This window comes from Pantherophis guttatus, chromosome 5, assembly GCF_059756535.1.
Source record: "Pantherophis guttatus breed Tessera chromosome 5, ASM5975653v1, whole genome shotgun sequence".
Lineage (NCBI taxonomy): Eukaryota > Metazoa > Chordata > Lepidosauria > Squamata > Colubridae > Pantherophis > Pantherophis guttatus.
This window is the reverse complement of record NC_142067.1, coordinates 56,328,600-56,400,688: the sequence shown is the minus strand read 5'-3', so window position 1 is coordinate 56,400,688 and position 72,089 is coordinate 56,328,600. Positions and strand designations below refer to the sequence as shown.

General features: G+C 39.1%; 1 protein-coding gene across 1 annotated transcript; it reads left to right on the top strand.

Moving 5' to 3' along the window:
- Nucleotides 1-31,710: 31,710 nt before the first annotated feature.
- TMPRSS2 (transmembrane serine protease 2) lies at nucleotides 31,711-70,801 on the top strand. The gene is made up of 14 exons (XM_060694093.2): nucleotides 31,711-31,994; nucleotides 54,483-54,539; nucleotides 54,869-55,067; nucleotides 56,118-56,201; nucleotides 56,686-56,805; nucleotides 60,023-60,152; nucleotides 61,161-61,271; nucleotides 61,958-62,001; nucleotides 63,141-63,315; nucleotides 64,644-64,819; nucleotides 66,402-66,497; nucleotides 67,235-67,377; nucleotides 68,150-68,302; nucleotides 69,453-70,801. Exons 2-14 carry the CDS (start codon nucleotides 54,525-54,527, stop codon nucleotides 69,462-69,464), a joined length of 1,458 nt encoding a protein of 485 aa, XP_060550076.1. The 5' UTR covers nucleotides 31,711-31,994; nucleotides 54,483-54,524; the 3' UTR covers nucleotides 69,465-70,801.
- Nucleotides 70,802-72,089: the final 1,288 nt, after the last annotated feature.

The window sequence follows — 72,089 nt, the reverse complement described above, 5'->3', positions numbered from 1 at the left end:
CGACCATTTGCCAAAATAGTCGGGTGTTCTTCTGCTGGATAGAGAGGAGAAGTAGGTCCCACTTCTCTTTTTCTTTAGCCCTCTTTTTCTTAACAATTAGTCCTTCATACTCCCGCTTCAGGCGGTAATAGTCCTCGGGTAGGCGTTTATCCCCTCGATTACGATAGAGCAGGTAAACCTGTCTGATCTTGTTCCTGAGCACATTCTTCATCGAACCAGGGATTGCTTCTTGGACGATATGGGCCACTTGGCCTACTATCAGCTCCTAGTTCCCTTTGAATACTGTTAATTAATGATTCAAAGGTCGAGATTGCCGCTGAGTCACTGCATGTTAAGGCCTGATTGTATAGGCTAAGACACTCCGGTGATGATAAAAGAGAGTGGAACTTTCTTTCAGTCTTGGGAGACAATTTGATCCTCCTTGCATAAGAGATCACATAAAGATCCAGTATTTGGGGGCCCTTAGGCAGATGTATATTTGTAAAGAGCCCAATGATTGGGACCAGGGGGTAGTGGTCGCTCTCCGTGAGGCAGTCCACAAAAAAAACATGGACTGCCTGTCTTAGTGGCTGGGAAACCATCACAAAATCAATAACACTACTCCCCCGTGAAGAGCTAAAAGTAAATTCACCCGCTAGATCGCCTGGGGTACTCCCGTTAAGGATTGTCATATTGTGTTGGGATGCTAAGAGGGCTAATTGAACGCTGGCAAAATTTGTTAGCTCATCCTTAGAATGCCTGGCTGAGATCTGGTGTCCTATGGCCTGGCAGATTTCTTGGGAGTAGAGTGCCTCAATTGGTGGGGGAATTTGGCCTCCCAATCGGGCATTAAAGTCGCCCCCTATAAAGATGTACGGCACTGGAAATTTAGTTTCTGTACGGGTAATATAGCTCTCCAGTTTGCCCCATTGAGCCTTAGTGTCGGTTTGCCTCACCGTCGGGGGAAGGTAAACGTTGAACACTAGCATTTTACTGTGTCCTCTCTTAATTAGGAGCGCCATAGCTAAGGACCCACTGGGGGGCAGCTCCACTGTCTCCACTTTCAGGGAGGTAGAGACCAAACAAGCTAAACCACCCTTAGGTCTTCCCGACTTGAATTGTTTGGTAGCAGCCAAAGAAATGGCCGTAAACCCTGTAAGGGATATCTTATCGCATGCCCAGGTCTCCTGAAGCAGGACCACATCAAATGACTGAATATAGTTAATAAAATCGGTGGTGCCGCACCTTCTCCCCCAACCTGCTATATTCCATGAAAGGCATCTAAGTGTGCAAGGGGGGGATGCCGGGTTTGCTAGTCATTCTGTATAATTAATTTTTTCCAGAGAGCCCTTCAAATCCGAAAAAATACAGCCGTTATTCGAAGGAAGTGTCACCCTCTTGGGAGATAAAGGCAAAGAAAAGTGGAAGGGAGGCGAGCCTTGTTCATGAGACTGTAGGGCTCTACACGCAGTCCAGTTTATGCTTCTATCGTTCGTTGGTTGCTTATCTGGCAAGCATTCGGTGACATCAACAGACGGGGTTTGGAGTAGCCCTGGATCTTCAAGTTTACAAGTTGGACATTCTGGAGGGAGGGCCGAGGGAACTGCCTCTGATAAATTGATGTGGACTCCCTGGGGTCCAGGGGGATCCTTATCAGGTAGTGAAAGACTCCAAAGCTTGGATTTAACTGCAGACAGGCGCTTTATAATTTGGGCCCTTTCTGGTTGTGGAAGTGCGCGAAAGGAGTCGAAAAGCTGTATCTCCTCCAGATTCCAAAAATTGTCTTGAGATGGGTTGGTTTCATAGATGGGTGGAATCCCAGAGGCACTAGCCTGAGGCTTATTCACTAAGAAACTTTGGAGGCCCTGGGCTGGTGTCGCTTCCTTTGGGGCCATTTCTTCCCAGCTGATCAAATCGTGACAAACTTCCTGATGAGATGGGCCTTGCTGAGGGGAGAAGATTTGACCAGCTGTAGGAGGAACAGACAAGGTACCGTCTGAGAAGATGCCATTGGGAAGTCTTGCAGGAATGGATGTGTGTTTAATAGATGGTCTAGTATCAGGGATGGCATTCAAAATTGGCACATTAGTATGTGCTGCTAAGGGTCTTTTTGGGGCTGTAAGTCTCCTGCTGGTCACAGATTGTCGGTTTCTTAAGAGTGGCTTAATCGACATATCTTTGAAGATTCTGCTTGGCACGATGCCGAAAGATCTTAGCAGAGAACTTCTCCTGAAGAATAATTTCAGGGTGCTGGGGTTATCAAAATTAAGTAACACTCTGGAGCAGTATGCAGGGGAGGGTAAAAGTTCAATCTTCTTCAGATCATCAGCAGTCAACCCCAGTAGCTGTAGTATATGACCCCTTGCCAGCTGAATTGAGCCCCAGTAAGGCAAATTGCCGTTAATGGGATTAATATTAAGGGCCACCTGTCTTGGCTGTAAAACCAGGTGGCTTCTCGCACCCAGAGGTGTAGAGTTCAACCCACTGGCAGGGCCACCCCAACCGGTACTTTTGCTGGGGCCCGACAGGGAGGGCCCTGTCACTGCACCAGGCTGCCGAGCAGTCCGTCCAGGGCAGCCGGCGGTAATCGAGGAAACTAGACAATCTAAAGTACTTATTATTTTATCAAGCTGTGACTGTATACTCGCAGTTGTTTCTGCAACCAGAAAACATTGCTGGGCCAAGAGTTCTATAAGAGTAGGTTCATTTGAAGGTTGAGTGGGGGCCGTAGTTTTTGAAGAGCCTTTTTTTTTTTAAGAGCCTTTGTTCTCAACTCGGGGGACGACATCCTCGACCAATGGAAGATCACGACGACCAGCAGCAGTCAGATGAAAAGGAGCTAGAGTTTCCAGGCAGGGAGGTCGAATTAAAGCAAAGTCCTCAATCTTAGATTGCTTCAAAGAAGGTTGGGGAGCCAAGTCAGTAAGGGATCTGGTCCTTTTCCTTGACTTCATTATATAATATGGCGAAAAATCTAGTTTCTGGGACGAGTCCAGGTCCAGGGGCAGAGGGATCAAGAGGAAACAAGCCCTGATGCAAATAACAACAAAACTCCTCACGAGTAAGGCAAGGATCCTACCCTCCCGGCAGAGCAAGGAGCAGGGAGTAGATAAAAATAATAAGATAAATGGAGTAACAAAATGATAGTTAAAAATAATTGTCAGATAGAAGAAGAAGTCAGATCAAAGCTTGGCAGTACTCGGCTTCCAAGCTAAAGCAATAAATCGTAGATAGCAGCAACAAAAGCGACAGCAAAAACACTCCCAAAACTGAGGCCAGCTCAGGTAGTTAAAAGTTGTTAAAAATACAGCTACTATAGCCGGGGTATAGCTAAAGGTAAATTGAGAAATATAATAATATAAAATATAGAAATATTTAAAATTTAAAACTTAACAAATTTAAAAATTAAAACAGAAACCTTAAAAACAGTTAGAAGATAAAATAAGTCAGTTTAAGCTTGGATAGGAGCTGTTGTAGTTGCCTGCCATATTCAATGTGCCAGTTAAATTAATAATAGAGCTAAATCAGGAAATTTGATGACCACTGCTCCCTATTCATTGTTACAATGCAATTAATACCGAGTAATGCAGTCATTTCAGTTTGGAATCATGATAGAGACAATAACACTCACAGATAGTGCTAGGTTAGAAATGTTGAAACAAGTAGCTCTACCAGCTTGGCTGGTGCCAAATAGCCTTCCAATTTTGTATCTCTCACTGGATGCTAAACACATACCAGTATTTGACTCAATACAAATTTTCTAGGTCTATTTCAACGTCCTGTCTGAGTCCAGTGATGAAACGACCACCGTTTCTGCAGTTGGTCTCTTTCTCTGATTTGTTAGTTGCGGCAGATACTTGGTGTACTATGTTAAAGTAATAGCAAGATTGGATAAGAGAGTGGGATTGAGAAAGATTGGCAGTTTTAGCCCTGAATCAATAGGGAACTGCAAGAGACAGTACCATCTTTGTATTGCATTGTGGCAACCTGAATCAAGGTACAAAAACTTGTGAAAGGTCAAGAGTCTCTGTCTCTTACACAAACAAACAAGAGTGTGTACAAACACACACACACACATACACACACACCCTTGTGAAAAGACTGAGAGGAAAAACAAAACCATTAGCCAAGATTATTTTTTCCAGTGAAAAAATGCTGACAACAAACTATTCCTTATAAAAATGGTAATCCTAAATTCTTTTATAGGAGATTTTTTAACAATTTATTTTAAAAGATTTTACACAACAGAAAAAGAAAACATAGCCTAGGATCTAACTTCTTCTTCATTTCAAATCATGCTGTAATAAATTATTAGTGTTTTGCCAATGCCCTTACTTACTAAGAACATCAAACTGCCCTTTATTAGATGAATATAAAGGCCAGTTTAATTTAAAATGTCCTAATTAATTCTCAGATGCTTAAAACAGCTCAAGTAGCAAAAGAAAAAAAAAGGTATGCTAAAACTACATTACAAATTATGGAGGATTTTGTTTTGAAGAGTTTATGCTAATACTTATTCCCTTCTTAGCCACTAGCTCCTTAACATCTTGAACAAGTAGAGAGAAGTGTTTGCACTACAGTTCCCTGCTTGCATAAGAATTTTAGGAACAGCAGTTCTAATACATTCAGAGTACAGCAAATTGGGGAGATCAACTTCAGCCCCATCTTCAGTTTTGTATTTTGAAAGATATGGTAGGTGAATTATAGATGCCATTCCTTCTTCTCCTGGGCAAAGGATGGAACAGCACATTTTGTATGGAAAATAATTATTATGAGGAAGGTGGAACACCAGACCACTTCTGGAGAGGCTTTCATCAAGTCCTTCCTTGTTGTACAGTTGTGCTGAAACTATGTATATCAGGAGTGAGAGAGGCAATAAATTAAAGGAGGGCATGGTTTGGTAATGGCTCATATAGTTTGTGCTGGCTTGTCTTAGCTTGTGGAGATCCATTGCAAACCTATGATTCAGGTTCTCTGATTGAAGAAACGAGGGTATGAAACAGTCTTCCATCCTTCATTTTCTTAGTTGCACCTCCTCAAATCTACTGTTAAATTGCTATTTAGTTTATGTGTCTGCTTTCATTTGATTTGATTTATATCAGCCAAGGAGAATGCTAACATTTCAACTCTACTTATGCTATAAAAAAACAGACAGGTAGGAACATGCTATCAGATAGAACAATGGGAAAATATGTGCTTTAAAAGTTAAAATTTACATTGTGCTATGATCTCAAAGAAAATAAATAAATAAAATGATGTATAATTGATACATAATGCCAAAGAAATTATTTAGAAAAGTAATTGAATTTTGATCACATTGTCATGGGGATGCTGCAAAGGTTGTAACTGAAAAACGGTGATAAGTCACAATTTTTGGTGCCGTTGTAACTTTGAATGGTCACTAAATAAACTGTAGTAAATCGAGGACTATCTATATTTCAATATATTATTATTGCAGGGAGATTATTATATGCACTATTCAGCACTATCCACCATGGAGGAATGGTTGGTGAAGTTGACACATTTGGCTGAAATGGATAAATTGACATCTTTGATTAGAGAAAAGACATTACCAATATTTATTAGTGACTATTAGTCCCCTTATGGACTTTTTTTGTCATAAAAATGAAAAATGAATTGTGATTTACAATTTTGATGATTAGGCAGGATAGGTTATAGAAAGAAGAAGAATAAGATGTGACTTTAGAAAGATAGGTTAAAATATGTTTGTACTTATAACTGCTATGAAAAATATCAAAGCCGCTTCTTCCACTGCTTGCTTTTTTAAAAACTCTCTTTCTTTCCTTCTTTTAAATTAGCTTGTTAACTTTTATATGCAAAAAGTAACATGCTACTTTTGATAACATCCATATTGCCCATTTTCCCAAATGGTAAAAAGCTAGCAATACTGGCTTTGGTTTTCTTAGGCAACAGAGATTAGAGAACACATAGATCAACAATATAAAAATTAAAATGGTATTTCACTGAATGTTACTTGGTTTGCTAATAATATTAAAATTAATGAGTTGCCTCACGTATTATAGTACATTTAAATCGGGAAGATGTAGTAATTTTCCCACTTTGTAATGTTTTGTTGTCCTTCAGAGAAATGAATGAATGCCAACACAATCAGGACCCCACTAAAGTGGGAGCAGAATTTACCAACACCCCAAATAATGCAGTGCCTAGAGAAATTATTAATATGAAGCAGTGGGGAGACAGCCACAGATGCTACAAAAGGATAATTGAAATGTTAATTGGAATGGACAATGAAGATATTAAAGTGAAAGATTCTGCCTTTTAGGATCAGTAAAGAAACAAGCCCTCAGGTAATACGCTGCAGACTAGCACTTGATTCAGCAGCCATAAAAACCTTGGAAAAAATATTTAAATGCCCTGACATATCTATATCTACAAAGATCGCCATCATGCAAACCATGATAGTCCCTGTTATACTCTATGAAAGTTGGAATTTAAAGAAGTAGGACAGGAAAAATACTGACACTTTTGACTTTTGATACTGGAGAAGACACCTGAGAATATCATGCACAGCCAAGAAAACAAACTAATGGATCATTGAACAAAACAATCCAAAGTTCTCATTCAGGGCACAAATGACCAGACTTAAATTTGGATACTTTATGAGAAGACCCAGCATTCTGGAAAAGTCTCTAAGGCTGGAAAAAGAGGATGAGTATGACAAGCAGCAAGATAAATGGGATTCAGTTGGAGTGGCAATGAATGCACCATTAGGAATACATTGTCACGAAGAAAATCTATCTATCTACCGGTATGTGGTCACCAAGAGTCAAAAACAATGTGATGGCACATAATCAATCAATAAATTGAAATGTAAATATATGTTAGGAAAAGAAGAAGTTGTACCTTGCACTGCTACTATAATGTTTCATCTGTATATTGATTTTTATGCAAGATTTTGACAGAAGGTACTGAATAGGAGATCTCTCAGTGCTATGTTGATGTAGCTTAGCATTAACAATGCAGATAGGCACAGGGGAAAAAAAAAGAGAAATGCCATTTTAAAAATTAATCTTTTGGCAATAATAATATCATAGCAAGCCTAGTTAGACTTTCTGTCCATGCCATGCCACTATGGTGAAGTTGTCAGAAAGAAATTCTCATCTTTCTGTCTCTCTTATGCCTGCGCCTTACACACCAGAAAACTTAACTGCAGAAACAAATTTGCTCTTATGTTAACAGGCCTACCCTATGATTCAGATGGTTTTCATTGCTAGAAGGTCCTTTTTCTTAGCTGTTGTTTAAGTTAATTTCCATAATAATGGGAACAAGATTGGCAGAGCAAGTTAGATTGACATATACATACCTCAGGGATTGATTGCCATGGTTAAAAAGAAATTCAAGAAAATATATATGAAAGAAGCATAATTGAAATTAAAGAGATCAGAAGGAGCTGCAGAAAGGCATAAGTATAAAAGTATTAATAAAGATCAACAGTATTTTGGAATGTTTTGGAATACCTGGTCTAAGCCTATAGCTGACAGTCGAACAAAACATGTTCAATGGCTGGGGCAACTGCATATACACATCCTCTCGTGATATGGCAAGTGGTGGAAGTGCCCATATTTGGCAATGGAATCCAACAACTTAAATATTGCACTAGAATAGGCCCTTCTTGAGAATTATGTCAAACTTGTTGACAGGTATTTTTCAAATTGGAAAGTGTAAGAAAGAAATTGATCTTGGCACTAATGCAAATGAAAAGCAAACTAAGCAATATTTTCAGGTTTATGCCTTTATGCCTTTGAATTGACCCGGAAAGTTATAGAATTGTTGGGATCAGATATATAAAAATTGTTTATCTATTTTTGTTCTGTCTTAGAGGAAAGGAGTGTTAGCATACTGGCTATTGCATTCCTTTTATTTTTAAAAAAATCCAAAAAACACATTTGCTAAACATACAAGTAGTTTGTGCTGGCTGCTTTTTTTTTTTTCAATCATGTCCAGTTCTAAGATACTTTTTGGACAAGTTCTTGAGTTTTCTGGGCAAGGTTTTTCAAAACAGGTTTGTCATTGCCTCCTTCCTAGACCTGAGCAAGTAACTGGTACAAAGTCACCCACCTAGTTTTGTGTCTAGGGAGGGACTACAACTCATGATCTCCCAGTTTTTAGCATGATGCCTTAACCACTACCCCAAACTGGCTTTCACTGGCTGCTTATATAAAGTTAAATCCAAAAACTATTATAGCAATATATTTACCAGGCCAACATTATGTTTACAAAACCATGTTTGTACAGGCTTTTGAATTTGCAAAAAATTCTTCATTGAGCAAAAACATGCACATAGACATATGTAATTTTTAGTGGGTTCAGTGAAGTTTGATTCCTAATAAATGTGTTTAGATTTGCAACCCTAGAGAACAATCTCATCCAAGTTGTTGAGAAATAAATCCTGTAAAATACATAGATATTTTACAGTAATTATTAAATGTCTGGTTCCCAAGAATGTGAGGATTGCAGTTTTTCTTGTAAATATCATGGAGTTCCATGGGGCTTATTTCCTACACAATGTGATGTGTTTTGTACCTGGTGTGACTCATTTCCATGCTAGTTGTCACTCTGCTAAAGAAAAATATAGAAAAATGGGAGGTGTATCATGTTCTTAAATAATAAAGCTTTAAGTTAGTGATCATTTACTGCTAACCATCAGCCTAATTATTCAGGAGCATTCACACAAGGTATACAAAGCATTTCTATGGACATCTACTGGGATATAATGCTTATTAAATATGTTTTTTCTTTCACTCATTTATATATTGCCACTTATCACCATGTCAGTGGGCAGCACATCATAATTTTTATTGAACTAATGAAAATAAGCATTAGCTGTACAAAAATATATAGCAGGCTAAGGGATCAGATGTGAGAGCTTTCTTTAGACATTTTCTTTTTTAAAAAAGAGATTTGTTGCAGTTTAGTGCTTTGGCCAAACAGAAATATCAGTTAAGGTTGTAGAAATCACCCCAGTGGATAAACAGTGTTGAAGAATGGCAATTTAGAAAGATCTTGTTTTCGGTGATCTGTGAGATAACATTCTCATCTAGAAGGGATATGGGGAGAATTAATTTTATTTAACCTGATCAGAAAATCAGATGAACAAGCATATGGAGTAAAATATTTCCTTTTTGCTGCTCAAATTATCTCTGTGTAGGCTCAAGCATGAGCTTTTACGTGAGACAGGTCTTCCTCCAATAGTGCTCTAGGTATCTCCTCTGCTGCTTCATCTTCCTGAGCTTCTCAATAGATCATTCAATCAATAATGAATCTGCAAGAAGGGAGAAGCCACTCTAGTGCAATTCAGTCAAGAGTTCTAGTTGTTCCTTTATTCCAATGGGTGATTAGAGTGTCAAACTGAAAAGAACATCAGATCCTTGGGAAATTCCTCAAGCATCCTCTAAAAACCCTTTGGCTCTCTTAAGTACTTGGAGCAGACTGATCTAATAAATCCTGACCAGATGGAAGGGAAGAGTCACATTGCAAAAATCCCATAACAATCAGAGATTGATCACAAATGAAGTTTTTTTAAAAAAAAATATTTATACTTTTTTCTTTAACATAGATACAGTAGGTGCTTAGTGAACAATGTATCAATTTACATTGGTACAATTTACTGGGTCAATTTACTTTATACATGATAATAATACTACTAATACTTTTTATGTGTACATAATAACAATCTTTCATCTTCTGATACTTATGTATATATAGTAATAATAATATATTATATTATATAGCGGTATACCTAATAATATTTTCTCAATTTATAACTTCTACCTCTACTCTCTAGCCACTAATAGAACAAGTCACATATCAAAAGGTATTCTGCATTTAACCATCAGCTCTTGCCCTTTTTAATATTTCAACTTGTGTTGATTTTTTGACAAATCTCGCATGCTCCTCCCTTCGGATCTTATATCTCCTTACATCACTCATACTTAATCTAAGTATTTCATCTGCCTCTACTTCTATCTCTCACTTTCTAGTCTCTAAAGTACCCGCCAATAATTCTTTCATCACTTCTGGGAGATTTCCCTCTTTATCCTCTTCTATATTTTGACCTCTTAAATAGTAAATTGCCTTCTCTGTTTCAAGAGTTATTACTATCTCTCCCAGATCAGATCACGAATGAAGATTGATCAGTCCATGAAAAGGGTCAAACAAATTCCTCTCACTTTCAGATCATTTCATGTCTGCCCCAAGAGAAAAAATGGTCTGTATGACCTCTCAATAGTCAGATGCATGGTGTCATAGCAACCACAAACTCCTAAGCTACTCCAGACCCATTACACATGGAAGACAGGTTGAAGTTCACCAACATCAGTTTGGGAACTTCCAGCCATCCCAGCAATTAGGTTGAGTAGACCTTGGAGTTGCTGCTGTGCATTCTGAGAAATAATACACAGCCACAACCCTAGCTGCTCCCTTGGCTTTAACCATATAAACAAGGCCTCACATCTGCTAATCTGCAGAGAAGCATTTCTTGATGCCATATAATCTTATTCAGGACAACCCAATCTCCAGGATTGCAGCTAATGCCAACTCTGAAATTGATTGACAGATCTAAAATAGTAACTCCCTATTCTTTTCCACATTGGTTTTGGTAACAGACGGTCTGCCCTCTCATCCGTAATTATATCATGGACAAAGATGACTGGCAAGCTTGGTATTTGATAGTAGTAGCCAAAACCTCAAGGCTCAAAGGATCTGCTACCCTGGCTCCTGGGATAAAGATTATGGGAAGATCAGTCAAAGATATTGAACCCTCCTTCCCAAGTGCAGTCTATACTTATTAATAAAAATTTAATCCCACCTTTCCTGTAGGAGGTCAAAGCAAAAAGTATAATATCCACATAACAACCTTAAAAAGTAAAATAGCTTGAGAAACTGACACCAAATTACCAAAGACGCTTATGGTTGAGTGGAGATTTCAAAGTGAGTTTCTCTAAGTGCTCTTCCAACACTCAATTACTTTACTATATTAGCTCCAAGTAATCAAAAACCTAGTTTGTGTGAAATTACAAATCCCAAGAGCATCTCCACTGTTGGAAAGGATTAATCTTTTCCCATAGTACAGAACAGTCCTAACTGGACTGTCTCTATCCTTGTGTCAGCCTTTGAAGTACGCCAGATTGGGAACAAGACCCCACAAAGACTGTTGGGATTCTATTTTATTGTTGTAGGTTACAGCATAATCTGGAAAGCTTGCACAATTTTCTACTGTTCTTCCCTATATCATGCAAAATCAAGGCAGGGTTATTTCATTCTCTTTCTTTTGCTTACTTATTTTCTTGAGGTAAAATTTTGTTACCATCTGTTTTATCAGTTAATGGTTTTTATCTCTGCCTCCCTTACATTCTGTAAGTGTTTTTTTTTTAAATTGTAAAACTATGAGATTTTAGATCATAAAAGTCTTTACCTCAAATATAGTTTGTCCCTTTGTGAGTAAATTGGCAGTGATTATTGAATTAGGGAGAGTGAGACATATAAGAAATTAGCTCACCCTTTTTTCCATGAAAGAAAATATAGACCTTAAACCAGTCAAGCATTTGATCTCTTCTCATGAATTCTAAGAGTAGAACAAAAATGGAAAACAATACGGTGAGCAAATTTTTAAACTGTCTCAGATTTTCTTCTTTACCACTCCCAAAATGTAACTGAGCCAGTTGGATTTGATGGCAGACCTCCCAACCATTGAATCTAGTATTTCTTTCCCTTATCCCTTTCCCACTTCCCAAAAAAGCATTTTAGAAGAAAGGAAGCACCAGCAATTAATATTTTATGAGATATAAACCTTTATGGCAAATCCTTTTCCCCCAATTACTGATTGCCGCTCTATGCTGCCATTTTGTCCTGGGGCGTTGGGCTGATGACCTTTTTTCCAAAGGCCTTCCCATGTAAACCTTGATCATGTTTTGGGCAAGCAATTTATCTATTTGTTTGTTTCTTTATCAAATTTATTTGCTGTCCATCTCTTGGTTCAGACAACTCTGAACAGTTCAGGCAATAGTGGTTCCTAACAGAGGATTAATTGCTGGACTTTTCCATATACAGACTGACGGAACCACAAAATGGTGGAATGGATAAAAAAGCATTACCCCTTTCCCAAGTCCTGAAATATTGGGATAAAATTAACAAGAATTCTATCAGTCTCCTTTTCTTGCCCAAATTACAGCAGAAATGGCAAAACGGTCCATAGCTTTCTGCAAGGTTGTTAAATCTTTATTTAAAACAGGTGGGGACATTTGGAAAACAGTTAAATATGAAACATATGACCTCAACATGCTCCCTAGGAGGAACATAATTGCTGATTCCTTTACTAGAATGAATAGTAACTATTAAATAAGTAGTAACTAATAAATAGCAACTGTTTACTATTCATGAATAGTAACTATGAAATAAATAGTAAGTAGTAACTATTTACTATTCATGCTAGTAAAGGAAGAAGCAGTTATGTTCCTTCTGGGGGGCATATTTTGAGATCATATATTTCATATTTAAAAATGTTTTCCATATGTCCCCACCTGTTTTAAATATATTTATCAATCTTGCAGAAAGCTATGGACATTTTTATCCATTCCTGCTGATAAGGGCAAAAAGGAGAAACTGATAGAATTCTTGTCAATTGGGCTCTAATACTGTCTGGACAGAATATTTAGTTGGCATAATTACCAATGCTATAGAAATGGTTGAATTCTAGGTAGCAATTTTTATTGGTTTTATTTCCCTGTTAGATTCAGCCTGAGAAACAAGTAGATTAAGGCTGCTAAATGGATGAACCTTTCACTTACATACTTTCCCTCACAAGCTCCGACAGCCTACTAAATATTAATAAACATATGACAAACATATGACATCTTTGATGAAGCCTGTTACTAGTTCCAATAATGTCAATTAGCATAAAATGCAATCACTCTTGAATAGAATAGAATAGAATAGAATAGAATAGAATAGAATAGAATAGAATAGAATAGAATAGAATAGAATAGAATAGAATAGAATTCTTTATTGGCCAAGTGTGATTGGACACAAGGAATTTGTCTTGGAGCATACGCTCTCTTTGTACATAAAAGAAAAGATAAATTCGTCAAGAATCATAAGGTACAACACTTAATGATAGTTATAGGGAAAGAGTCAATATAAATCTTAAGGATACCAGCAACAAAGTTATAGTCATACAGTCATAAGTTGGAGGAGATGAGTGATAGCAATGATGAGAAGATTAATAGTAATGCAGACTTAGTAACTAGTTTGACAGTGTTGAGGGAATTATTTGTTTAGCAGAGTGATGGCATTTGGGAAAGAACTGTTCTTGTGTCTAGTTGTTCTGGTGTGCAGTGCTCTATAGCGTTGTTTTGAGGGTAGGAGTTGAAACAGTTTATGTCCAGGGTGCGAGGGGTCTGTAAATATTTTCACAGCCCTCTTTTTGACTCGTGTTGTATACAAGACCTCAATGGAAGGCAGGTTGGTAGTAATTGTTTTTTGTGCAGTTCTAATTATCCTCTGAAGTCTGTGTCTGTCTTGTTGGGTTACAGAACCAAACCAGGCAGTTATAGAGGTGCAGATGACAGACTCAATAATTCCTCTGTAGAACTGTATCAGCAGCTCCTTGGGCAGTTTGAGTTTTCTGACTTTGCGCAGAAAGAACATTCTTTGTTGTGCTTTTTTGATGATGTTTTTTGGGTGTCCATTTTAGGTGTCCGTGGTAGAACCTAGAAATTTGAAGGTGTCTACTGTTGATACTGTGTTGTCTAGTATTGTAAGAGGTGGTAGTATGGGAGGGTTTCTCCTAAAGTCTACCACCATTTCTACGGTTTTGAGTGTGTTTAGTTCTAGATTGTTCTGGTCGCACCATGAGGCTAGTTGTTCAACCTCCTGTCTGCATGCAGATTCATCATTGTCTCGAATGAGACAGATCACTGTTGTGTCATCTGCGAACTTCAGTAGTTTAACAGATGGATCGTTTGAGATGCAGTCATTGGTATATAGAGAGAAGAGAAGTGGAGAGAGCACACAGCCTTATGGGGCCCCTGTGCTAATTGTACAGGTATCTGATGTGATTCTGCTTAGCTTCACCTGCTGCTTCCTGTCTGTTAGGAAGCTTATGATCCATTTACAAGTGTGTTCAAGTACCGCTAGCTGGTTTAGCCTAGTTAGAAGAATGTCTGGAATGATGGTGTTGAATGCTGAACTAAAGTCTACAAAGAGGACCCTTGTGTAGGTCTTTGGAGATTCAAGATGTTGTAGGATGTAGTGCAGAGCCATATTAACAGCATCATCTGTTGATCTATTTGCTCGGTATGCAAATTGCAGAGGGTCTAACAGCGGATCTATCATGGTTTTCAAATGAGACAGCATTAGCCTTTCAAAGGTTTTCATAACTACAGATGTTAGAGCAACTGGTCTGTACTCGTTCAGTTCCTTGATGGTGGGCTTCTTTGGCACTGGGATGATAGTAGAGCATTTGAAGCAAGAAGGAACATAGCAGATCTCTAGCGATTTATTGAAGATATGAGTGAAGATGGGGGCCAATTGGTCAGCACAGACTTTTAAGCAAGAAGGAGATATCTTGTCTGGGCCTGGAGCTTTTCCTGGCTTTTGTCTGTGAAATAGGTCTTGCACTTCCTTTTCTGTGATCACTAGAGGTTGTGAACCCAATGGGATGGGGTCAGTTGTAGGAGGCTTGGCTGTTATTAGTGTGTCTGAGATGGGGGTTGTGGAAATAGGTGGCTGTAGTTTCCTTTCAAAGAAAATCAATGGGTTTACCTCATAGTAAATATGTCTTTAAAGAACTTCTAAAAATACTTGTCTAGTACTCCAGGCCTGGGAGTACCAGACCATCTTATTTGTCTCTTGAGAAACCTATATGCAGGTCAAGAAGCAACAGTGAAAACTGGACATGGAACCACTGATTGGTTCAAAATTGGGAAAGGAGTCCGGCAAGGCTGTATACTCTCGCCCTGCCTATTTAACTTATATGCAGAGCACATCATGAGAAAGGCAGGGCTAGATGAATCAAAAGTTGGAATTAAGATTGCCGGGAGAAATATCACCAATCTCAGATATGCAGATGATACCACTCTAATGACAGAAAGCAAAGAGGAACTAAAGAGCCTCATAATGCAGGTGAAGGAGGAGAGTGCAAAAGTTGGCTTGAAACTCAACATTAAGAAAAATAAGATCTGGCCCTCTCAATTCCTGGCAAATAGTTGGGGAAGAAATGGAGGTACTGACAGATTTTATTTTCCTGGGCTCCAAGATCACCGCAGATGGGGACTGCAGCCAAGAAATTAAAAGACGCTTGCTCCTAGGGAGGAAAGCTATGGCAAATCTAGACAGCATACTAAAAAGCAGAGACATCACCCTGCCAACAAAAGTGTGTATAGTCAAGGCTATGGTTTTCCCAGTTGCAATGTATGGCTGTGTAAGTTGGACCATAAGAAAGTCTGAGTGCCAAAGAATTGAGGCCTTTGAACTATGATGCTGGAGAAGACTCCTGTGAGTCCTTTGGACTGCAAGGCGATCAAACCGGTCAGTCCTAGAGGAGATCAACCCTGACTGCTCTTTAGAAGGCCAGATCCTGAAGATGAAACTCAAATACTTTGGCCACCTAATAAGAAGGAAGGGCTCACTGGAGAAGAGCCTAATGTTAGGAACTATTGAAGGCAAAAGAAGAAGGGGACGGCAGAGAATGAGGTGGCTGGATGTAGTCACTGAAGCAGTAGGCATGAGCTTAAATGGACTCCAGAGGATGGTAGAGGACAGGAAGGCCTGGAGGAATTTTGTCCATGGGGTCGTGATGGGTCGGACACGACTTTGCAACTAACAACAACAAAAGAATACTTATTCTCTGAATAATGGGACTGAAATATTTTATTTGATCAAAAGTCAATTTACTTTGCCTATATTGTTTTAAATGACCTATGAAACTGGATTTTCCACTATCATTTCCCATTGTGATTCAAACCTAGTAAACTATATCAGTGACATCAGTGCCGAATCTTTATTAAATTTCCTATATATTAGAGTTAAATGATCATTTGAGTCTTATAGACTGTTTTTGTACAACTCAAGTTTTTATTATACTGGCAGTGTTAGTAATGCCAATAAAATGCATACAATGAATTCATTTTAACAAAAGCAGTAATCTGAACTGGGTTTAAACTGAAAATAACTTTATATGTAAGTTTTAGAAAAGAACAGATAGAGCTGTAATTCAGTAAGGTATTCTTAAATCCCATGACTTCAAAAATCACAATCATGTTTTTTGTAAGAAAGTTTAATAATTTTATTTATTTTCTAAAGTGCGTATACTTTATTCTTATGTGTTTATTGTACCACAGAACACATCTTAAAGAGTAAATGTTTGCTTTTCCTTGTAAACTATTGCATTCAAATACAATTACAATCCATAAGCTTCACATATTGCACAAAAATGATGGTCTGCAAATGCATGATGTTTAGTGTTACACAATGCCCTGAATCACAAATAAAAAAAACTCATCATAGCTAAGCATGCTACATAAACATAAGCATTATGATTTAGTGTATAGATAGAAAACTGAGTTCTTTACCTCTAAATCACAACTTATAGGTCTCAGGACTGACTTTGATTACAAACATTAAATGTTTCCTGATGCAAGAACATACAAAAATTATAGGGTAAGGCTTAAAAAAGACTAAGCATAGTTTAATTCTCATCCACAAGTCAAACTTCCCTTCCCAAAGATCCAGAATCCATCAAATCCTATCTTAACTGAAGTGTGTCACAAATTATTCATTTTGTGTCATTATCCCACACATAGCAGGCTCCACTATTAAGTTTCTGACTAAGAAACAATTGTTTACTCTTGGAAAAGCACAATGTATGAATCATGGATAAGAAAATTAAACATGGCATGCCATGTTCAGCCCCACTCGTAGGAAATCAACTGCACAGGAAGGCTAAGACTACTTTTATTTAAATTAATTATAATAACAGAATCTTGCAAGACTCCTCCTCTTCCCTTTTATAATCCAGTGAATTACAGAAGTGTCTGCCTGATCCACGTCTATATATTATCTCACTCTTTTTTGTCCTTTTGCCTAGATAACAGTTCCTACAAATTTCCATGAAGGCCATCTGGTTTATCTTCCACATCATGAATTATGAACGACGAACCAAAGACAACCATAGTTTCCTGGCTGCCATTTCTGGATGACGTTTCCTAATTTGTTTCTCTGCTGGTTTTGTTAGAAAAGAAATAACCATGGCCCAACGTTGTATGGGAGGGATAAGAGAAAATCTTTCGCACTTGTTTTTGTCTCTGTTTTGCCAGCTACCAAATAAAAAATAAAAAATAAAAAAATGGAAGTGAAAATAGAGCTGAAAGAGTCGAGATGTCATGGCTGGAAACAATCCATTTTATTATGCTTCTGACCCAACAACTATTTCTGAAAGGTGGACCTGGAAGCCACACAACCTGTTCCCAGGTCTGGAAGATACAAAGTGCCTTAATTAAGTTAAGTCTTAGGTTGAGTTCATAGTTACACTCTGCTACCTTAAACATAATTAATCTATAGCCATATGAACCAGGTGAGGAAATTATTTATAATTGTAGCTATAATTCTAGAGCAATGGTTGGTAAATAAAAATGCTTTACAATGGGGAAAAGTGGCATATAAATACTCTTTGTAAATAAAATTTACATCTATAAATGTAATACATTCCTATCATTACATTTTCATTGACTTAATATTTGAATAAATATTTTGGGCAAGTCCAAACAGAGAGAACATGTGTCCTTAAAGATTTTTTTAAAATTATTATTATTATTATTATTATTATTATTATTATTATTATTATTATTATTATTATTATTATTATTATTATTATTATTATTATGTGGGGGGGAATGACCAGAGGGAGAGATTAGTCATACATTATATAAATTAGCATATCTAATTACTCTTCTCTAGGATTATTGCAATATCTTTTAAACATTCTATATATATGAACAAGAAAACAAAGATCTCTATTGTTTTGAATAAAAAGTTTAATTCTGCAATTCTGAATAGGTAGAACATTTCCTTGAATTTACAATATAATCATATATAGGTTACACTAACCTGGGTGTAATATGGTTTGTTTTGCCTTAGTTTAATATGAAAACAGGCTAATATGGCTTGCTTGATAAACTATAGTTTGAAAAGCAAGGGTTAATTACAGTATACATGTTCACTGGAATGTAACTTTTAATAAGTATAATTAGAACTTTATTGAAGTCCTTCTGTCTTGTAATTTGACCAAGGATTTTTTTTTTTAATTTGATTTATATGCTGCCCTTCTCCGGAGACTCAGGGTGGCTTACAATGCGCTAAGCAACAGCCTTCATTCTTTTGTATATTTATACAAAGTCAGCTTATTGCCCCCACAACTGGGTCCTCAATTTATCTACCTTAGAAAGGATGGAAGGCTGAGTCAACCTTGAGCCTTGGCGAGATTCGAACCTGCAGTAATTGCAGGCAGCTGGTCTTAATAACAGGGTGCTTTAGACCACTGTACTACCAAAGCTCTCATTCCCATTCTACCAAAGAATTACTCATTTTAGAGGCCTCTCTCCTTTTAGTCTATTTTCTTTAATAAGATGTAATACCAAAATTTGGAGTTATTCAATAAAACTGATTGATAAGAGTTTTGGGACAGATAAAATTCATTACACAAAAGATGATGTAGGAAATCGGCCACTATAACCAGGAAATTTAACATTAATCAATGAATATGAAATAAACACAGCAATAATAAAATGAAAACTCATGAATTAAACCCCAATGTTTATGTAATGAGATTATACAAAGACACATTTTGATATTATTGGAAGAAAAATCTGATCCAGTTCCAAGCTGAGAGAAAGGCACTGGAAATAAAATGGAGGCTGATTGGCTGCAAGGAAAGAAGGTTTATTTATGAGCAGAACCAACAACACCATATATTTCTGGGACAGCTAACAAATTGGTTTGATGAGTACATGGATTTTTATAGGGTTCTGAGATGCTGCTAGGGGATTGTGCAATGTAGTGAGCCTTGTGTCTTTTGCTAGTCTAATGGTAGTGGGTTAATCCTATTATGTCCTAAAAGTCCTGTCCTTCTTAATCCCATCAACTGGAACTGAAGGCGTTTTGTTTGTGAATAGATTGGCCCAGTCTTTCTTAATGGGCACAAAATATCCATCTCTAAAGACTTCAGTCATCTGCTGGAGGCTGTTGGGGCTGCTTTCTGACTTTGTTAAGATTTTTCTCCATTTCTCCTTTCTGGGAAATATAATAGTCTGCCTCTTTTAATATTCCCCAAAATATTTCATTCTCTGGAGGGGGGAGCTTCCTACAATATAGTTGTTAAGGCACCAGGCTAGAAACTGGGAGATCATGACATCTACTCCCACCCTTGGTACAAAGCTAGCTGGTGACCTTGAGCTAGTCACTCTCTCTCAGCCCAAGGAAGGAGACAATGGTAGCCCACTTCTGAAATCTTGTCAAGAAAACTTCAGACATTATCCAGGCAGTTACCAAGAATTAACAATGAGTCAAACATACAAAAAAAAAAAAAAAAAAAAAACCTGCCCAGAACCTTCAAAGACCTATGCAAGAATTTTAATCACCTTCCAGAATGATTTCAGGGTAAATGCCAGACAAATCTTTGAAAAGTGGAAATAGCCGCATAAAAATAGCCATTTGAGGCATTTTAAGCATATAGTTCAGGGAATGAGTATAAATGTTAGTAGGAAAGGCCAGAATAAATCATTTTGGGGCATGGATCAGGAATGAAATAATTCTGTAACTGATTATGTTGGGGTCATGTCAATTAACCAGCCAGAAGACTGAACTATTTTTGGTTTAATATCCCTTTTCCATAAAGGAAATTATTGATAAGATTCATCCTGGAAGACATATAGATCAGAGGTGGGTTCTACTTACCTTTACTACCATTTCGCAATGGGATCGCGCGTGCATGTACGCGCTTTGCTCGTGCGCGCACCTTGCTCCTGTGTATGCGCCTCCCACTGGTTTTACTACGGGTTCTTGCAAACCAGTCCAAACCAGAGGCAACCCACCACTAATATAGATCCAGGAATGCTCTTGTCTATGGACATTTTTGAAGAATGTGGAAATCATTATAAAAGGAAATAATGGTGGTTTGGCAGGATATGGAATCTATTTGTCTTTTGTGACACCAAGATTCTGTTCCTTATTTAAAAATTGCAAAGCAGGTAGCAGGATGACTAAATTGATGTTGGTAGAAAAAAATCTAGAAGACTAGCTTTATTATTTATTGCAACATTCCAGAGAGATGTGTGATATTTTAAACTTTTAACATATGTGATATCAACTTTCATTGTTCTTTTATGACACTGAGCATATCACATCAGTCTAGGAGTCTAGCGGGAAAACTTCACCTGCTAGATTTCTTCATGTTACAGAACACTTTTTTTCATTTAATTTCAAAGAGAATAAAGGCTGTAGTCTTATGCTTCAATGATCAAAATGAGTTTAACAAATGAAGCAGAAAATCTCTCTGGCAGCAAAAATAGAGCACCACCAAATTAAGTAACTAGTAGCTGTTCATCAGCACATCTATTTCAGGTCATGGAAGACAGTACATTCTATTTAATACTATAGATTGCCCCTGTTTCTGAATTAAGATATATAGGATTAGATGGAAGTTGTATTATGATACAATCACATTACTTCATGATTTGCAGATTTCCTTGCCTGTGATCCTTTCAACTGGCAATGAGGTTATCCTTATCCCATTTCAATCTGGCATTCTAGGCCATTTAATTTAAACATATTCAAATTTCTTATAAAAAGATATGCAGAGTTAGTTAAATGTTTGTTTATTATTTTGGAATTACAATGTCATGAGAGTATTATGAATGACACCAATGTATGTCTCCTCTCTGACATTTTTGCTTGGATATTTTTAAGGTGACCTCATCACTTCATCTAGTTCCTGTTTAGAAACAAGAGTATGAAGCCATTAACATCATCTTCCATTCCCAGACACGTGAGGACATTAGGTATATGTTCTAGTTTGGGTAAACTAGTTTAAACAATGTCACTTTAAAATACTTAATGTGAATCATACTTTACCAATCCTGTTAATTATTAATTGCTGAACAAAGTGGAAAAAAAAGTCCTGAGTAAAATCAAAAAGGATTTAGCTGGGGCTTTTAAATGTTTAATTAAATATCAATAATCCTCTTTACCAATTATGTCTGTTATTGTATTGTACAACCCAACCCCATTACAGTTAGTCCTTGATTTACAACAGTTCATTTAGTGACCGTTCAAAGTTACAACAGCACTGAAAAAAGTGATTTATGACCATTTTTCACAGTTACAACCTTTGTAGCATCCCCATGATCAGATGATCAAAATTCAGGTGCTTGGCAACTGGTTCATACTTATGACCATTGCTGTGTCCCAAGGTCACCTTTTTTGCAACCTTTTTAAAAATGTTTTATTTATTTTATTTACCGGTATATAACATATAAAAATTCAATTTCCATCAAACAGTGTGTAGTCTGGGTACAATTGTTTTTTTAACCAGTCATAATCCAAATGTTTACAATAGTATTCATCACAATAACATTGATAATACAATAACAATAATATTTAACATTATCTATTTTAACCACTCTCCATTTTAACCTTTTCTCTTTTTATATCTCCCCATTTCTAACTTCTGTTTCTGTTGTCTAACTATTGATAAAATAAGTCCCATATCAAAAAATATTCAGTTTCTTCTTTATCCTTAATAGTAAGAATTAGTCTATCCATTTCTGCACATTCTAATGTTTTCTTAATTACACTCTCATCTGTGGGGATCTCATCATTCTTCCATTGTTGTGCAAATACAATTCTGTGCAGTTAATACATGTAAAAACAAATATATATAGTCCTTTTAACATATTTTTCAAGTCTATGTGTTGTTTTATCATTTTTTCCAACCAAGTATGTATTTTCGTCCAATATTTTTTTAACTTTTGGCCATGTCCACCACATATGGTAATATGAACCAGGTGTTCGATTGCACTTCCAACATTTAGCAGATCTATCTTTAAACATTTTTGCCAATCTTGCCGGTGCGAAATACCATCTATAAAACATTTTATACAAATTTTCTTTATATGCAGTTGACATAGTCAATTTAATATTTCTATCCTACAGTTTCTGCCATTTATTTAATTCTATTGCATATCCAATATTTTTAGCCCAGACAATCATTGTCTCCTTTACCTGTTCACTTTCAAGTTTAATACCCAATAAGTAACAATATATTTTCTTTATCAGTTTTTCATCCATTCCAGTTAATATCTGGTCTAATTCTGTTAATTCTTTATTAAAACCATACATTTTAGTGTCCTTCCACATATGTGGCCACCATGCTATATCCATCCCTTGACTACTAAGTTCCTGCTTAGTTTTTAATTCCCCTTTTTTGTTTAAAATATCTTTATATCTTACAATTTTTTCCATATTAATAACATTTGGATATACCAATGCTTTCATTGTGGAAAGCCAGACTGGTATTTTCAAATAGTGTTGTTCTTTTATTTTTAACCATATGATAACAATGCATTCCTAAAGTAATGTTTTTGAAAGTAACTATGTATCTTATTCTTCCCATACCATAAGAAAGCATGCCAACCTAGTTGAAGGTCATGACCTTCTAAAGTTAGTAATCTTATATGTCTCAAGATGATCCATTCTTTCACCCATGTAAGTACCGAGACTGGTAATACAATTCCCAATCTGGTAGCCCAAAGCCCCTCCTTTTTGGGGAGTCTTGCAACATTTTCAAACCTATTCTTGCTTTTTTCTCTAACCAAATGTATCTTAATATTATTTTATTTAATTCTTCAAAAATATCCCCCCCCCCGTTTTATTGGAATTGTTTGGCATAAATATAATAGTCTTTGTAAAATATTCATTTTTATAGTAGCTATTCTTCCTATTAATGACAGTTGCAGATCTTTCCATTTCTTCAAATCTAGTTTAATTTGCCGCATCAGTTTCATATAGTTATGCTCTTTAATTGTTACACATTTTGCTGTTAATTGTATTCCTAGGTACTTTACTTTTTTGACTCTCTGTATATTAATTCTTTCCATCAGCAATCTTTTTTGTGTATCTGTAAGATTTTTAACTACAATCTTTGTCTTGTCTATATTTATTTTCACTCCTGCAACTTCCCCATATTCTTCTATCTTTCTAATTAGCTTCGGCTTGGTTTCTAAGGGGCCTTCTAATATGAAGACCAAGTCATCTGCAAATGCCTGCAGCTTATATTTCTCCTTTTTAATTTCCATTCCTTTTATTTCTTCATCTTGTCGAATATTCCTGGCTAACTCTTCCAAAGTCAATATAAATAGCAGTGGGGACAATGGACATCCATTTTGTCTAGTGCCTTTTTTAATATCAAAGATCTCTGTAATGTCCCCATTTACCATCACCTTAGCTGATTGTTTGTGGCATATTGCTTTAATTATGTTAATAAATCTCTCCCCAAAGTCCAAATATTTTAGTTGTAATAACATAAATTGCCAATTAATGTTATCAAATGCTTTCTGTGCATGTAGAAACTTCAATGCTATTTGTTTTCCAGGGTGTATTTCATAGTACTCCAATGTATTTAAAATCATTCTCATATTATTTTTAATCTGTCTCTTTGGCAAAAATCCATTCTGGTCTAAATGTATAAATTCATTCAAGTACTTTTTTAATCTCTCTGCTATTATTGAAGCGTATATTTTATAATCCGCATTCAGTAAAGATATTGGCCTGTAATTCTTTATCTGCGTCTGAATCATCTTTCAGTATAAGAGTAATGTTTGCTTCCATCCATGAATTTGGTATTTTTGCTTCTAGCAGTTCTTCATTATAAACTTCCAACATCACTGGGCTTAATATTTCTTCTAATTGTTTATAAAATTCTGCCTGTAGCTCATCAGGCTCTGGTGATTTATTATTCTTTTGTCTCTTAATCACTTCTGTCAATTCCATTATGGTTATTCATTCATTCAGCAAATCTTTAACTGTTTCAGGTACTTTAGGGAGTTCAGATTGTTTCAAATATTGTTGTATTTTATTTTCCAGAATTTTCTCCATATCATACATTTTCATAGTACTCTTTTATTATAGTTTTTTCCTCCTCATTCTGATAATAGAGAGTCCCTTTCTCATCGATTAATCAATGTATCATTTCCCCCCCTTTTTTTTCAGTTTATATGCCAACCACCTTCCTGGTTTATTCACATTTTCAAAAAAGTTTTGTTTTGCACTTTTTTTTGTGTCAATTCATCTTTTTACAATAGATTCATTTCATGTTTTATTAAATCTATTTAATTTTTAATATCTTTTTTTGTGGTTCTTTCTGTAATTCTGTTTCTAATCTTTTGTGTTATTCTTCTAACATTTTCTTGTTTTGTTTCTTCTTATTATTTTTCTTCCCCATGTGAGTTATAATCAGTCCCTGAGTATATGCTTTAGCAGTATTCCATACAATTTGCAGAGCTCTTCTTTCTTGTTCTCCTTTTTAAAAAAGTCCAGTTCTTTTTCCATGTTTTGTATAAATTCTTTATCTTGCAATATCACTTGATTCAATGTCAATCTCCATTTTCTTTTTTGTCCTTTCCATACAACTTTTATTGGATTTTGGTTTCCCGAAACATTGGGTTCAATTCAGTGGTGAAATCCTCTGTGGATTGCCACCGGTTCGCTGCCCATCATGCACAGTGCATGCCAAAAGCACGCTGCGTGTGTGAGCACGCGCAGTGTGCACCGCACGCATGCTGCATGCACACGCATACACAGTGCACACCAAACACATGCTTTGTGCAGAAAAAGGAGGCTTAACAAGGTAAGTAGAACAGTGGAGGGGGACAGCTGTGTTGCACAATTTAATTAGCTAGAAAGCAGGATTTCCTGCTTTCTAGAGAATAAAAACTGTGTGGCACAGCTGATCATCAGAAATACTAGTTCGGACAAACCGGTAGCTTTTTTTTTACTACTGGTTCATCCGAATTGGTAGCTTTTATCACTACCGGTTTGCCCAAACTGGTGCAAACCAGTAGCATTTCACCACTGGTTCTATTTTATCTCTTGTACACATGTTTTCAGTTCTAATGACATCCATACCATATCTTTTCTAGACCAGGATTTATGCCTATTTGAATAGAATGAATACTAATTTTTCGTAGGGTGTGTTTCTCTCCATACATCTTGAGTTCTTATTTCTTCCATCATTTTGAAAAGTTTTAGGGTGTGTTTTCCTAGCTTTTTTACCTGTTTTACTACTCTTATAGTCAAATTCTATATCTACAATTGCATTACAATCTCCTACCACACAAATATTTTCATATTCCAGTTCTATAATTTTCTTATGGACTTTTCCATAAAACTCATCTTGTTTATTATTAGGTGCATATATCAACATTTGTTTTTGATTTATTGTTACCTCCACCATCAATATTCTCCCATCTTCATCTGCAAAAATTTGTCTAGCCTTTATTGTTTATTTAATGTATAGAGCCACCCTTCTTTTCTTTGCTGTGGTAGTGAAAAATATAGTTCCCCAATTTTGGGGTACTCTAATAGTTTACTATATGGATCTATGGATCTATGTGGATCTATGTGGATAGTTTTAATTTTTCTAATTTATTAAAGATCCTTTTTCTTTTCATTGGTGAATTCAATCCATTTATATTAATTATATATTAATTGATAGTAGTTTTGTTTCTTCTTCCATTGTTTACTTATAAATGGTTTTGTTGTTCTAGTTGATCTTATTTCTCTCTGCTCTTTCTGTCTTGTTGCTTTTCTTTCCCTTCTCTCCTTTTGCTCTGTTTCAGTTTCTTCTTGTGTGTTCCCCTCTGCTATTGCTTCCTCTTGTTTTTTGCCATCTACTTCCTCCCTTCTCTCCTCTTCCTTGTGTGTTGTGAAGTATTGGTAATAAAATTGTTCTGCTCTATCTATCTATTGTGTCTAGTGTATGTCTTTTTTCCATCCAAGTCACCAATATTCCCTCAGGTATTAGCCATCTAAAATTTACATCATGTTTTATCAATTGTCTTGTCAAAAATTGATACTGTTTTCTTGTGTCTCTTACTCTTCTGGGTATTTGTTTCAGAACTACTATTTCTTTTCCTTTGTATTTCAATGGAGCATCTCTTGCTCTTTGAAGTATTTCTGCTCTCATTCCCTTCTTTGAAAATCTCACATGTACTCTCTGGAAGCTTGTTCCTTCTCACATAACTTGTGTATATTCTAAATATTTCTTCAATCCCAGAGAGGACTTCCTGTTTGTTCTTTTCGAATGCATCTGCCAATAATTCTGCAATTTTTTCCGCCAGATCTTCCCCTTTTTCCTCCTCAATATTCTGGAATCTCAAGATGTATTCTGGTCTATCCATCTCCAACATAATTATGGATTGTTCAGGTTCGATGTCTATTTTAGTCAGTCTGTATCCATCTCTTCTACTTTCTTCTCTGTTTGCTCTGTCTTCTCTTCCATTGCAACCTTTTGACAAACAAAGTCAATGGGGAAGTCAGATTCACTTAACAACTGGGTTACTAACTTATCAAATGCAGTGATTCACTCAATAACTGTGGTAAGAAAGGTCATAAAATGGGGCAAAACTCAGTTAATATATGTCTCACATAACAACAGAAATTTTGGGTGCAATTGTGGTCGTAGGTCAAAGTCTACCTGCACATGGTTCTTTAAAATTAAATTCCACAGATTTGCTAAGTGTATTTATTAGTAAGTGTGCATAAGATGCATGGTTTCTTCTGAGGTTCCCCAGATCTGCAGAACACATCGCACTACTTGGAGATAGCTAATATCTCATCCACCATGTTGCTAACCTATAATTCTCAGCTTCCCCACCATTGCTAAGTGGGCTGAATTTACTCATAACTGTGGCTCAGCAATATCTGAAAGTTCATACATTTACTAGTTCTGACATAAATAAATATCCATACAAGGATAAAGTGTGTGACATGTAATATCTCCACATTGACTTCAGCTAGGAAATTTTTATGTAAGCAATAGCATGTTTTTTTTTAATTCAATTGATTGCTGTTTAAAAACATTTATTTATTTGAATGTTTTACATAAAATGATAGGCATTATCTGGGGCATCACGATGTAACATTTAGGGATTACAGTATAACTAACGTATACAATCGTAAATTTGTAATGTATATTTGTGCGGGATCTCCTAAGGTACTTCCAATGTCATATAAACATTCCCAAATTCTGAGCTAGATTGAGCCTGGGGTCATTGTAAAACAAAGAGGAAAGTAATTTTGGTATTCTATAGAAATAATTGCTGTTCATACACTTAAAGGCAACACAGAATTTTTGGCTAAGTGCTTTTCCTAGATACAAGTAGGGTACTCATGCATATATTGTAGTTCCTTTTTCTAACATAAATAGGTAATCAAATTATTGGTATAGTTAGCTGCGTGTTACATCCAAACTCAGAACTATTAGACACTGTTGTGCCTAATAAGCCTAGATGTCAAGCCAAGTACCAAGACATCTGTTGCTTTGTAAATATTAATTTATTTGGAAGCAATGAACCAAGTTTCTAGTTTGGAACATAACATGCAGTTATAGTTTCCTACTTCATTAACCTACTCATGAAAGAACAGGAATAAATGGGCTTCATGAATAAAAAAAACAGCTTATTTACATTAAGTCAGGATGATGAAAGTATCATTGCTTAAAAAAAACACGTGACTATGAATATTGCCTGCTTATTCAAAGATACTTCCTCAAAATTACTCTTTTCATATTTCATTACACTCAAAGTGCTCTTTGAACAAGATCCTGGTGATTATATGAACAATTTACATAGGGCTTTTTTAATCTTCAGCTTTCAACTTTAGGGATTTCCTAGTAGATTGTCATCTAAATATTAAACAGATATAACTTTTCTTAGCTTTTCAAGACAATTCAGGGTTGGGTATTAGCAGATGGGATGTTGCCATCTGCTATTACTATGTTTAAGAAAGAGCTGAAAGTGGTTTAAAAATCAACAGAATAAAATGCTTTTTTTCAGAAATGCTTTTTATTCATTCTTTTATCTTTTGCCTTTCATTCAAGAGCTCAGGAGATCCATTCTGTCTTCCAGTTCCCCTCTCTGCCCAACAATAACCTGTTTTTCAGTTGAGAGATAGTGACTCACCCAAAAACACCAAATGAGATTACATGGCAGATTTTGATCTCCCATCTCCCAGTCCCAGTCCAACATCTTGCCTGCTAGATTCATCCTTGGCTATAACTGTATTCTGCTTTGCAGAAACTGCATCAAGCAGGGAATTGATCCTGAAACATCACAATTTTTACAAATAAATATGCTTTAGCATCGATTGGAATTAAAGAGCAATAATGTGTCAGAGATTGAATTTGCCTAGAAATCAACATCATATCCTTCGACCTCAAAGATATGATTGCAGGTTATAAGAACCTGATCGCCTGAAGGAAAATTCCCTTTCTGACGTGCATGTTTTTTCATTCATACCACCCATAACATACTAACTCTGATTAATGAAACCATTCATCAGTTAATTCAATTTCCTGGATTTGCATGAATTATAAAGCAATAATAGGGGCTGCATTCATGCACCATGTTAAATTAATACATGATCACTTAGGGCAGGAGTGTCAAACTTGATTTTATTGAGGGCTGGATCAGCATTATGTTTGTCTTCCAAGGGCCGGGAGAGAAGGGACATGGCCAGGATGGGTGTGGCCAACTGGGCGTGGCCCGGGTGTGTGGCCAGCTTGACATCTCTTGCGTGGATGGTGCCTGTAGGGGCCAGGGGGGTTGGGGTTGGGGAGATCAGGGGTCTCTGGTGGGTGGGGCGGGGGAGGCTCATCCCGCGGGATGAGGTGAGGCAAAGTAGGGGGCGGGGCAGCTACAGCTGGTGTGCCTTCAGCTGCTTTCGGCGCTGCTCAGTTTTCCACCCCACCCCCACCAGGCTGGACTGTAGTGGGGGGGATTGCCTTCCACCTTTGCTGCACCATGAAAGGGGATTGTCTATCCCCCAAGCCTTGCCACAGTCAAAGTAAATCCTAGGTGCTGTACTGCAATGGAGGGGGGAGGGAGAGAGAGAGAGGGAGAGAGAGGGAGAGAGAGAGAGCTCTGACCTCAAAGAGCGAAGAGTTATACCAGGGCTGGCAGTAATCTACTTTAGTGTCTGGCTGGCGGGGTGGTTCTCACTCAGCCGCTTTCCCTCTTTCTTCTCCCTGCTCCTCCTCCTCCAGACAAAAGCTGCATTTTTTGTTTGCAGCGCAGCACCCAGGATTTACTTTGACAGCAGTGGGGCTTGGGGGATGGTCAATCCCCGTTCGTGGTGTGGCAGAGATGGCGGAAGGCAATTGCCACCAGATCAGACCAACCAAGTGATGCTAAAAGTAGCTCTCTCTCTAACACACACACAGAGGTTTGATCAAATCATTCTCTCACTCTCTCATCCCACCTCATGGTGGCGGCACCAGCCATACTCTCCACAGTGGCCTGCATTGCTTCATCCTCCACTGCCCCAACACCTCGCTTCATTTGTCTTCATTCTTCACTACTTCTTCTTCTTGCTCACTGCTGTAACGGAGAAGGATGAATGATGCACCAGTGAGATGGGGGTGGAAGACAAAGCAAGGCAGAGGGTGCAGAGCTGCCCCATGCACAGGCTTACCTGAGAGCCCCGCAGCCAGGCCATCAACAGTCCTGACAACCTGGCCTTACGACGGCAGTTCCAACAACCCCATCCAGGACCCTGTGTAGCCACAGGCCCGCTTCTCCTTGTTCACTGTAATGGAGCAAGAGGCTGAGCAATGTACTGGTTGGGCTGTTTGAGCTGCTGCTGCAAGGCCAGACAGTTGTCAGGATGTTGATGGCCTGGTTGCAGGGCGCTCAGGTAAGCCAGAGTGGGGCGTGGGGAGCAGCTCCATATCCCCACCTTGCTTCATTCTCCAGACCCCACTCCCTCGCTTTGTAGCCTCTCCACCAGTGTGTTGCTCGGCCTCCTGGTCTGTTACAGCGGCAAGGAGAAGTGGCGAAGAACAAAGAACAAAGCGAGGTGGTGGGAGGGGTGGAGGACAAAGCAAGGCAGGGCGTGTGGAGTTGCCCCACTGCCCCGCACCAGTTTACCAGAGGGCCCTTCAGCCAGGCCACCCATTTCAAATCCTCATTCCCCACCCCCCCAGGCAGCCACATCCCTTCACTAACCTGCTTTCGAGCTCCATTCGCCATCACTACGTGCAGGGCAACAAAAGTAGTCTGTGGGATTACAGTAAAAAAATTCAGACCTTCCAACTTCTCACGGAAAAAAAAGATCTTACTAAATCTGAACTATTTTTTTTACCGTAATCCCAGACTACTTTTATTGCCCTGCATGTGGTGGCTAAGAACTAGGCCAGTGTGTGTGCATGCCCACCTCATCCTGTGCACACACGCTTAACATGGTGTACAACACAGCCCCTCCCGTTGATTTATAGTTCAGTGTAAATTTGAGCAGATAACTGTTGTTGATATGTTACATAGATTCCCAAGAAGAATTATAAATTGAAGTGGGATCAGAGAAATCTTGATTTTGATCAACTGTGTAACAGGCAGAGTTAACAGGTGAAGGTTCCCCAGCATTTTGATTTTTTCAGCTTGTGAATGTCTGTCACTCATAAAGTTAGAAAAACTCAATGTCAGTTAGAGCTTGTGGACTCACAGAAAGCACCTTAAAAATGAGCTTTGTGGTTTACTGTTCCTTTCATCAGTGGCCTCATGAAAGCTGTCTTCCCAGGACACGCGGGGCAATGATTAGCTTAAATTGGTGTACAAACACAGCCCCTCCCCTGTTGATTTATGGTTCAGCGTAAATTTGGGCAGATAACTCTGTTGTTGATACGTTACATAGATTTCCAAGAAGAATTATAAATTGAAGAGGGTCAGAGAGAAACAAATTACAAAGATATTGTGACAACTATTTTATTAAAGGAGATCATTCCCAGAATTTGCTGATGATAACCAACTACAGATAGACTTTGAGTTATTGCTGAGTTACAACTGAGCCCAAATTTATGTTGCTAAGTGAAACATTTGTTAAATAAGTTTGCCCCATTTTACAACTGCCACTCTTGATACGTGAATCATTACATTCGTTAAGTGAATCTGGATTCCCCATTGACTTTGCTTGTCAGAAGGTTTCAGAAGGTGTTCACATGACTCCAGGACACTGCAATCGTTTATAAATATGAACCAGTTGCCAAGCATCTGAATTTTGATCATGTGACCATGGGGATGCTGCAATGGTTGCCAAGTGTGAAAACCCGTCATAAGCCACTTTTCTCAGTGCCATTGTAACTTTGAACGGCCACTAAATGAAAGTCGAGGACCACCTGTATTCTAGCACTAGTCAGCTGATTAACAAAGGCAATATAATGATTTAATAAGCTGTTGTTCCTGCTCAGATTCCCTGTCCTCGCTTGTATACAGAAACTACACTTACTGGAAAGCAAGTCGCTGGGTAGCTAGTTCCGGCACGATGTTTGGTCTGTTTACTCAGAAGCAAGCCCTGCCTGCCTGCCTGCCTTTAACGGAGTTTACTTCCAGGTAAGGCGTACATTGGATTGCAGTTTAAAGCTCCGCCCCCAACTCCTCTGAATCTGCCCAGCGAGCGCTGAGTTCCCGGCACTTCTCTCCTTTTCTAAAGGTGGAAGCCCTTGCGGAACAACCTGGCGCTATCTGGTTCCACTCGGCAGCCACTTGCGCGGCGTTTCCTCGCACCTCCGGAAAGGGCGCTACTCGGTGCGGGTGGCGCCCGGGTAGCGCATTCGCGTCTGTCGGCGCCCGGCTGAAAGTGAGCGACAGGGAGGCTGGGACGCTTAGCGAAGGCTTCTGGAGAACCCCTCCGCGCCGCGCATCCCTTGCTCTTAGGTAAGCCCTGGGCTCTGTTTGGGAAAGAGGGCCTGCTTGGCTGGAGAGAGGCGACGGCGGGCTTGGGGCTTTTCCTTCCCGCATGGCTTTCGTCCCTTTTCCAGTTTCCCCTTTTCTACCGGAAAGTTGGGAATGCCAAGGAATCCAGTCGCTGGCCTCGCTTTCTGTTTTCTTCGGGACAAGCTCATTCTCAGCCCGCAAACCACTCTTTTATAAAGGACATTGTTTTGTCTAGCCATTCGCTTCTATCCAAGACCGCCGTTGCCTTGCCGAGAGAAATGAAGTGGGTGGGATGAAGATAAGCACGGGTCGGTTTCAGATTTACTTAATTTAAGGAGGAGGATGCTAGTATCGTGTTGTTGTTTTTTTAAAAAACCTTGTAATTAAAATATCCGCGCTCTTCCCTCTCTTTGCATTCAAAGACTCCAGCCCAAGCACCTCCTGTTTTTCTTTGAATGATTTGTAACCAACCTTGTATATAATGTACAGTACTTGTTTGGCAGGAGCTGAAAGTGTGCTGTACTATTCTCCACTATAGGATAGACGAAGTGAACTGGACTAAATCTGTTCAAATGTGAACTTCCTCAGTAGTTTCCATTATTCAGTATCTTCATCTGAATGGAGGATGATCTCTGTCTTCTTTTGGGGCATTTAGGTCAGCATACTGGTGATCCCTTAACCAGTACACTAACCACAGAGATTTACTTTCCACAGCATACCAGACTAAAAATGTGCTTACATCTTTTTTGGCTCTGCATATTTCATGCAAACTTTGCTAGTGACTAGCTAAAGATGAATCAGGGTTCTTTGGGAGCATAGATCCTCAGTTCCCCTTAATCCTAGCTGAACTGGAGTCTGCTGGCACTAGCATATTTGTTTTCTAACCATAATTTTATGTTTCTTCAAAAAGTTATGTAAGTTTCATTCTGCAAACTTTTTGTATTTAAATTGATTCTATTCCCAGCCAGTAGTGGGACGCAGATTGAAACTACTGATTTTAAACAATGATCTTTGAGCCACAAAAAAGGGTAGGTTTTCAATACAAATATTGATTGAATTTATATGCATATTATGTTTTTTATTTTAAAAAATCATGCATTATTTTTTATTTATGTTTATATTTTATTTTTAGAATTCCATGCAACTAAAATAATATAAACAGAGTCTGAAGACAGGACTATTCATAATATAAATTGTAATTTTCCATTCTTATATGTGAACTAATTTTAAAATTACTTAAAGTATCTGAATCATGGATCGGGTTGAAAAAAACCTCTTTTCCCAATTTGTGGAAGTGGGAAATATTCTCAGGGCTGAATTGTATGTTGAAACCAAGTTTTGGAGGTTTTTCAGGCTGTATTTTAGTATTTGGTCCAAGTTTATTAATCAGCTTGCTCAAAGAAAGTGTTTTTATTCTGGTCAATAGAAAAAAGGCAAGTCTCTGCTAAGATCATCCACCTTCTTCTCACTGCCCGTAGTGCTTCTCTAAAATACTTGGAAATTAGAGCCAAGCGAGTTTGTGAAAATTTAGTTTTGCATTGACATATGTAATGTTTGAAGAATATACCATTGCTTATCGATATCTGCTTGAAATTTCCCTGAATATGGACAGCTGCCTCTCAGTTATTAGAACTGGAGGGTCATATATAATATCTTACTGGTTCTCTTTCTACTTTATTGCTCTTTTGTTGTGAATGTGGCACTTCCTTAGCAATATCATACTTGAGAAGCCAGCCACATTTGATAAAGAAAAGACCTGCCATTTAAGCTTGCCTGGGAGAAAAGGTTAGGAAATCTTCATTAATTTTAGAAAGTAAAAATCTCAACTTGCCATTTCTAAGCAAGCTGGGATTTCTATCTGTTTCATGAATTACTGTTGTACAGGTAGAAAATAATTTGCATTTCTGTGCTTGTTCCAGAATCTTCTAAATATACTGCTGAGCAACAGACTGTGACTGCACTGTTGTGTCCATACAGTACTTATCAAATATACTAAATAAATACTACTACTAAATAGTGTTAGCAAAGCTATGTATTTCCCCCACTTCCCACCATCCCCATTAGGGCCATGCATTTTACTTTAAAGTGACATTGGTATGTGAAGTCCTTCCAACACCTGCTATGTAAATGCTAATTTAAGGGGAACAACTATCAACTGTATGCTAGTTGAAAGATCCTGTATCTGAGATAGTCAACCACTTTTATCTCTCTTTGGAGATAATTGTTAACACTGAACTGGCTTCAGGCATTGTCTGCTGTGAAAAAGGATTCTAATCTACTGGAGTTATTGTATCGATAAATGGAGAAAAGAAGCTATTTTCATTTTCCTAGCCTGTCCCCAATGTACTGTTCTTAAAACTGGTTCTGAAAGATCAAAAATCAGAAGGAGCCTGACAGTACGGCTGCCAACAAACATTTTTTCCTTGAAATGTCTAAACTTCATTAACAGCTGTAGTTGTGAGCAGTTATTTACAGAAGCTTGGGCTTTTAAAAATGTGTTGGTCAGAAGATAGGCTACCAGACCATTTTTGACTATGGCAAAGAAGCTCTTTTTTTACAGTGTCTTAAAGATCAAATAATCTTCCAGAAAAATGTTGGTGAGTTTTTCAAGGAAAGAGAAAGGGAATATGAGTGCAGGCCATTGTGAAGGCAATTCAAATACTGACCAAGGAGGAAGAAGTCCCATTTAAATTTGCCATGTCATCTGGGTGTGTTTTATGAGTCTCTTTGTGCAGTTCAGAAATATTATGAGTACAAAAATCACTGTGTGTAGTTCAAGGAGAACCTAACTGATATTTTATATTGTTTTTTAAAAGCTAAAAATAATAAAGCAAAAACAGAAACAATGCCCTGTAAAAAATTATATTTGCGATAAATATGTCTCCCAATATTATTTATACAGATAAATTGAAAAGCAAATTTCAGTGTGGACATGTTTCAGTGTAAGTATACATAAAATTAAATTTGAAGTGTCAGTCTTAACTGACACCTGAGACTTCATCTTATATGCACTTTACATGGGAGTAACCTATTGCTAAGTAAACATAGTTAAATTATATAGTATATACTCATTAGGAATGTGCAAGAGGATAGAAGAGGATGTGCTCCAAGAATGGTGGTTTGTGTTTCCAGAAGAATATTTTGTCCCAAAAATATTCAAATGCTACCCACTACTCCTGCCTCCCCCAGTTATTCAGATTGGCCCATTCTAGGAAACATTGGAACATGAAAGCATCTTGTTTCCATGTCCCTAGAATCTACTTGTTACTGCGGGAAAAAATGTGCCATGAGAAAAAGTTGTAAAAACTGGACTATTTTAGATTCTGAGTGAGATGAGTGTCTTGAGAAGCAATTACTGGGGAGCAGCACCAGAGCTATATATATATATATATATAATGTCTACTGTTCATGCAGTTAAACTACTGATGTTGGCTACAGGAGGACATACAAATCCATTGCCAGTGCTGAAGCCAGATTCAGCTGCTTGTCCAGTTGACTAACACATGTTCGTTGCCTATGCGGAAAAATGTATTGCATTTGGTCTGGTTCTGAAATATATCTAGTCAGAAGTTACTAACTGCCAGGAAAGGGAAGTAAAGAGAATATATGTTGCATTTTGATTGATTTTCCTCAATCCAAATGTCTGAGTAAAGTAAAAGGGGAATATTAACAGGCTTTATGTGCATACTGGCAGGTGAATGACTCAAAACCAAGTCAGAATGCAATTTACTGCTCTCTTTTTTTTAAAGAACGTAACTCATCCCTATTGTTTAGGATCTTTCCATATTTATGATCATCTTTGGACATTCCTTTGTTAGAAATACATCTACTGATCCCCCCCCCTCCCGAGATGCTGGCCAATGGTCTGATTATAAATTGCTTACATCTAATACCTAAAACATAAAGATAGCACTTTTTCCAAACATGCAACTTTTCTATTGGTCTAGGGTAGTGTTCAAAAGTATCCTGTAATGTAATTCTAAAGTAGGCAACTTTTCTTCCTAACTTTGCAACTAGAATTACATCTTAAAAAATAAATAATAGTTTAAAAACTATTTTGAACCAGGAGGCCTTAAATGATGTCTTATCTGAGAAGCAGAGTTGGACTTTTGGATTTACGGTAGTTTTGGAGTACTGTAGTTTTATAGGTAATTTAATTATTCTGGGTAACATAAACTATAAGAAACATCTAATTAAGTGGATGTATTAGCAAACTAAGGCTCTTGACTTCCTGTATCTGTAGACTTGTGCATATGTGTGTAGGGCTAGGAATGGAGGGGGGAATACCTTTCCAAGTGGATAGCCTTTAAGGTATGCATAGAGCAAATGCATTTTTAATGATACTGACAGTGGGCTACGAAACAGATTGACATAAAGGAAATTCTGATCCCTGACAAAGAACAGCGCTGAAAGCATCTGCAATTATTTACATTTTCTTATTTGATCCTGATGAGAAGGTTCACACTTCTTCCCTCAATATTACAAAGCTGAACTGTATATGACTTCCCAGATTATTGGCTCAAGAGCAGTAACCAAGTGCATCCCAACAAGCCAGGACTGACTTAAACAAACACTTCTAAATCCAAAATGTACCTGACTCATTTGATACTGTCCTAATAGTAATTTTAGTAAAAATTGCAATTACATTTTAAAAGATAAAAACTAATATAAAGTAAAAACAAAAACAAAGGAAAAAAACAAAGTGCAGAATAAAAAGACATAGTAAGGAAAAAGAAAAAATATATATAAGGAAATAACTTCTCCCTTCATCACATATACAAAATATTTTAGTAACTTAACACCTTTTCTTAGAATACAGTAAAAAAACTTTTTCCCATATCCCATTATCTATAAACAAATTCTTAAAGCCTTGTTTCACTCCTGATCACCAAAAGTCCAAAAGGATTACCAGATTACCCTATCAAGTAAACCAACTTTGTTTACTTTCTTTTTACTTTAAACAATCTTGATCTTTAGTCCTTTTAAATAATGTCCTATAAATTTGGTTTTTTGTCATCTTCTCACAAAATTCTTCAAAGATTAAACAAATTTGATTGCAGTATACTTGCACTGGATGACAGCAGCTTACTCTGCCATATGGCACAATTTTTAATCCTAAACATGATTTTTAAAAAATAATAAAAGAGAAAAGATATAGGAGTTCCACCTCTTGAAACAAAGTGAAACACAATGAAAGCCATTCTGGACTAGTTAAATATTGCTTTACCCTTTTCATTTACCCTGAGTCTTCTCCTACCTGCAGGTTTTTTGGGTTTCAGCCTAAGTTTTGAAGACGTGTCATACCAGGGGTGAAATGCTACCAGTTCGGACCGGTTCAGGTGAACCAGTAGTAATAAAAGCTACCGGTTTGGGCAAACTGGTAGTAAAAAAATTGCTACTGGTTCGGACGAACTGATATTTCTGATGATCAGCTGTGCTGCGTGATTTATATTTGCTAGAAAGCAGGAAATCCTGCTTTCTAGCGAATCTAAATCGTGCGGCACAACTGTTCCCCCCCCATTGTTTGCTTACCTTAGAAAAGACTTCTTAATCCTCCTTTTTCAGCGCTGCATGGTAGCGCATGTGGTGCACCTGCGCACAAAGTGTGTGTTTGGTGCGCACTGTGCATGTGCGTGTGCAGTGAACTGGTAGCAAAGCGAACTGGTATTAGACTTCAGAGCATTTCACTCCTGCGTCATACCTCTTGGTTCAAATTATATTTATTTATTTATTTGTTTGTTTGTTTGTTTGTTTATTTGTTTATTTGTTTATTTATTTAATTAAACTTGTATGCTGCCCTCTCTCCCAAAGGACTCAGGGCGGCTCACAACAATAGAAAAAACACATAAAATTCAGTATTCAAATATAAAAACCAATAAAATCCCCTTTAAAAAACCCCTTCAGTCCAATCCAGCCAGGCCAAATAACCTTGTTTTGAGGTCACGGTGGAAAAAGCGAAGGTCAGGGGCCATCCGGAGCCCCAGGGGGAGCTGATTCCACAGAGTAGGCGCGCCCACAGAGAAGGCCCGCTCCCTGGGAGTCGCCAGCCGACACTGTCTGTCCGACGGGACCCCAAGGAGGCTCTCCCTGTGAGGAAGTATATTTGGATACTGAATATGGAAAGCTATTTTAAAATGTGAAAATGATTTCTGTATCGTTTTTTTAAGAATGAATGTATGCTTTCCGTTACGGTACAGGAGCTGTGTAGTCTGATGTAAATTATTCCCCACGCCCAAATGAAATACGTGACTAATATTAAAGAAATTTAGGGATAACTTTTAGAAATGGATAGATGAACCATTGAGAGAAGAAAAAGAACAATTCAGTTAGGAGCAAATGAGCAGAGAGAAATTTGGACAGGTTTTCAAGATACTGTTATTGCACCCTACAACAATAGATGAGGATTCCTGTAATCCTTGTATTTGATCTTGTCTTAATCTACTGGAAGGACTGAAAACAATTTTACCCACTTGTAGAATTTATGATATAAACTGTCTCAGATAAATAAGAGGTAGTGTTGATCTGTCAGAAATTCTTCAATGGTAGCTTTGAGTGATATAGTCTAAGGCTTAGGATAGCATTACTGTAATTAGTGTTATAAAAGGGATACCATTACAGCATGAGTACTAAGTACTAAGGTAACACGGTATATGTTGTTAGCATTTGGCTCAAGATACGTATTTGCTCATAATCTGTATTTAATCAAATATAAGAACAATTGAAGAGTGGCTTTTCTCTGTGGGAGGCCTCTATTTTGTTTTGTGTGTATTAAAATAATACTGCTCTGGATCTGCTCTGTGTGCTGTGTTGTGCTTACGGTGATGTGAAAAAGTAAGTATACCCTCTTTGAGTTCTATGGTTTTATGTATCAAGACATAGTAAAAATCATCTGGTCCTTAGCAGTTCTTAAAAGTAGGTAAATACAACCTCACATTAAACTATGCCATCATTTATTTTACAAAAAGGAAGCCAAAATGGAGAAGCCATGTGTAAAAAAGTAAGTCCACCTTTACTGTTTCCATATGTGTGAAGAGCAGGGGTGAAATTTACTTACCTTCCTTACCAGTTCGGAAGTGCACGCGCTGCATGCATACGTGTGCGTGCAGACCTTCTGCGCATGTGCAGAAGGTAAAACACACATTACTTCCTGGTTAAAACCAGGAAGTAATGACACCCGGGTGGGTGGGTGGAGCTTTGCTCTGCCATCACTACTGGATCACCGAACCAACGGCCAAGATCGCTATTGGATCGGGTGATCCGGTCCGATCCGGGAGTCTGACCGGATTGTCTGACAATTTTTTCCGTGCCCGCGATTGATCCTTGTGTCGCTTCCAAATTCTTCCTTGTTCGATCTCTATCTGGTAAGAACACGGCCCCGCTATTCCTACTATCGTCCCTGCTAGCCACAACGGCAATCCCCCATAATTCCTGGCATATATCCTGTCCCCTATGCTAAACTGACGGTATTGTCTCTGAGAATCTAATGGCTTGGAATGCCCATAAGAGGGGTGTAACCTGTCTAATGTCGTGCGCAGCTTCCGACCCATTAACAGCTCGGCGGGGCTTCTATTAGTGAGTTGGCACAGTGTGGTATGCTGGGCAATTAAGAACTCCTCTACCCTTTCCTCCCAAGTACCGTGCCCAATCTTCTTGAGGGCCTCCTTCGCGGATCTCACAGCGCGTTCCGCACATCCGTTACTAGACGGATGGAATGGCGAGATTAAACAATGACGGATCCCCCTATGTGTCAGGAACCCCTCAAATCTGGCAGCTGTAAACTGGGGACCATTATCTGAAACAATAACATCAGGCAGCCCATGGGTAATGAAAAGATTGCGCAAAGCGTTAATGATGGCCCCCGCCGTAGTGGAGGGCATGGGTATTACCTCCACCCACTTAGAATATGCATCTACCAGTACCAGGAATGACTGGCCCTGTAGTGGGCCAGCCAGGTCTATGTGCAACCGTGACCAGGGGGCCCCAGGAACTTCCCACGTCCCCGGCAGGTCCTTGGCCGGCAACGGCAGGTTAACCTGACACTGAGTGCAGGTGGAGACCCACTCGGAGATGTCCCGATCCATCAACGGCCACCACATGTAACATCGGCCCAAAGCCTTCATACGCACCACCCCCAGGTGACCCCTATGCAATTGTTTTAACAATGAATGGCGAAGTGGCGGCGGAATAACCACCCGGTGGCCCCAGAGGAGGCAACCAGCTTGGGTGGACAATTCGAGGCGCCGCGTGGCATATGGTTGAAATTCCGGAGCGAACGGTCCCTGAGGCCAACCCCTGGCCATCCAGTCCATCACTTTAGTCAGGATAGCGTCCTTTGCGGAGAATCGTGCGACGTCCGATGCGGTGACCAACAGGGGAGAGTCAGCCAGCAAGAAAACAGAGGAGACTGGAACTGGGTCTGCCAGAAGGTCCGGAACGGGGCAGCGGCTCAACGCGTCCGTGTGAGCCAAATCCTTGCCCGGACGGTGCACTAGTTTATAGGAGTAAGCGGCTAAAAAAACAGAGTAACGAGTCATTCGGGGAGACAGAATTTGGGGAGCTTGGCGATCACCAGCCAATATACCTAACAATGGTTTGTGATCAGTATATAAAACAAAAGTGCGGCCGTACAGGTAATGGTGGAATCGCTTGATCCCGGCCACCAGGGCGAGAGCCTCTTTATCCAGTTGTGAGTAATTACGCTCTGCAGGAGCCAAGGTTTTAGAAAAGTAAGCAACTGGGAGCTCGCGGCCCGAGGGCAAAACATGGCTTAACACCGCCCCCACCCCATACGGAGAAGCATCACAAGCCAAGGTAACGGGAAGGTGGGTGGAAAACTGTGTTAGAACGGAATTGGAGATTAGGAGGCATTTCACGGCCAGGAAAGCAGCCTCCTCCCTGGCACCCCAACGCCAAGTCACAGTCCGGTGCAATAAACGGTGTAAGGGTTCGGCCACCGATGCTTTATGGGGAATAAAAACCAAATAAAAATTAAGTAACCCCAGGAAGGATTGAAGGTCAGCCTTACATTTGGGGGTTGGTGCATCCATAATCGCAGCGGTCTTTGCCGCCGTCGGATGAATTCCCGAACCATCTACTTGGAACCCTAGGAATTCTACCTGGCATATAACAACTTGACATTTATCTTTTTTGACCTTGAGTCCCGCAGCGTCAAACTTCCGAAGGACTTGCCTCAACCGATCCATCAACTGTGATGTCGAGGTAGCTGCGACGAGGACGTCGTCGAAGTAAGGAATGACCCCGGGGACTCCATGAAGCATACGTTCCATCATGCTCTGGAAAATCCCCGGGGCGACACTAACCCCAAACTGCAGCCGGCGACACCTGAACGCCCCCCGGTGGGTCACAATTGTCTGCGCATCAGCAGTCTGATCGTCCACCTGTAATTGCTGATATGCTTGGGCCAGGTCCAGTTTTGCAAAGACTGACCCCTGGCCCAAGGAGTGCAGCAGATGTTGCACGATAGGTACAGGATAAGCATGACCCAGGAGGGCCTTATTTAGAGTTGCCCGATAGTCAGCACAAATGCGGATTGATCCATCCGCTTTAACAGGTGTGACAATAGGCGTCTCCCAATTGGCAAATTCAACAGGTTCTAACACACCCTGAGAGATTAATTTATCCAGTTCAGTGTCAACTCTCTCCCTCAAGGCAAAAGGCACCCTGCGAGGTTTCAGGCGGCGAGGGGGCATGCTAGGATCCAGGCTAAATGAAACTGGGGGCCCCTTATAACAGCCCAGGCTGCCATCAAACACCGCCGGGAATTCTTGAATTAGTGAATCCAATTCAGATGAGCGGATTGCATTTATCCCCTGAATTGTAAACCCCAGAGCCTGGAACCAATTCAACCCTAATAAACTTGGTAGTGGGGCTTCCACGACCACTAATGGCAAACGGCCAGAAAAGGACTTAAATTGTATCCGGAATTGTCCACACCCCAAAATGGCAATGGGTTTGCCCTGATAGTCTCGGAGTTGTAGATTACAGGGGTTCAGGCGGCGTTTAGACGTGTGGCGCTAGCCGCTTAAGCGTACTCCAGGAGACAATGGAATTGGCCGAACCAGTGTCCACCTCCATCAGACACGGACGGCCTTCAATGGAGACGGACACGTCAATTTTTGGCCGGCCGGCAGCGCGAGGAGTGGGATACACCCCATTAACCCCTCCAGGCTCACGTCCCCAACCAGTGTTTGTCCTCTGGCCCCCCTCCCTTCTTCGAGGCCCCCGGGAAGGCCCTTGTTGGAGGGGGTCTTTTCCTTCAACTTCTGAGAGCGGCATACACGAGCAATATGTCCTTGGCGCCCACACCTGTGACACGTAGCATCCTTGAAACAGCAAGTTGCTCTCATATGACTGCCCCCACAACTTCGGCAGTCTCCTATTGCTTGTCTAGCCTGTCTCATAGGGCGCTGAGACTCCTTGATGCGATCCATGTCACTATCCTCCACCAGGCAGTCCTCATCGCTATACTCCGTTTCGTTATAATGAACTGGCTCAGTGTTACTTTTGCTGCGACTCTGTCCCCGGGGCAAATCTGCTAGCGACAGGGTGGCCAGTTCTGCAGCGCAGGCTTCATCTACGGCTTCTTGGAACGAGAGCTCTGACTTGGCTATTAAACGTCGTTTGAGGTTCTCGTCACGCACCCCGCTAACTAATCTATCCAGTAGGTAATCCTCTAAATCGACGAACTGGCAATGCCGCGCCGCTTTACGTAATGCTGCAATATACTGACTTACTGACTCACCCTCCGCTTGGTCCCTGTGATAAAAATGCTGGCGGCACGCTATTCGGGACGGTGCGGGGGCGTAATGCTTTTTCAACTTGGATATAAAGTCCTCCCAAGTCCCCTCATGAACAGATTGTGGGGCCATGAGAGTCATTGCAGTCTCAAACATCTCTGGCCCGCATAAACTCAAGAAGTATGCTCGTTTCCTTTCACTTGATAACTCACGGTAGTTATTAGCAATCAGGAAACACTCAAAACGTGTTATGAACGCTTCCCAAGACTCCGTGGCTGCGTTGAAGGGAGCAAAGCTCTGAGGCGATGCCATTTCTTCCCCTCAGTGCTTTCGATCCGCTACAGCTGTGCCGGTCGGCGAGAGTTTTTTTTTTTTTTTTAGTCACGGGAACCCTTATAACCCAGTCCAGCAGGGTTCCTACCGTGATCCCATCCTCGTCGCCACTATTTCATCCTAAGAGACCGGCTGACAGGACGGATTCTGAATCCAATTCACAACCTTTATTTAATCATAGCAAAAACAATAGAACCGAACATCCCACGCTAAACAGCTCCTTTTATAACGCCGAGCTGTCAACTAACAACCAATGAAATCCTAGGCTGCGAACGACCAATCAGAACACCCGGCAACTAGACTCAATATATAACACTAAGGACCAGGTGATTTTTACTATGTCCTGATAGGTAAAATCATAGAACTCAAAGTGGGTGTACTTTCTTTTTCACATGACTATATGCGTGCTGGGAAGTACAGGGTGGACTACATACTGTCATCTCTGAGTCATATGATTGATAGCACATGATTGAAAGCCCACCTGCTTTCCCATAAACATGGGTGAAGGAGGTTTGGGAGGACTTTTTTCCTCCACAGTCTTTGAAGAGATATAGCCCCTTTTCAGACTTGAACTTTCCTTTGCTGGCTTCTTGTACAATATTACATTTGGCTCTGTTCTGTTGAATGTTTGGAGAATTACAATGCTGGTAAATGGCAGAGACCCTTTCCATTATTTCTTTCCAATGTTCCTTTCAGTCAGAAATAATTATTTAAAAGGTAGGGGGAGAAATGCCTAAGTACAAAAGATATGCTGAAGAACATTCACTAGAAAAAAAGCCGTATTGAAATTACAGACCAGATCAATAAATCTCTACCTGGAATTATCCTAGTTACAACAATAGCCCTTGGAATCCGTATGGTCAGTGAATTTCATCACATGACTCTAAAATAATTACTGAGTAACACTACAGTTATATTAGGATGTTATTTTGATTTTCCTTCAGACATGTGCTGCTTGTGTCAATCATTTCACTGGGTTGGTTTTGATTTCTACTTCCTTGTATGTTCTTAACATTCCGGTTATATAGTTAAAGCTGTAAATTACTGTCCTGAATACATGTGCCTGACTCAAAAGAAAAGTATCTAAAAAGATCTGGTTTTCAGCATGCAAATTATTTGTGAATTAGCAGGACATGGTCTATGGTAGTGATGGCGACCCTTTTTGCCGTTGGGTGGCAAAATTGGGGGAGCATGGGGGATCAGGTGCGCGCGTGCCCACACCCATAATGAAATACCCCCTGTGACCCTCCCCCTGTGCATGTGCACCACATTTCCCACCACCAGTTGGGCCTGGCAAGCCTCCCTGAAGCCTCCTGGGACCAAAAATGGGCTGGGGGGGCACCAGAACCTGGAAGAGTGTCAATGAAGTGCCCCCCAGCCTGCCACCAAGAACAAGCCAGCACAGCCCCCCCGCCCCTTCTGCCAAGGGAGCATGCCCACTTCCTGGCTGGCATGTCTCTTACCCTGGCACCGGACAGATGTCCCTTCAGCACAGACTCAGCTCCTGTGGCAGCGCTGCTTGTTCTTGGCGACTGGTGGGGGGTGGGTGGCGTTTCTCCTCCAGAATCCTGGGCAGAAGTGGCAGGGTGTGAACCACCGCCTCCCCTCACCACCCACCGAGAGCAAGCAGCGATGCCCCTGCTACCTTCCTGGGGCTGTGCAGCAGATCTCACCCTGCCACTTGTGCCCAGGATTCTGGAGGAGAACCGCTGCCCCTCCCTCGCCAGCTACCAAGAAAAAGTAGCGATGCCCCTGTTATTTTCCTGGGGCTGTGGGGCTTTGCAGCGGTTCTCACCCTGGTACTGGACTGACATTACTTCGGTGCGGACTCCGTTCTCCTCCAGAATCCTTGCCGCAAGCAGCAGGGTGAGAACCACTGCGCAGCCCCAGGAAAGTAGCAGGGGCAGCGCTGCTTGTTCTCAGTGACGGGCAAAGTGGGGGCGGCAGTTCTCCTCCAGAATCCCGGGCGCAAGTGGCAGGGTGAGAACCACTGCACAGCCCCAGGGAAGTAGCAAGGGCAGCGCTGCTTGTTCTTGGTGGCGGGCAAGGGGGGGCGGCAGTTCTCACCCTGCTGCTTGTGCCTGGGATTCTGGAGGACAACCGCTGTCCCCCCTGGCCAGCCACTGGCTGGCACACTGGAATCCAGAAGAGCAATGGGCAATGGCTCCTTGTGCCTAGAGAGATGGCTCTGTGTGCCACTTCTGGCACACATGCCATAGGTTTGCCATCACGGGTCTATGGAGATATGACAAAGACTCTTGGAAACTCCTATTACACCACTTCCACTGAACACTAACACTTCTGAATAAATGCATTCAATATGTCTGTATTTATCTGAATCAGACTTCTGGATTATTAGATGTACTATGAAGTTGCAGAGTACCATTGAAGGGTTTGAGGAGTTCTGTAGTTTTTCTTTAATTTTCAACATATTGTAGCAAGCAAAGCTAAATTATATAATTCTTATAAACCATATATTCTGCCATAGGAGTGTAAAAATAAATAAGACACATTTCCCTGAATACTAATGTTTTCAGTGCTGCACCAGCTCCACATAAAACCATAAGCAGTGTCCTGCTGGATCAGATCTCTATCACATCTAATCCGCAATCTGTTTTACTTGGCCAATCAACTACACAAGGAAGCCCTCTAATCTCCCAAAAGATGGCCTTTGTAGGCAATCAAATTTACATTGTTCTCCTTGTCTTCCATGAATTGATCCAAAAAATTTTTTTTAAGCCAGACAACCTGATACATCTTGTGGTAAATTCCAAGTTTGAATTATGTGCTACTGAACAGTTTACCATTAGTCCAAGATATTTTTGTTCATCAGTCACTGTTAGGTTTGATCCCATTAGTTTGTATCAGTAATTAGAATTTTTGGCAGGGTGGATAAAAATCAATGATTTTTTTAAAAAAATCAAAAAAATCAGATTTTTTTTATTTAAATCGGATTTTTTGATTTAAATTGGATTTTTTTTATTTAAAACGGATTTTTTTGATTTAAATCAGATTTTTTTTTAATAAAATGCTTTTTGAGGAAAATATATTACCATCCAAAGGTTATTCCATCATGAAATAAAGATTAGTTTTTTAATTATGTAGAATAAGGCTGTATATGTTTAATTTGTTTGGTAAATAAATTCCATTAATCCATTCACAATGTCATGCTCTTCCAGAGGTTTTTGTAAGATTATTGGGCAGTTTCTCTGCCTACAAGATATTATCACAGATGCTTAGTTTACTTTTGCAGTTCTCAAAACTGAATTTGACTCAGCAGAGATCACATGTCTCTTCTTCACAGCAAAAATGTTATAACATGAACAGAGTTGAGAAAAAGACCTTAATCCTATTGTTCTACAAACCTATGAATACAGAATCAACCCTTTCAGTGCTAAGTTTCAAGAAGTTCAGTGAATAGAATAGAAACAATATTTTTCTGATTGTTTGGAGTGGAATAGATCTGCACAAGAAGAAAGTGAAACTAAGTGTGAGGAGGAAGGGGCAAGCAGACAAGCAGTACAAAATGAAAGTGAAACTTTCTGAGCACAATACTGCACAGCCACAGACAGACAAGTCTTTGGATCTTTTTGTATGTATGACCTGAGGTTTATCACATTCTTTCCTTGGAGGAAAAAACCTATAATGGCAGCAGGCCGTAAAAGAGACCCAGTTTGGCAATATTTTAATGAAGTTCCTTTACCTATCGGTAAGGCAGGCATGCGTGCAAACTGCAAACACTGCAACAAAGAAATGCAAGGCCTGGTGGCCCGAATGAGGCAACATCATGAGAAGTGCTGTGATGAAGATGACCAAAGAAACACATTTGAACAGGGAGGATCTTCAGGTTGGTAAACATTTTTATTGAATCATATTTCTAAAGACTGCCTTGAACTGTCATGTTTGAGCAAAATTATATTTCTTATTATTACTGCATGTTACTGTCATTTGGTACAGTTATGAAGAAAAGCAAATATTCCTTTTGGGGCAGTGCTGTGTACAATAAGCAGAAATTGTATAAACAATAAAATAACAGCATTGACTTTTTCGTTTAGGGGAATTCATGGATTCTGGAAACTATCCACCTTCAAGATCACCAACCTCCTGTTCTACAGTTTCAGAGTTATCCATCCAGGATAGTCCTTCATTAGCATCATCATCATCAGATACCCACAGCCACATATCACTATCACCTAAAAGAAAGAAAAAACCCTTCCCTCCTGGAACCACCATAGATAAATTTGTGATAAAAACTAGCAGATTAGAAAAAGAGTTAATTGATGAAAAAATTGCCCAGTTTGTTTATGCAACGAACTCTTCTTTCTGTCTGACTGAGAACCCACATTTCATTAATATGGTTCAGTCACTGAGACCAGGATACAGTCCACCTAGCAGAGCAGATGTTGGAGGGAAACTGCTGGATAAAGTGTATGACAGAGAAATGGAGCAATGTGCAACAGCTCTGGAGGGTAGAATTGTTAACCTAAGTATTGATGGGTGGAGTAATGTCCACAATGATCCTATTGTATGTGCTTGTATAACAACAGAAGAAGGGAAAGTCTTTCTTGCACAAACAATTGATACGTCAGGAAATGCACACACAGCAGAACACTTACAAGAAGTGGCAGTAAAAGCTATAATAACATGTGAACAAAAATTCAAATGTCTAGTACGCAGTTTGGTCACAGAGAATGCTGCAAATGTATCCAAGACGAGAAGAAATTTAGAAGAGCAGGAAGGGAATACAAAGCTAATAACATGGTTGCAGTGCTCATTTGCTGCACCTCTTAGCCAAAGACTTAAGTGTTCCAGAAATAAAGACTAATGTTGTTGAAATTGCTAAATACTTCCGTAACAATCATTTTGCTGCAGCAGCTCTGAAAAGGATGGGTGGAACGAAGCTAACGCTCCCACAAGATGTTAGATGGAACTCTGTGGTGGATTGTTTTGAGCAGTATATCAAGAACTGGCCTATTCTGATGACAGTTTGTGAAGAAAATCGAGATAAAATAGATGCACTGTCACGGCCAAAATCCTCAACATTGGGCTTAAGAGAAATGTTGAACATATGCTGAGCATCCTGAAACCCATCTCTGAAGCTTTAAACAAAATACAGAAAAATAGCTGTTTTATTGCTGATGCTGTTGAAATTTGGAAGGAATTGTGTGAACACTTAAAAACAGAACTACACATGGACAGAATTAAATTACAAGCATTAAAAAAACGAATGGGACAAGTACTGTTTCCAGCTCATTTTTTGGCAAATATTGTCAATATCCAGTATCAGGGTCAAAACTTAAGTGCTGAGGAAGAGGAGTTAGCTATGACATGGGTATCCAGCAATCATCCATCTGTAATGCCAACTATAATAAACTTCAAAGCTAAGGGGGAACCATTCAAGAAATACATGTTTGCTGAAGATATTTTAAAGAAAGTCACACCAATGAACTGGTGGAAGTCACTTAAGCACTTGGATTTAGAGACTGTTCAAGTAATGACTTCACTTTTAACAGCAGTAGCTTCTTCTGCAGGCATCGAAAGAATATTCTCTTCCTTTGGACTCATTCATTCTAAATTGAGAAATCATTTGGGACCCGATAAAGCAGGAAAGCTTGTTTTTCTTTTCCAGATTATGAACAAAGAAGAAGATGAAGATGACGAGTGAGCTACAGAGGACAATATTTAAGTTTTTCATGTGTAGGCTGGGCTGACAGTCTAAGTTTCTTAAAATATATATATTTTGTTTAGCTAAATTAGTTAACAAACATGGATGTTTGTTTAAGCAAATAACATATGCTGTAATGTTATTGTTTCAGTTGAATAAATCTATTTAAATTGTTATTATTAAGGTAATGATTAGTTTTCTCCTTCCTAAGTACAACAGAAAAGTTGTCCAAATATGAATGATTAACCTATTAAACAGGGGATAAAAAAACTAATATGAAAAGTTGTTATTCTAAAAATCTTCATCTACTTGCATATTAAAGTTATACCAGCAAGAATTAGTCTTTATGTAGAAAACTATGATTTAAATCAAGCCTTACTGACTAGTGATTTAAATCATGATTTAAATCGTGATTTAAATCAGTTTGATTTAAATCAAATGCACCCTGATTTTTGGTGCCAAGTGCCTCACTACAACTTGTTCATGTTGAATGGCATCTTCTATTTTGATGTTTGTTCTCCTAATGTGCAAAGATCCCATTTGGAACTCTTCAGAATCCCTTACTGTTTCTACCAGTCTGACCAATTTAGTGTCATCAGTATTGGCTATTCTACTAGTCATACAAACTTCCACATCATTCATAAATACATTAAAAACCATTGGAATTAGGACACAACCCCAGGGGAGGGACTAGTTACATCCCACTATTATGAGAAATGTTCATTTACTCCTACTCCTTTGTTTCCTATTCCTTACTAGTGTCTGCATGAGAATCTGCCTGTTTATTTCAAGGCCCTTAAGTTTATTGCCTTTCTTTGGTGCGGGACTCTATCAAAAGTTTTTTTTTCTTTTCAGAATCTAAGTAGACAAGGTCTACTAGCTTGCCTTTATCTATATGTTTAATTAACACCCTAAAAATTAATAAATTAGTTAGACAGAACCTTCCCTTAGTTAAGACAAGTTGGGTAAGCTTGAGCAAGGCCTGCATCTCTAAATGTTTAGTAATTTTTTCTTTTATTTATTTATTTATTTATTTATTTAATTTGTATACTGCCCTTCTCCCAGAAGGGACTCAGGGCGGTGAACAGCCAAAATTAAAAAACATACAAATGCAAAAGTTAAGATAATTAAAAGAATTAAATCACTGGCTACCCAATTTAAAACCCCAAATCCATAAAATTTAAAATCCCAATTAAAAACCATTTAGGCTAGGCCTGCTTGATGAAATAAAAACGTCTTCAGGGCTTTACGGAAGGTCCGGAGGTCCGGGATCAATCGTATTCCAGGAGGCAGCTCATTCCACAGGGCGGGTGCCCCCACAGAGAAGGCTCGCCCCCTGGGGGCCGCCAGCCGACATTGCCTGACCGACGGCACCCCGAGGAGGCCCTCTCTGTGAGAGCGTATTGGCCGGTGGGAGGTTATCGGTAGCAGCAGGCGGTCTCGCAAATACCCTGGCCCTAAGCCATGGAGCGCTTTAAAGATGAGAACCAACACCTTAAAGCGCACCCGGAAGACCACCAGGAGCCAATGCAGCTCGCGCAGGAGAGGTGTTACGTGGGAGAGCCACGTTGCTCCCATAATCACCCGCGCGGCCGCATTCTGCACCAGCTGGAGCCTCCGGGTGCTCCTCAGGGGGAGCCCCATGTAGAGAGCGTTACAGTAGTCCAGGCGTGACGTAACCAAGGCATGAGTGACTGTGCACAAGGAGTCCCAATCCAGAAAGGGGCGCAACTGGGGTATCAGGCGAACCTGATAAAAAGCCCCCCTGGCCACGGCCGTCATATGCTCTTCTAAAGACAGCCGTGTGTCCAGGAGGACGCCCAAGTTGCGAGCCCCCTCTGTGGGGGTCAGTGACTCGCCCCCAATACCCAGCGATGGCACCAGCTGGCTATACCGGGACGCCGGCATCCACAGCCACTCGGTCTTGGAAGGGTTGAGCCGAAGCCTGTTCCTCCCCATCCAGACCCGCACGGCCTCCAGACACTGGGACATCACTTCAAGGGCATCATTGGGGTGGTCTTGGGTGGAAATGTACAGCTGAGTGTCATCAGCGTACAGATGGCATCGCACCCCAAAACCACGGATGATCTCACCCAGTGGCTTCACATAAATGTTGAACAGGAGCGGCGAGAGGACTGACCCTTGCAGCACCCTGCAAGCAAGGCGCCTCGAGGTCGACCTCTGCCCCCCTGCCAACACAGACTGCGACCGGTCAAAGAGATAGGAGGAGAACCACCGCAGCACGGTGCCTCCCACCCCCAGTCCCTCCAGCCGGCGCAGCATGATACCATGGTCGATGGTATCAAAAGCCGCTGAGAGGTCTAACAGGACCAGAACAGAGGAACAACCCCTGTCCCGAGCCCTCCAGAGATCATCCACCAATGCGACCAATGTCGTCTCCGTGCTGTAACCAGGCCTGAAGGTGGACTGGCACGGATCTAGATAGACGGTTTCATCCAGGAACTGTGGGAGCTGTCGCGCAACCACACTCTCCACAACCTTCGCAACAAAGCGAAGGTTGGAGACCGGACGGTAGTTTGCCAAAATGGCCGGGTCCAGAGAAGGCTTCTTGAGGAGGGGCCTCACCACCACCTCTTTCAAGGCGGGAGGCAAGAAACCCTCTCTCAGAGAAGCATTTATAATCCTCTGGAGCCAGCCTCGTGTTATCTCCCGAGTGGCCAGTACCAGCCAGGAGGGGCACGGGTCCAATAAACATGTGGTTGCGTTTAACCTCCCCAGGATCCTGTCCACGTCCTCGGGAGTCACAGGGTCGAACTCATCCCAGGTAACATTCTCAAGACCAGCCTCAGTCACCCGGCCAGTATCTACCCAGTCAGAGTCCAAGCCTTCCCGAATCTGAGCGATTTTATCGTGCAGATACTGTGCAAAATCCTCAGCCTGCCCTTGCAAGGGGTCTTCCCGCGCTCCCTGATGTAGGAGGGAGCGAGTCACCCTAAACAAGGCAGCTGGGCGGTTATCTGCCGATGCAATAAGAGCGGAAAAGTGGTTACGCTTTGCCGCTTTTATCGCCACTAGATAGGTCTTAATATGAGATCTAACTAGTGTTCGGTCGGATTCGGAGCAACTAGCCCTCTAACCACTCTCTAGGCGTCTTTTCCGGCGCTTCATCTCCCTCAGCTCCTCGGAAAACCAAGGGGCCGGGCAGGTTCGGCGTCGGGTCAGAGGCCGCAAAGGCACGACTCGGTCCAGAGCACCGGCGGCTGTCCTATCCAGGTCTTCAGCCGAGTCGTGAGCCAGAGTTTCAGGAACTGGCCCAAGCTCCCTCTGGAACCTATCAGGATCCATTAGGCGCCTGGGGCGGAACCACCTGGTCGGTTTAACAGCATCTTTAACAGCAGTTTCCACTATCTTCGCCAAAACAGATATTAAGCTGACTGGCTTCCCCATGAATCTTTTCTTTAAAATTGTACTTACATTGGTCACCTTCCAGTTCTTCGCTATAGAAGTAGAGTGTAAAGCAGGGGTATCAAACTTGTGTTGTCACGGCGTGGTCACATGACGTATTGGGACTTTCCCCCCCCCCTTTGCTAAACCTGGCGTGAATATGACCAGCGTGTGATGCATCCGCCTTGCAGGCCGTGAGTTTGACAGCCCTGGTGTTGAGAATTGAAGACCCACAACCTTAACTTTAAGCTTGTTAATAACACTTGTGGGATGCTATCAGGGCCTGAAGATTTATGTTCCGTTTGTCAATAAAGCCTAGTATTTTTTCATATGTCACTACCTGATAACTTGATTCACTGGTCTCTTTTACCCAGAAGACAAGACCTCTCACTACAGCCTTTCCTGTCTGTCCTATAAGGTTTGTATCCAGAAAGAACCATGCCCACTGATTTTCTCTAACCCATCAGGTTTCTGTTACTCCCACCCCATTGGTCCTATCTTATAAGATCAGGCATTCCAGTTCTCTCATTTCAGCCCACAGGTTCATAGCATTCAACGCTAGTACGCAGCAGCATCTCTTGTTTCTTTGGGTTACTGCCATATTTGCTTGTTCTTTTTGACTTTGTTGAATAGTCATTACAACTGATTACATTATCCTGTCCTGTGTTCAGTTATTGTTATTTCAAAATATTGTGGTTTACAATTATTATTTCCAGAAATTATTGTTTCCAGAAATTATTGTTTCCAAACCTGATGTTCCTCAGAGCCCCTATCTTAACCCGAGCTTTGTCTGGAAAGAAAAATGGACCTCAAATATCCAAGTTTTGAACCTTTAAATTTAGTCATTTCAGGATGGAGGAGTGGGTGGTATTTCTAATTTGTAATATTGAGAAAATGACTGCCTCCTGATTGGTGCTTAAGAAGGCTAGCAATCATATAAAGCAGCAATTGTGGTTTAGAATAGTTTTGGGCTGCTGCTTATTTGAATATTGAAACATTGTGCCCCTTCAAGGCATCTGCTTTGAGGAGATTGCTGGCCTTGGGGAATTTGCTGGCAAACATAATTAATAAAAATAATTTAGAAGAACAAGAAAGTATACTCAAATTTCATTAATTGCTAATAGGATTTTGGCATTTTGAAATTTTAGTTGAACTAAATGAAATAACATGAAGTTACATTTAACTATTCTAGGTGAAATGTTTAGATTCTTTAGAAGTTTACACACACACACACACAGGTCAATAAGGAACACTCATGCGAAAACCTCTGTGGCTGTGTTTTGGGCTCATAATGTTGCTATTGTTACCAGCTGCATCTGCTTCTTGTGTTGCTACATTTTTATTTTTATGGCCTCTTGTTAATATACAGGTGGTTGGTGTATTTTTTAAGACTTTATGTAATAAACAGAAAAAAGGAAAGCACAAAACAAGAGTACAAAAAACCCCACAACAACCAGCAATGAATAACTTTTATATTTTATCACTAGATTTTATAACAGAAACTAAATTTTGCCAAATGTTGCTTAGATAAGATACTGATGCTTCAGCTGCTTAATGAAGTTGAACTACACCTGTGAGTAAAAGTTGATGGGACATAAAAAGGGGCCTCCTTCAATTTTAGTACTTATCCCACAAGATAAAAGAAGAGTGTTCACTGCCATCACTGATCATTGCAATTATTCCCAATTTAAAATAGCCATTTCTGTATTTAGATTAAATGCAAAGACTAATAACAAAATATGTATCTTGTGTCTGCTTTTCTGATCAATTTTGCCACTGCCAGATTCTCCAGAATTAATTACATAGTTGCAAGTATATGCAGTATTTAATTACACAGTTGTTCCTTGGCAAATTCTCAGAACTCTCTTCCCATGAGATCTTCCCCAGGGACGCTCACTTGTGTTCTTTCCCTTAATGCTGGTTAATATTTTCCTTTTTCCATTTGTTAAGCTTCTCTTTGCTTTAAACTATTTTTATGTAACTGCTGCATTGCTATTTTATTGCAATTCAAATGTTTAATGCTCGGTTAGGAGACAATCTAATAGCTCTGTTACTGGGTGGTATGCATACATTATCAGCAAAATAGTAAATGTTCCATTTTTTTGTTTAAGAGACAAATTTCTGCTATGGGAATGAAATCTAATCCAGAGTTTGTGGCAGGCACTTGAGCTTTTATAGAAGTAATATTTTTCCAATAGCCACGTATTTGGTTACCTTTGTATGTGTGCTGGAATCTGATGAATAGCCTCGCTAAAATAAGGACTCAGTAATTTAAATTTTCACTTTAAAATAAAAACAAAACTAGAAAACCTTTTCCTGTTTTCATAGGTTTATAACAAACTTGCCATAATTCAGTTGCCGAAAATCAAGATGGCATCCAACTTGGTAAGTGAGCGGTTTCAAAAGTATGCTATATTAGTCTAGTAAATGGTGGTTGGTAAACATGTCCCTGTTTATGGGAAAAGGTTTCTCAAGTATTAGTTAGTTACCTTGGGAGGAATGCTGGGTTAGTCCGTAGTAGCCAAAATTCAGGGGGAATCTAACCTTTTCAGGTCAACGCTTTTTATTAAAAGGCATAAAAGTTTGCAAGCCACAACTTGTAGGGCTTCTGTTTCGGTTTTTAGTTTAGAGGTTTTATTTTACTGTAAAACTGCTGGGTTATAGAAGCTTACAACTGTTTATTTTCTGTTTGTCTTTCTATTGTGATTATTTAGAGGCCAGCTCCATGTTATGAAAACTATGCATACCAGACAGAAAATGTTCCTCCAAGTTTTACCAGAAATTATAATATGTATCCACATTACACGCCTACATATTATCCTTCATCAGTGCCTCATTATGTTCCAAGAGTTTCTACTCAACAGTCAATCCCAGTGCCAGTTTTACAGACAAAATCTGCAAAATGTACACCAAGTAAGCTTTGCTTCCCATTTACTTTTTTTAAAAAAGTTTTGATGCAAATTAGGCCTGTTTGGGTATGTTTTAAAAGTACTTTGGTTGATTCGTATGTTTCAGATATATTTTATATGATTAGGGTCCTACTGTTGCAACAGTACAAAGTAAGTAATTGATGAGTTTGCGAACCCTGATCTTCAAATTGCCCTGGCTAATAAGATTTTTTTCTTATTAAAAGACATTTAATAAATAATGAATACTTATTTTTACTTAATTTATTTTATTGCTAATAAGGAAAAGAAATACTTATGGAGTAGATTTTACACTTTAGATTCCAAAAGGACCTTGGGTATGAGTTCCATGCAGCTTGACTATAGAGAATTTGTTTGCAGTTGTGGCAGGACATGTAACAAAGTAATCTGAACAAACAAAGATTAGCATGTATGCGTCGTGTTATACTTATTTCTCCAGAGGTTCAGTGGGAGCTGAGCACGGACAAAAATAACTGTTTAACAGTTGTAATCAGATGTATGTATGTATGTATGTATGTATGTATGTATGTATGTATGGGTTTTCCTGAAAATAAGACTCTGTCTTACATTTTTTTGAATCCTGAAATAAGCGCTTATTGCCATGCTCTCAAAAACCCGATTGGGCTTAGTATCAGGGAATGTCTTATTTTGGGGGAAACAGGGTATGCATGTATGTGTGTGTATGTATTTAATTAATTAATCTCTTGCCTGTCCCACTATCCAAAGTGACTCTTCATGGCTTACAAAATCTCCCAGGGTGACTCACAGAAAGATTGGTAAATGGACATAACTGTTCATTGGAAAGAAGGTTCAGGTTCATTAGAGATCAGCTAAAAGAGTGCTGTGGTTAATGTAACAAGTAGCAATATGGAGGCACAATTTAGGGAATCATTCCGAAACTATATCAAAACATGTTCATGTTTAGTTAATAATGGAAATTAAAGCCATTATTAGATATTTAGTAAACTAATGGCATGTTTAGAAACAAGCGTCCTTTAAAATTACATGGGAACATTTTTTTTCTCTTTAACTGCAGGAACCAAAAAGGCATTGTATTTCCTATCAATTACTGTACTAATAATAGGAGCTGGAATTGCTGCTTTTCTCATCTGGTATTTTGGTAAGAATGCATAAAAACTTTGATTATACAACATTTTGGCATGGCTGTTCCTATCACTGTGTGTATCCTTTTAAAATTATGACCTGCTTAAATTATATGGCGGTGATGTTGAGTCTTTTATGCCATTACATTATGCCTTCTTGCTTTATAGAATTTGAAATTAGAAACAGTTTGATTCTAATGGCGGTATAATAACATTTTTTCTGAAATTATGTAGCATAAATGTAAATTAATCCTTCCATTTCTGAGAATAACAATGTGTGATTTACAACCATTAAATTTTTCAAAAAAATTCAGATGACAAAACTTCCTAACCTCTTTTCACTGTGTTAAGATCTCATCTAAAATCCAATGGAACTGATAATAGTAGAATGTGCTTAGGGTACTATTTGTATGATAGTCCTTAAAATAGAATATACATTTTAAACAGTGCCTTTGCTGATTTATTTTTGTGATCTCATCATATTCCTACATTTCTTCATAGTGACAGATAGTTGTTTTGGCTCCAAGATACAATGTGGTTCACTAAGAGTGTGTGTATTACCATCTCAATGGTGTGATGGAAAAAAAGATTGCCCTAATGGTGAAGATGAAAATCGTTGTGGTAAGAATGAATAATGACATTTTCTGACTTCAAAAATTTGCCTATAAATCTCCCCCCTTAAAACCTCCCATACTTTAATCAACCTAATTATATCTAGCAAGATAATTCTGCAGTGAACCTAATCTCATGGATAGCAGCTACTGAGTCTTTCAAGAAACTTTGCAATAGTACAGCTTATCTCAACCTGATTTCTCGCTCTATTCAGAATCTGCAAGATTAGCTGTGGAAAGCCTACAAACATAGGAAAATATAGTCTGGCCATATTTTCAGCCAGTAATAGCCTGATTCCAGCTTCCAGCTGTAGCACCTTTGCATACTAATTGTATGGATATGTTAGAGCTTTGATGGTGAACCTATGGCACACGTGCCACAGGTGGCATGTGTAGCCATACCGGTGGGCACGCGAGCTCAGCTCCGGCATGCACATGCTGATTTCCGGGCCTTCTGGGCCCACCAGAAGTAGGGAAACAGGCTGTTTCCTGCTTCTGGAGAGCCTCGGGGTTGGGGGGCTGGGGGAGGCCCATTTTTCTCTCTCCCGAGGCTCTAAAGAGTTTCTAGGAGTCTGGGGAGGGCAAAAACGGCCTTCCCCACTCCCCCGGAGGCCCTCCTGAGGTCAGGAATGGCCTGTTTGCCAACTTCTGGTGGGACAGGAAGGCCCGTTTTTTGCTCTCCCCAGGCTCCAGAGCCTTTCTAGAAACCCGGGGAGGGCGAAAATGGCCTTCCCCACCCCCCAGAGGCCCTCTGGAGGCAGAAAATGTCCCATTAGCCAACTTCCGGGACACATAGAATTATGGGTGTGGGCATGCATGCGTGCGACCCCTCCCCCCGCACCCTCCCCAGCTCCTGGCACACGATAGCAAAAAGGTTAGCCATCACTGTGTTAGAGGCTGTAAAGATTACAGGCAGTCCTCAATTTACAACAGTTCAAAGTTATAATGGCACTGAAAAAAGTGATTTATGACCAATTTTCACACTTACAAGCTTTATAGCATCCTCATAATCTTGTGACCAAAATTCAGATGCTTGGCATCTGGTTCATACTTATGACCGTTGCTGTGTCCCAAGGTCATGTGATCATCTTTTGCAAACTTTTGTCAAGCAAAATCAATGTGGAAGCTAAATACACTTAACAACCGGCTTACTTACTTATCAACTGCAGTGATTCAGTTAACAACTGTGGCAAGAAAGATCATAAAATGGGGCAAAACTCAATAAACAAATGTCTTACTTAACAACAAATATTTTTGGGCTCAATTGTGGTAGTATGTTGAGGACTACCTATATTATGTTTGTTTCAGAGAAGTGCAAGGACTTAATTTTTAGAGAATCCAATAAACTCAAAAGTAAAATCTTCTGATGAATTAGTTTTAGTCTTAAGTCTAATGAGACTAATTTAACATTCTTTAAAATAAGTGACCACTAATTATCAGATATTCCAATTCTTTAGTTCATATATCATAAATATACGGTAAATGATTTCATTTGTAAAAGTATTATTGTAATCTTGAACACATATACCCTGTAAGTTTAGTTTCAGAATCGTTTCTCTCAAAAGAAAAAGCATCTCAGGTTATCTTTTGAAGCATCTGGTCCATACTAATTCATCAAGAGATGCTTCTGTTGAGCATTAGGAAATCACTGCTGAGAATTAGGCAATCAAAAGTCTGCCTGAAATCAAGAAATCACCATAAAATAATCATTACAAATTTAAAGTACCGTAACTATTTCAGATTCCATCCATACTTTTCAATAAAACGTTTTGCCACATATTTTTAATGTTTAATTCTTTTATATAGGTAAACCATTCATGAACCTCAACATCTACAACAGCAGCGTCCAAGCGAAAGTCCTTGTCTAGCGAAAGTCCTTTTTACTAATATATTGAACTATCTTATTGCCAAGGACTCCAGCTGTAAACCATAAAAAATTGAAATGTTACAAAATGTAGCACTAAGGAAGAAGCAAGCCAATCTGAAAATTTAACTGAATTCTTCAGCTGTAATATTTCTAATTCAAAATGGAGATTGTAGTCCATATTAGTGGTATAAGAATTTGCTCATTAGGTAAAAGATGAGTGGCAGGAGGCTCATGGCTCATTTTCAGGAATGGATGCAGTCACATGATCTGTGTTTTAGAACAGCAGTCCCCAACCTTTCTGGCTTTACAGATTGGTGAGGGGGAGAGTAGATGGTCCTGTACAAGTGGTGAGCAAGTGTACATGCTCTGCTTGCACAAATGGAGCTTCACATGCGCCCACTCACCCTCTGCGCACTTAAGTGGAACTGCATGTGTGCCACTTCTGTGGCCTGGTTCTGAACTGGCTGTGGCCCAGTACTAGGCTGTGCCCAGGAGTTGGGTACCCCTGTTCTAGAATGCTAGCTTTAATCTAATATACCTTGCACTAAGAAATACATTTATCTTATTTTCCATTTTGAGTCAATATGAATATACTGTATGGCTGCAAAAATGATTCACAAGAATTAGAATAATAGTTAAGCATTATTAAACATTGATGTAATCTGGTGTTTTTAAAATGATAAATATAAGCACCTGATCAACTATTTACATCTTATGTTTGAATGAGAACTATATATATATTTGTAAAAAATATAATTCATTATTATTAGGTGCCGATAACTACTGTCAGCCATAAGCAATCACCTACCTTCTGCATCTCAAATGACAAGAGATGTCCTGCCCTGAGGTTTGCCAAATTAGCCTCTGGCAGCATTTTTCTCTTTTTCATGGAGAAACAGGAGTGTTTCAGCAATTTCTTTGTTCCTCTTTCATTAGTAAGCTTAGTATGATTGGCAGATGGCAGTGATGCAAAAAAGACAGGTCTACGTTCATCAAAACATAATTATAGATGCATATAACTCTTTGAATATGTAGAAACTATAAGTTATTTTGTCCCAAAGGTGCTTTTTCCAAAAGGCAACTGGACTTTCTTGTTTTTTTCTTTGAAAACATTTCACTTCTCATCCAAGAAGCTTCTTCAGTTCTTCTTGGATGAGGAGCAAAACATTTTCAAAGGAAAAACCAAGAAAGTCCAGTTGCCTTTTGGAAAAAATACCTTAGAGACACTATGACCTGGATAATGACCATCTCCATAGGCATGCCAATTATTTGTATCTTGGCTTCCTATGTTCTAAAAATTTCAAAAACATCATCATGGTTATTTATTTTTAACATCATTACTTCATTTTTATTATTGTAGTTAGACTTTATGGACCAGAATTTCTCTTGGAAGTCTATTCATCTGAAAACAAAGATTGGTACTCTATATGCTATGATGATTGGAATAATAAATATGGAAAAACTGCATGTGAAGACTTGGGATATAACTCGTAAGTAACATACTGAATTTTCTTATTCTTATGCAGTAATATACAGGGAATAAATTACTATTGAGAAATATATTGAGAAAACATTTAATTCCTTAGCTGAGTACCATTAAATGATTAGCAGATGCATCTGTTCCCTGCTGCCCAGTGTAAATTATTGTGTTGGTTTAGACTTTGTTCATTGCCTTATTGCTTTCACCTCAAAAAGTCAGGATCCTATTAGCTTCATCCTATCCTTTAAGCCATGAAAAGTGGCAGACATCCAAGAAGAATCTGGAATAAGAGTTGTACCACTTGCCTCTATATTTGATACTGCTAAGGAACAGAGAAAAAATTTTATCATGGCACGGCTCTAACATTAAAAAATGCTGGCTATTTTTGAAGTACATTGTTTTGGGGAAGGATTTCCTTACCATATTTATGAGTACTTTAATGTAAGTGAACCGAGCTTACAAATTTATTTCCAGATAAAAATGAAGTTCTACACTCAAGCATTGATAGTGCTGGCAGAAAGACTAAAAATTTAGTTACACTCAAAATGCTGCAAATATACACTGCTCAAAAAAATAAAGGGAACACAAGCAGAAGACATCCGAGATCTGAATGAATGAAATAGCCTTATTAAATACTTTGTTTGTTACATACAGTAGTTTTGTGTTCCCTTTAGTTGTTTGAGCAGTGTATAAACTACTGTATGTAACGAACAAAGTATTTAATAAGGCTATTTCATTCATTCAGATCTCGGATGTCTTCTGCTTGTGTTCCCTTTATTTTTTTGAGCAGTATATATTTCTATCACTTTTGCATGTATTGAGGAAGTGTGATTCCAGAAACAGAATGCACAATTATCCCAAACACAGCGGAAACGCTTTTGTAATAATTAAATATTGGGGAAAATGAAGTATTGGCAGCACAGTTAATTAAATTGTGATTTGTAAATTGAATACAAGTTGCTGAAATTAGAAGTTTGTTGGGATTTGACATATTTAACTGACAGTTTTATTTTTGCAGGAAAACCTATTTCACCAGCATGGCAATTCCAGCTACCACTGGTTCTGCAAACATTTTGAGGGTCAATACTAGTGCTGGAGACACAGACCTGTATAAGAAATTGTACAACAGGTGTGCATGTTTATAGTTTCTATACATATAAGTCAGGGATGCGTTCTACTTACCTTTACTACTGGTTCGCAACTGGGCCACACACACATGCTTGCTTCGCTCGCACAAGCGCAGAAGTGTTCTGATGATGTCGGAGTCGGTGGGCGGAGCCTCCCTCTGATTTTACTACTGGTTCTATAGAACCGGTTCAAACCGGGGGGCAACCTACCACTGATATAAGTGTATATATAAAAATATAAATAAATGGGGAAGTAAAATATCTAGAATTCCAATATGGGAGTGGAGCTAAAAACCTATGATGAAATTAATCCTGATATTCCCCTTTATGTTTACACCTGTGGTATTAAGAATCCATATATATATATGAACTCATGGAATAGGGCTTGAATGAATACAAATCCACAAATCTGATTAGGAGCATTTCCATACAATTGGTACTCTGCCAGGAAAGAATCTTCTGATTAGTTAGGAAAAATCAATACATTTATCTACTCACCTTTATTAACTATATTCATACACTATTTGACATTATTCCAAATTTTGTGTTATTATTACTGTATGTATGTGTAGATTACATCACATGGTTCCCATCCACTGAGGATAAATATGAAAAGCCTACATAAATACATACAGTATACTCAATAAATTCATATATTCAAATTTCCTTTGGTTTCTTTGTACTACAGCGAGTTGTGTCCATCAAAGCAAGTGGTAGCCCTGCGATGCATAGGTAAGTACTGTAACTGCTTAAATACTTAAATTATTATTTTTTACTTGGATAGATGTTGTTTTTGTTGTGACTAACTTTAGAAAAATGTAGTTGTAAATTATACAGATTTGGGTTGAGGTTTAGGCAAAATGTACTCAAACTAATTCACTTAGAGATTCTGAGACTTCATTTTTATAGCTGCCATATGAAGCCATGGTTCTCTTGAATAAAAATAAACTACCATGTTTTGCCGAAAATAAGATCCGGTCTTATATTTTTCTGGATTCCAAAGTAAGCATTAGGGCTTATTTTCAGGGAAATATGATATCAGGGTGATCAGCCCGGTTAGCGCCCCACCCCCCAGTGTGCACACAAGAAGTGGTGAGTGCATGGGGACCAATGGTGTCCTGCTGCAGCCTGCTGGCCCCTTGGTTGGGGCACTCTGGGGCTGTGCAGTCTGTGCAGAGCAGGTGAGTTGAATACCTGTCCAAGCAGCATATGCAGGCAGAGGCAGGGGAAGGCAGGCGAACTGGATGCTCCGCACATGCTGCAGGAAAGCTGAGAGTCATGAAGACAAACCTCCCACTGCCACCTGCCCACTCCATCCCTCCATCTCTCGGTTTTCCCACAGCCCATGTGGATCGCGTGCCTCCCCCCGCTTCTGCCTCCACCTGCCGCTTGGACAAGTAATCAACTCACCTGCATTTTGCGGGCTGTGGCTGCTGCCGGATACCGTCGGCCCCTGTGCCCTCACTGTCTCCAGTGTGGGCCGTGCCCACCCACCCCTGACTGATGACTACATTAACTGGGGCTTATTTTTTGGGTAGGGCCTATATTAGGAGCACACTAAAAATCAGGCTAGGGCCTATTTTCTGGTTAGGACTTATTTTCAGGGAAACGCATTACCATTTGTTGTTCTATACATCTGAAATGAAAATACCTGCCTGAACTGAGCTGAAAGGCATCCATATGTAATCTAACTAAAGGTGCTGTAACTGTATTTTTAAAATGTTATAATCAATATCCCCTATATTCTTCCACCAAAAAGTAGAATATGAATATTGATATTTTTGTTGATACAAAATAAGACATAGGGAAATCAGGAATTAGTACCTAGAAGAAGTCTTGAAGATCATTTTTTCTTAATTATGTTTTACAAGAGTGTGGCATTTCAAATAAACTTACGAGTCCCAGAAACAGAATTGTGGGTGGAAATGCTGCATTACCTGGAGAATGGCCATGGCAAGTCAGCCTTCATATTGGGAGAATTCATCTCTGTGGAGGATCTATTATCACCCCTGAATGGATAGTAACAGCAGCTCATTGTGTAGAAGGGTAAGTTCTAAACAGTTTCTCCCAGAACATTTTTAAAAAAATTATTTCAACACTATTCTGCAAAAAGAGAGTATAATTTGTGACTTTACACTTTAGCTGCAACTTAAGTTATAGATACCGTATTTCCCCAAAAATAAAACCCAACCAGAAAATAAGCCCTTGCATAATTTTGAGAATGCGCCTAATATAAGCTCTACCCAAAAAAGAAGTCCCAGTTAAGAGCCCACCCCTGCCGTCCCACTGTCTGGTTACTCGTCGCAGCAGAACAGGAACCACAAAATGAGGTGAGGCAGGTGGGGGCTACCCCAAGTGTACCACACCCGCACACCTCAGGACCCCCATAGCCAGGCCACCAACAACCCACCACCTGCTTCACCTTGAGCAATCAGATGGTGGGATGGAGTGGGTGGACAACGTGTGGCCTCCTGCAAGACAGGGCTGCTGCTGCCTGTGCCATCGCCACAAGATGAAGCAGGTGGCAGGGCATGGGTGGCTTGGCTGTGGGGAACCTGAGGTGTGCAGCTCCACTCTCCCCCACCTGCCTCACCTGACCTCGTGTTGGCACTGGTGCGCCGCACGGCCTCCTGCTGGATGGAGCTGGTGCTGCCACCGCAAGGTGAAGCAGGTGGCAGGGTATAGGTGGCCTGGCTGTGTGGGTCCTGATAAGATATGCTCCCCAAATAAGGTCTTTAGTGCTCTCTGAGCTTGGTTGTTTCCTTGCAGATGTTTCACTACCAAACTAGGTAGCATCATCACTTCATATCTACACAGGACAGGGAGAGAAGTACTGCATTATCGACATACATTAGAATTGGGAAGTGCCTGTCATTTAGATTGAATGCGTGGTGTTGACTCTTTAGAAAGTTTTAATCTGAGTATATATTAAAGAGCTGTAGGTCTAAAATATATCCTTGTTTCATATCCTTTGATGTCTGGATGAAATTGTTTTTCAATTTTGAATGAAGGACATGTACCTGTGTCGCCTTATTGGAAAGATGAATAGCATATAAATTTAATAAATAACTTGCCCAAAACTACTGAAATAGAATTTGCAATGCTTCTTAGAAAATATACATAAAATCATATCCCCTTTTGTTTAAATATTGGCTCTTGTTATATGCTACTGTCTCCTTTCTTCTCTTCATGGGTTATTCATATTCTCCAAAGGTTTTAATTTTTTAGGAAGTTCAATGTGGTTCTTGGTTACCTATATCTCAATTTCTAACCTGGATATATTATAGGTTCTTAATAGTTTAACATTTGTTACTGATAGGGCAGTAATATGTTGTGTTTAGAACATAACTCCTGACCTGCATTCTGTTTTTTAGGGCACATTCTGATCCATCCTCCTGGAAGGTTTATGCAGGGATTCTGAGACAGCCAGAAATGGTTCCTTCAAATGGATTTAGAGTAGCTAGAATAATATCTCATCCCAACTATGATTCAACTTCCAAAAATAATGATGTTGCTCTTATGAAGCTACGATCTCCTCTAAGTTTTAATGGTATGTACTTATTTCCTTGATGAAAAGTTATAAACCTCACTATTAGAAACTCAATTACGCTGTGTAAATCAACATAGCATAAACCTCTATTACATTAAATCAATATTATTTTTAAATAAAACAAGTCAAAGTAACTTGCTTTACTTTGTAAAGTGAAATGTGATTTGTTTTTGTTTTGTTTTTTTGTCCATAGTTAATGTTCATAATAGATTTTAGGTTGGATTAGATAGACCTAGTCTGATGAGCATGGCATGTTATGACGGTATGTCACAGGATAATTCAATTTGCGTCTGCAAGAAACTTGTAAAAGTTCTATATATAATTTTTATGTTATGAAAAGAATTAACATATTTGTTCCCATCTTTTATTAGAAATATGTAAACAGTTCATTATATGTTATTTGTTATAAGAGTATTTTCCTCAGTATTCTTATTAAATTAATAAGATTTATTTAGTGTTTTAAAAACATCCAGCATAAAATCCTAAAAAATGATGCACATTGATTTCAAATTACTTTTTGTAATAGTTGAAAATATGAGAGTTATTTTTTAATGATTAGTGCATTTACGACATTTAAGTATGTTATTGTGTGACTGTTGTGTAGACACAGTGTTCTGACCCGGCTCCCAAACACGACAATCCCTCTGTATTTAGCCTTTTATTAGGAGCGCCAGCAGCCCCAGCAAAAAGTCTCTCTGCCTCTCTCACAGCAAGCTAACAAGTCTCTAAATCCTGTGGAAAGTGAGTCTCTCTCTCTCTCTCCCCCCTCCCCCTCTCTCTCATTTTGATTTTTCCTCCATTGATCACTTGCACTCGGTGCAAGAATCTCTGTTAAAGCACTACCAACAAATAGTTCTTTAGCTTCTTACAAATATGTAAGAATGCATTCTAGGAGGTTATGATATAGAGGATCTTAATACAATGAAAGTTGTTAAGATTATAATAGTATTAAACTAATTCAGGAGTCACCAATAAAATATTACTGCTGAGAGCTCGATCCTTTGAAGAAAAGGAGAGCAAATTCCTTATTTGGCTACTTTCCTTTCAGACTGTCTAACCGAGAAAAGGTTGAAGGCTCCCGAATTTAAAGGTTCTGATTTTTAAAGCCAGCTTAATTGCTAGTTAAACATTTTGTTGCCTAGGATTTAATTCTCAATAAAAATCTGACTTTTCTTATGGAGATCTGTCGGGGAGAAGAGAAGGGGACTGACCTCTCCCAGTTCTGTTCATCAAGCCACTCTGTCAGTTGGAGGATTGGGAGATGACAGTAGTCTATAGGCATTCATCTCACTGACCAGTAGCTTTATCTAACAGTCTGCAAATTTTAGAATTTGTTTTGGGATGGCTGCTTTTGGAATTCCATTAGTATATTGTCCACATCGATGCACAGCTGTCTGTTCCTGAATGAGCCAGGATAATTTCTGATATGATAACCCTAAATTCCTTGTCTGTGGGAGCTTTAGTGTATCTGAAAGGCCCAAGTCTGTTCTTTACAATCTTCAGGTTTAGAATTCTAAAAGTTTCCTATCAAGTTCTGTTTTTTGTCATAGTTACTGATTAACAACATGTCCTTGCTTCAAAGATTTTATACGACCTGTTTGTTTGCCCAATGTTGGAATGATGTTTGAGACTGACCAACAGTGTTGGATATCTGGATGGGGAGCTAAATACCAAGGAGGTAAAATGAGCTGCTATTAAAACTTCATTGTTAATTATTACCAGTTCTTTGGTATTATGGAACTGACATTTTATTCCCATTAAAAAAATTATTACACCACCATGTTCTTTGAAATAGTTTAAGGCAGAGGATTACCTGAGGGCTCTAAGCATCATAAAATAGTGAGGAGTCCATGCTGGGATATGATATGGGGAAATGAATTGGCTGCCTTTACAAGATCTTAAGCTCATTGTGCCTGACAGATTACATACTTAGTTCAAGTAAGTGGATGTGTGAGGTGTATTAAAAATTAAATATCAATGTCTCTGAGGAATTTGTAATCATTTCCAAAACCAAGCTCATGAAACTTCATGCAATCCAATCTCAAGTACTTATGTATATTTTCACACGTGGGATGAGGGAGAAGGGGGAGGAAAAGTTTAGTTCTTAATGTGGAAAAGTTGGGAAATGTTGATCCAGTGTGGATCACATCAAAATCAATTGAAAGATTTATAACCACTGATGATCAACTTACATTTTCCACATGTGTTTCTGTGAATGAGCCCACATACATTAAACAATTATGCATTTTTTTTAAAAAAAATGAAGAATGGGCTAAAAAGGACAATAAAATATACAGGAAAAATTAAAACAAGATATGCCTTGCCCAGGAACTTTTCAGCATTGTGGATAGTTTTATGAGAAAATTTAGTACTTGCCTTTTCATATGTAATTCTTGGGTCTTTCTCCAACTTTAGGTAACACTTCAAAGGAACTGAATGCAGCAGCTGTACCTTTGATAGACTCATTTATATGTAATGGAAGATATATCTATAATGGAATTGTTTTGCCTACCATGATATGTGCTGGCTACTTACAAGGAAAAGTGGATTCTTGTCAGGTAACTTATGAAATGTGAAGCACTTTAATATTAGTTTGCAAAGGCATGTAGTGGGATGCAAGATAAGACGGTTCAAAATAGGTAGTCATTAATAAAAAATGGGGACGCTACAATTCTTAGTCAGAACATTAGGAAAACTTAAAAAACAATTCTCTTACTACTATTGTTTGTTATCTCTGGGTATCTTACAATTCATGCTCCAGCCTCAGAAACAGTGATCATACTGAGCTGAGGAAATAAGAATGCCTTAAGAGTTATAGCTTAATACAATTAAGAGAATGCTTACTTCAAAAATAATAAATAATAATATAATGGATGCTAATATAAAACAGATGTCCTACTCTCTTTATAGCTTCCTGTCTATATCTTGCTTTTTCATTCTAACTTATTTGGAGGCAAGATCTCCTGCAACATGTCATTCAACAAAAGTCTTTCAGCAATTTACAGTAGAAATGTTTACTTGGAAGAGACTGCAGCCTCAGACACTTCAGATTAGAAACTTGCACCTAATATTCAATTCTCCCTAATAATCTATTAATATAGCTTAATTTCATCAGTCATTTATTTTGCATTCCATGTAATCTTTGCCCTAAGCTCAGGAGATAGCTTTTCATTATACATACCCAGTCTCCTTTGATAAATGCTTTTTAATCTGTAACATTTTAGTTGGAGATCGTTTTCAGATTCTTATATACCTCCTCAGATAGGATATTTATTGAATTAATCGAAGCAGAAATACTACAATACATTTATGCCTTGTGTTTTGTTTCAGGGTGATAGTGGTGGTCCATTGGTAACCATGAAAAATTTGTTATGGTGGCTAGTGGGTGACACAAGTTGGGGAACAGGCTGTGCTACTCAATATAGACCTGGAGTTTATGGTAACATTACTATGTTCACAGAATGGATTTACCGAAACATGCAGGTAACTTTCTAATATGTGGTAGAGCATGTAACATGCTTTTCATGCTTCTTAAGTATGACATAGTAACCAGAAGTTCTGCATCTACATATTTTAAACTTGATAATGAAAAACGCTGGTCTAGACTAGAGGAAGATATTTTTAATTCCATACAATTTGTACAACTGCGTGCCTTGTCCTATTAGCTCTCACTCACACTTTTCCCTTTCCTTGCTTTACTGGTCTTTCTCATTAGAGAAAAAGATCAAGAGAATTATCTGCCGACTTTCCCTAACCAAAAATTAGAACTTACTTTGGGTACCTAGGTCTGGCTACTTCCCAGGCTTTATAACCTCCCATTCTGTTCTTGCATAGTGATGTCTCGTGCTATACCTGTGTCTGTAACTTATTTTTTAATGTATTGTGGGAAATTTAATAAGTGCTTGCATATTAAACACATTAAAATGTTGGCATTTTCCTTCCACTCTAGAATTACATTTGTCCACTTCTGTGATATGTGGCTCTCCTGGCATGTAATCCTTTGATTTAATTTATCAAATAAAATTTGCAATGGAAATTTACATGATCATAAAGTGGACACAATTCTTACGGAGAATTTTCCTTCTATATGGAGAAGAAATTCTCCACTGCATGACTCATAGAAAGTCAGTTGGTGTAATGGTTAAGGCTACAGGCTGGAAGCTATGAAACTTTGATTTCTAATCTTGTCTTAGGCACAAAGCCTAATAAGTGACCTTAGGTTAGTGCTAGTCACTTCTCACAGCCCTACGAAGGAAGCAATGGCAAACCACTTTTGAAACCTTGCCAAGAAAAATACAAGGACTAGTCCAGGCAGTTGCCAGAAGTCAACATTGACTTGAGGGTGCATGTATGCATGCACATACATACAAATATACTCTTTTCTATAATGATTTATGATTTTCAAGTACCAGGAGTTTAAAATTCCATGTTGTAGAAATGATGGCTCTGTGTTCATGTATCCAAGGCTGAAATATGTTCATGTATCTGGATATAGAAGACCTTCATTTTGCTGGATGTTCATTAACTTTATTATAATTCCGATTGTCTCCTTGAATATGTCACCAATCCTGAAACTGACTATTTTTGGAAAGGAATCTCTTAAATATGCTTTCTTATTTGTTTTTCTTAATAGGCAAACAGATGATACTGCTTCCTTTGAGTCACTTTAATCAAGGGTGGAACAAATCCTTTTGTTCCTTATAAATTCATGGTTGTGCTTTCAAAAATGACTTCTGAGTCCTTAACACTTCATATGCAGACCGTAATGGAAATGTTTGCAAATTGGTTCCATTTGCACCGCCTCGTTTCATATCAAGCAGTTGAAGAACCTGATTTCTTGAAACTTGTGTTAACAATCAAAGGCAAACACATTCTTTTTACGAACTAGTTGTTGGTTTCCTTTATTTCTGAAGATTCTCTACCAGCTGGCATTCATTTTAAAGTTAAAAATAATGTTTGTAAATTATAAATTATGTTTTTGCTTTTGAAATCAAATGCAGCATCTCAATGTTTTATAAGTGATGTTTAATATTTAGGATATTAATGTTGAGCATGGGCTGCTGGATGGCCCAATTTTTTTAAAGTGAGTAAGAACCACATGAATATTTTGATATAAGGTGTGAAAGATTTTTCTTATGAATATTACTATGCATCTTTTGTACTCAAGTATTCATTATTTTTATTCTCCCATAGGTGTTAATGATTCTGAAACTATATAATTTGAATATATGTCTCTTTCAAAATGTGTGGATAGATTCAAGATCAGTTTATTCTAGAAAACAGAAATACTAATTTCTAGGCACATATCTTTGATGCAGAATGAACAAAATAAGTATTCTAAAATGTCAATAATTCTGCTTCTGCTGTGGTAGCTGGATGTGCTAGATAGGTCCTCAGCTGCTGAACCTGAAAACAGTAGCAGAGAATAGAAAGTTATTTTGTGAAGGTGCATTACATACTGAATTGAATCTGTCAGTTCTACCTCATTTTGTAAAACAGTAACAATTTGGAATGGGTTAGGAAAATGTATTGGTCTGTTTTTTTTCCTTAAAAATCCTATTTGCAGAAGCAAAGTTTTTAAATTTAAAAAATTGATTAATATAATCACCAATCATTGGCATGTTAGGATGATGTCAAGTTAAGAAAGGCTGCTATTGCAGCAGTAAAATGTTAATTCTATGAGTCCTATGATTTGGACATAACTAATTATGCTGCTATTGAAATGCACTTTTTAAAATATATCTGTTGGTGGGAAAATTCACTTCACATTTTGGGAGTGCAATACTTTTATACAATGAAGTGCCATTGAAATGGTTATTGAAAATATTACATGTATTTCAATAAAGTGAAATCAATGTAAATCATGCGTAATTATTAAGTTTCAATTAGTAAACATTTGGGCATTTTAAGTTTCAAGAATGAAACACACCATTCTTTGTCTCATCTACAAAGAATTTGAAAAATAAATGTTTTACAAATACAGTATTGACTTTGTAGTCCTTCCTTCCTTCCTTCCTTCTTTCCTTTCTTTTTCTTCCTTTCATCAGATGTAGTGCCGCCACCCAGCAACTGGGGCAACCAAAGGTATCTCCCCGGCGTTCTTGGTGCTCGCCCGCCTCCTATCCATCCATCCATCCATCCATCCATCCATCCATCCATCCCCCTCACCTGCAAACTCCTGCCCCGCTTCCACCTCTCCACTGGGCGACCTCCGGCAGCCCCAGACATCCAAAGCCCGCACTCACCTGGCTCCCTTTTCCACAGCTCCTGTCTCTTTATCGAAGGGGGTGGCAGGTGGGGTGGGGGAGAAGCGAGACAGGGCTCCTCTTGCTGTCTCTTCTCTTCCCTTGCTGGCCATGGTAGGGCTTCCTGCCCCTGCCCAAATTGGATGCAATTTGGGGGTGACAGGTGTGGGAGGGGTGGGGCTGGGGAGACAAGAGATGCGCATCTTACCTGCCTTCCAGCTCTGTTGCGTGTCTCTCCATTGTGTGCAGGGAAACATGTATGGTAAAAAAAAACCTCGCTAGTTCAATCAAACTTCTCGAACTTGCGAGAAGATTTTTTCAGAGAGGGGCTTATTTTAGCGCATGCACTGAAAAGCCCAATTGGGCTTATTATCAGGGGATGTCTTATTTTTGGGAAAACACAGTATATGCATAAAAATTTCAGCAGATTGCGCATTTTAAATAATGTTAAGTGGGGCAAAAACGTGCTTCATCCCAGATTCGTCAGTTCTGTTGACTTGCTGACAGTAATGACTATACTGTGTCCAGTATAAAAATCCAAATATAGGGATGGTCTTGCCTCCCATATTTCCAGTGGCAGTCATGCATACCCAGACACGGGAATACGAGGGGAGACTCCAGACAAGGTGTCTAGAACTGAGCTTCTTCCAGAGCTCTGATCTGCAATCACAGCAATTGCTGGCAGTGCCAAATCCTTTTCCATTCCAAGGGCTCTCAGCAAATCAATGAGATAAAGACACAGATGGATGTTTGCCTCCTATAGATTGTATAACAAAATTCTCTGCTTTTTGTCAGGACAAAAGTGATGCTCTCTCCTCAGTTCAAGTAACATGTTTCAACATAGTACTTAAAAATGTTTTTAAACCAAAAACAAAACCTAAATTAACATTACTGAAAATTTGGTATGCTGACGGCTTCCGGTTTGGCTTCCGTTGCCGTCAGATGGTCTTTTGAGACCACCAGCCCCGTCGCCCGTAAAGAGCCGCCTTTACAGCTGAAAGGCGGCTCGAAAAACTCCATTTCCT

Bases quoted from the DNA above. Each gene is read 5' to 3' on its own strand.
- TMPRSS2 (XM_060694093.2), top strand. The intron at 60,153-61,160 runs GTAAGTAACATA...TTATTTTTGCAG, and splicing joins GAAGACTTGGGATATAACTC to GAAAACCTATTTCACCAGCA. The intron at 66,498-67,234 runs GTAAAATGAGCT...CTCCAACTTTAG, and splicing joins GGGAGCTAAATACCAAGGAG to GTAACACTTCAAAGGAACTG.